General features: G+C 38.4%; 3 protein-coding genes across 6 annotated transcripts; 1 reads left to right on the top strand and 2 right to left on the bottom strand.

The window, feature by feature from the left end:
- Positions 1-35,798: 35,798 nt before the first annotated feature.
- On the top strand, positions 35,799-37,312 carry LOC104414332 (ethylene-responsive transcription factor ERF062). Its single transcript, XM_010025402.3, has one exon. It carries the CDS (start codon positions 35,874-35,876, stop codon positions 37,119-37,121), a length of 1,248 nt encoding a protein of 415 aa, XP_010023704.2. The 5' UTR covers positions 35,799-35,873; the 3' UTR covers positions 37,122-37,312.
- Positions 37,313-50,380: 13,068 nt separating this feature from the next.
- Positions 50,381-54,450, bottom strand: LOC104414331 (protein DEFECTIVE IN MERISTEM SILENCING 3). 2 transcript variants are annotated; one of them, XM_039298704.1, is made up of 7 exons: positions 54,354-54,450; positions 53,036-53,182; positions 52,729-52,843; positions 52,181-52,415; positions 51,671-51,862; positions 51,269-51,589; positions 50,381-50,795 (listed from the first exon to the last, which is right to left on the bottom strand). In XM_039298704.1, the coding sequence occupies exons 1-7, from the start codon at positions 54,384-54,386 to the stop codon at positions 50,531-50,533; spliced, it is 1,308 nt and encodes a 435-aa protein (XP_039154638.1). In that variant the 5' UTR covers positions 54,387-54,450; the 3' UTR covers positions 50,381-50,530. The 2 variants fall into 2 exon arrangements, with proteins under 2 accessions (XP_039154638.1, XP_039154639.1); XM_039298705.1 differs by having other exon boundaries at positions 53,077-53,182.
- Positions 54,451-59,315: 4,865 nt separating this feature from the next.
- LOC104414330 lies at positions 59,316-62,764 on the bottom strand. 3 transcript variants are annotated; one of them, XM_039298784.1, is made up of 6 exons: positions 62,604-62,764; positions 62,308-62,370; positions 60,721-60,873; positions 60,428-60,603; positions 60,095-60,186; positions 59,316-59,748 (listed from the first exon to the last, which is right to left on the bottom strand). In XM_039298784.1, exons 1-6 carry the CDS (start codon positions 62,628-62,630, stop codon positions 59,681-59,683), a joined length of 579 nt encoding a protein of 192 aa, XP_039154718.1. In that variant the 5' UTR covers positions 62,631-62,764; the 3' UTR covers positions 59,316-59,680. The 3 variants fall into 3 exon arrangements, with proteins under 3 accessions (XP_039154718.1, XP_010023701.1, XP_010023703.1); XM_010025399.3 differs by having other exon boundaries at positions 62,223-62,370; positions 62,604-62,739; XM_010025401.3 differs by lacking the exon at positions 62,308-62,370 and having other exon boundaries at positions 62,604-62,757.
- Positions 62,765-72,089: the final 9,325 nt, after the last annotated feature.

The raw sequence follows: 72,089 nt of genomic DNA, 5'->3' as shown, positions 1-72,089 counted from the left end.
ATCACCAAGAACACCAAAATTCCTTTCTAAAAAAATCAACTTGGCAACTTTTTTTTTTTTTTTGAAAACTTTCTGAAATAAATTCATACAAGGTCACATATTTGAAATCAACCCGTCAAACTTTATATGTATCTAATTTGAAACCTCACGGTTTTATTGAGTACATAACACTTGGCATCTAAACTCGACACCATATTTCTCTTCTATTTCTTTGTCCAACCACCTTTTTTGGAAACAAATTTAAAGTAACCCCCTTTTTTTCTTTAAAACATTTAGAAAGAAATTCATATATACTCACGTACTTAAAATTAATCCATCAAATTTTGCACACTTCTACTTTAAAACCTCCTTGTTTTATTGGGCAAATAAGTTTTGGTGTCCAAACTTGACACCTCATTGTTTTTCTATTTGAAAGCTTATAAAGCTATCTTTTGGCGTAGAAATTGGAACCAACATAGAACAACCAACCTCTTCATGTCACGCATAAGTTCTCAGCATGCCAAAAATCACCCAAATCACAAAACATACATTTTGCAAGCAAGACACCAAGAACAACCACAAGACCATGACTAGCCCTTACGGCAGAAATCGAGCCCACTCGCACGTCTCCAAGATTAATTCCAAACATATAACCAAAAGAGTTCAGAAAATCCTCAAATGTAAATATGTTATAAAGGACACTTAAAAAAAAACACTTTTCATGAAGACACTTTGACCCAGATCTTCCTAAAATAAGAGCAGTAAATCGCTCAAATCATTATCAAAATTGTGTCCATGTCCAAAAATTATGTTTTCCAAAACCAGCTTGGTTTGAGATCCAAAATTCGTTTGTTTGCTCTGAAATGTGACTATGTTAAACTTCAAGATGTGATGAAAAACTTTTGTAAAGAAATTCCTTCAAAAATTGAACCCTAGAGTTAATAAAAATCATTTAAACACCAAAAGGTCATGGGTTCTAGCACTAAACGAGATTTTTCCTTGCCTGCAACAAAGCTGAAATATTAGTCTTTTAAATTCAGAAAATCTTAAGTAAAATATATATTATAAATGAAGATGTTTAGAACATTTTTCAAGAAGAAAGCAACTTCAAAATCATAGCACATTTTAACCCACGAAAATAGCAAACAACAAATGTCTAGTAAACAGATTTAAAGAGAAATCCACTAGATCAAGCTAAACCAACTCAATTAACCTAACCATAGTTAATTAACCTAACCATGATTAATTTACCTAACCATGGTTAACTAACCTAACCCAAGTAAACTAACCTAACTAAGGTAAACTAACCTAACCATGCTTGATTAACACTAATCCATCTTAGTACTAATCTAACCATGATTAGCACTAAACTAAACACCCTAAGCACAATTAAAAGCCTAATCAAGGATTAGGGAGTTAACTCACCTGTTTTCAATGGCGGTAGCTTGCAGTGACGGTGACGAAAACATGAGACAACCGCGTCTCGAATGGAGGCTTGATGGAGGCGGTGGCTGCCCTACAAGTCTTGGCCAAATAGGGGAGGCTTGGCTCGGCTTGGGGCTAGTCTCGGTGGCTGTTGGCGGACAGTGGAGTTGCTCAGTGGGTGGTGTGGCGTTGTTGCTAGGTGGGTGAAGATGGTGCTGGAGTGATGGCATGAGGCGGTGTTGGAGTCGTTGGTGGTGGGGCGCTGGTGGTTTGTTGGACGTGAGGTAGCAACTGGGTGGTGGTGTTGAGGCGTGAGGTGGTGGCATTAGCAACAAAATGAAGGGAAGCAGAACTTGTGAAAAGAAAATGGGACCGGTGTGATGGTGCTGGTGGGATGATGGGATGATGGTGGATGGGGCGTGTGTCACGCCCCGAACCTCAAGCGCGCTCACATCCCTCAGTGGTTGATAGAATTTTGCAACGTTCCCAGGACTCGTCGTCGACTCTTTTCATTTTTATTACACATGCGGAAGCGAATTAACTAATCATTTGACAACAAAAAACATGGGATAGAAAAGTAGGACAATTAGTTTCAAATCGAATATACTTTCATAAACACCTCAAGCTTATACATAAGGTCTATCTCATAAAAGACTATTGAACTACCTATGTTCCTGACCCTTCCGCTTCAAGCTCCGGGTTCTTCACACTGGGGACCTAAAAATGGTTATTCAATAACCTGTGAGATATAAATCTCAATGAGTTCTTCCCCTAAGCCCCTGGTTAGTACACCAACTCAACTCGGGGTATCTTTTCAGTTGATTTGGATACAACCTTACTTGGTATGCCATACCCTGCATGTCATAACTCAACACGATACACGCAATGCACATGGCCATTAGATAATGTAGTTCATCAATCACATACGAGTTGCATCACAAGCAATCTCATATGGCCATTGCCACGCCATTGCACGTCATCGATTCATGCATGTGTGTCATAAACAATATTATCCACTCAGGCATTCCAATTACTTTCGGCCACATTAGCACGATACTCGACACATAGAAATATGGCCACACAGGCACGACTTATCCCACGTTCTAATTGATTATCGCCACACAAGCACGATTATCCAATACACAGTAATATGGTCACATAGGTACGATCTACGCCACATAAGCACATTCTATGCCACACAGGCAAGATCCTATGCCACACAGGCACGTTATTTCGTCACACAGGCACAATTAATTATTGCCACATAGGCACGGACTTTTCACATGGGAGCAACGCCCACCCGACACATAACGGGGGACATATTCAACTCAATGATCACGCAAGCACACTACTACATCTCCATTTTTATCTTTGGGCACTTAGCCAATGCACACACGCTTGCATATACACTTACAAATTATTTTCTCCTAAAGGCGGACCATTTTGGTGTCCCTAAACAAAGCATATTTCCCTTTTTGTGAAATTCACTCAATCCATGTGGATGACCATGCATTTACACACTCATTCACTTCATAGGATTAAAATACATGAATTTAGAACACTTTTCATTCTCGTGAACAGTACTTCGTGAACAGTAAAATTCCAGAATTTTCATAATTAAATAAATAATAAACTAAACTCAAAAGTTAAACAAGACATAAATTTTCTCAAAGTAAAGAAAGCAAACAAACAATTAATTAGGTTGACAAACAAACAATTAATTAAGCAAAATAAGCTTAATTAAACACATAAGCACAATTAAGTAATTAAAGTAAGATTAAGCTAAACTAATCTAATCCATCCATCTAACCACCTATCTTAGGGCTAATAAACTTAATTAAATCCCCTAAACTAGAATCAACTCTAACTAAACCAACCCTAAGCAAGTTTAGACACAAGCTCGAACTCCCTCTACAATTCCAAGAAACTAAACAGCAGAGGAGGAAAATGAGTGAAACAGCTTCGCCGAAGCTTCGGTGAGGGGGTTGGCCAGCAACCGGTGGCACTAGGGGGTCAAGAGGGAGTGGCTAGTAGCTGGGTTGGGTGAAAGATCGGTCGAAATGGGAGAAAACGAGCCAAAATTGCGAACCAGGCGAAACTAGGAGGAACCGAGCGGTACCACATGCGGTGGCTTTCGGCAGCCGAACGGGACAGCCGGCGTATCGTTCCAGCGAGGGGCGGGGTGCTCCTGTACGGATTGGGTGTGCTTGTCATAGTGGTGGGTGGAGCTTGGGCTGATTCGCATGGGAAGATAACTTTAACTCGAGTTTTTAATGAAAGGTTAGCTGGAGTAGGACAGTGCTAGGCAATTAGACTACCGCTGGCTTCTGGTTGGCCGATGGGTCAAACGGCGACTCTGACTGGCAAATGGCGGAACCAGGCGGACGATCTAAGTGTCCTCAACACGGTGGAGGGTGGCATGAGAGTTGATTCGTTCGGGAAGCCAACAATCAACTCAGTTCTTTAGAAGAGAGTCTGGAACAAAAGAAAGAAGAAAGGAAAAATGAGGAGAGAGAGAGAGAGAGAGAGAGGAGAGAGAAGAGGGGCCGAAGGAGGGGGAGAGAGAGTGATGATAGCTGGCCGTCTTCCTCAACAAGCCTCTTCAATGCTTGCCTAACTCCCCATGCAAGTCCCCTCATCTTCTCTCTCTTTCCTTGCCCTTATCCAAATGCTTTTGAGGCAAAATGGTAATTTCCACCTTGCACAAATTACCAATTTGATCTTGGGCTCAAAATTGATGTATGGGCCTAAGAAATGGGCTTGGAAATGAATATGAATGGGCTTGGGAATTGATTGGGCTTGATTGGGCTCAAATAAGCTTAAGGTTTGGTAATGGGCTTGGAATGAGGAATAGTTGGTTTGGGCTTAATAGGCGCAATTACTTGCTTTGGGCCCAATATGGTGGCTGTCCCACCTTGGGCCTAAGGCCCACATTGGCTTTGCTCGGCCCACATCCTCATGGGCTTGCCTTCTCAATCCTTAAGTCCTTTTTCCCTACACTCGGCTAGCTCGGCACTACTAACTGTCGAAGTCACATCATCCAAAGTCTGTCCCGGACATTCCTGATAATTCAAAGTCCAATCTTTAGTTCTCATGCCATGTCAATTTCGCCCAATGCCATTTTGGGTGCAGCTCTAACTGACGGGTGGCTTGAGGATTCACACGTAACTGACTTCTGCCAAACCATCTTCAAGACATCTCGACACATGAATATCCTTAACTACATGAATTTGTGGAGGATAGATTCTTATTTCAAAGTACATAATTACTGAGTATCACCATAGGGTCATTCGCGGGTTCGATAATGGTAAATGGAATCACCTGTCGTTCCATTATGTTTTGTCCGCGAATCAACTTCTAGTCATCCTTGGAATCGGCTTGCCTATCTATAGGATCGTCCTCACGTAAGTCTCATGGTCAAGTCGTTTTCCCAAGTTAAGTTCTTTAGTCATACGAGTTCTGTCTCATTAGCTTTTTCCCTCAAGATCGGTATCTCAGGAGTGATCAATTCCAAGTGAGATCAACCAATAATGCGTTGACGAAATTCACATTCATTTATCTCATAGAGGGCTTGAATTTCAGGTCACAGTGTGCGGCAGCAAGATGGGAAGAAATGGAGAACCAGAACATGTGGAGAGAAAAGGGAGGTTGGCAAGTTGACGATAGTTGTGTGGTGCTGAGGTGACGATGCTGGTGGGTGGTGCCATTGGTGGCTACGGCGTGGAGGTGGTGCAGGCAACAAAGATGGGGGGAAAATGGAGAAGGGGCTGGCGGCAAGGGTGAGAAAAGAAGTGAAGGGGCTATTCTTTGCTGGTGGGGAAGGGAATACGTGAGAGAAGAAGGGAAAATAGGGAAAAAGAAGAAGAGGTTCAGCTGAAGGGGGGGTGAATGTGCATGGGGAGAGAGAGGAAAGAGAGAGAAGAAACAAGTCAAGGGAGAAAGGAATAGGCCAACCAATGAGAAACCTAAGGAAAATATCTAATAATCATCACAAAGGCCCCAAAGTCTTCATGCCCCTAAAGTCTTGTGGCCAACCAATCCTAATTTAGCTATAATTTCACCTAAATAAACCATTTTAGGGGTAGAAAAATCTCATTCTTCAGCCCATCCGAATTTCCCTTTTCTTTTATTTTTGTCCAAATATCGTTTTCCACAAAATTTCAGACTCAACAAAAATTCACCGAAAGATAAGACGATGTCGTATAAATGAATCGTGACACACTCGAACTTTTGATTCCCGAAACTGAATTCAATTTTGTGGTTAAAATTGACCGAACGCAACTTTTATACGACCTAACTTATCGGGTAGCTTTTAGGGATTTTAGTGCGTTTGACCCGTGGTCAATAATTTCGATCTATGTTTGTGTATCTTTGAATTGTAGACGACCCTCGGTTGTCATAAAATTGCGAGGGTTCAATTACGTATCACGAGTATAATATCGATAGAAAATCGGGTTATTGTTGTTCGATGCGAATATCGCAATCGTGCGAAATCAACCACAATTCGACTACGAAATCCCATTGAATCGACTTATATCCATTCACTAATCGATTTATTACAGTGTCGTATTGACCATTGCCGATTATTATGGTCAAGCGGTCGATTTCTAATCGAATTCTCTAGTCTGTCACATTTATATCCCTTAACGTTCTCACCTAATAGATTAGTTAACTCATGAGTGATCAGTTCTGAGTAAATTAACCATAAGTGCGTCGACGAAACAACCATTTCAAACATCCGAATCAGGGGCCAAATTTCGGGATGTCACGCTACTTTTAAGTGATAAGGAGGAATGTATTGTACAAATATCGATTCTTGGTTTCATCTCATGATGACCATTGAACAGGAAGAAAATAGCCATTAACAAGCTGAGAATCGTTGACAAGAGGATTGGAGAAGAGTCAAGACAACTCTAGTGGTTTTGTCAAGGTGACAAACTGAACAATTGATGTAACAAACTTCAATATGGGAAACCATGCTATTGTTAACAGAAAAATTTTGTATGGGCAATCTAAACCTCATTAGTCACTCCAATCAATTCTCAACAACTCTTAAATCTTTCGAAGCATTTTCAACGATTGGATTGAAGGTAAACATCTATATAAAGATAATCAAAGCGGCTAAAATGGATTGGATAAAAAATTGAGAAGCGAGTTGCATCACTGCCTATTTGATATTCTCTGTTGTAGAGTCTAAAGATTACTAGTGGATTCCAACCACTATCATGATTGTTAGCGTAGAGAGTGGAATAGATTATTGGAAAGGCAAATATATTGGAAAGGTAGCTGTGATCTACTTGCAAATATATTAGAAAGGCAGCTATGATCTACTTTTGTTTAGGCCTTTTATTTAGGCCATTTACTTTGGAAGTTTTGTATGCATATCTTTTTATTGTGTGGTCCTTGTATTTTTGGTAGTTTAGCCTAATTAGGAGTATATTTGTTGTGTTTCTGTGGCAATGAAGGACATAATTCTCATTCCAAAATTCATCATTTCTTTTACATGGTATCAGAGCCATGGCTGATGGAAAAAAAAGGTGAGGAGAGTTTTGGAACGGACAAGAAAACCTCTAGCTTTTACACACTGAATTCAAATGACAACCCGGGTAACCTGATTACCCAAGTTCAATTGAAGGGCGAGAATTATGAAGAATGGGCACGAGCTATGTGGACTGCATTACGAGCCAAGAAGAAATATGGTTTTATTGATGGATCTGTCAAGCAACCAGCAGATGATTTAATGGAACTTGAAGAATGGTGGACGGTAAATTCCATGTTGGTTTCTTAGGTGTTTAATACCATTGAACCAACACTTCGCTCGACTATCTCTCACATGGAGAATGTGAAAGATCTGTGGGAGGATATCAAACAGAGATTCTCAATTGGGAATGGTCCATGGATGCAGTAACTAAGATCAAATTTGGCCAATTGTAGGCAGGATGGTCAACCCATCGTGTCCTATTTCGGTAAACTCAAAATCTTGTGGGATGAAATAAATAACTATGATCAGATACCAATGTGTGTTTGTACAAGTTGCAGATGCAATTTTACCATTGAATTGGAAAGAAAGCGTGAAAAAAAGAGAGTTCATCAGTTTTTTATGGGCTTAAATGAAGAAGGATATGGAACAGTGCGCGCTAATATTTTGAGCACTGAACCTTTGCCTAATCTAAATCGTGTCTATGCTATGGTTGTTCAACAAGAGCGAGTGCGAACCATGACATGAACCAAGGATGAAAGAAGCAATCCCATGAGTTTTGCAATCCAAGCATGTGGTCAAAATTCAAGGGGGGATAAAGATAAAATTATGTTATGTTCTAATTGCAACCGAGAGGGACATGATACTGAAAGTTGTTTCCAGCTGATAGGATATCCAGAATGGTGGGGTAATAGACCACGTGGAACCTCTACTGAACAAGGTAGTGGTCAAAGGCGTAGTAATAGAGGTGGACATAACAAGGGAGGAGGTGCTCGTGCCAACGTCTCACAAGCAATTGGAGTTGATGGTGGGCAAGGAGTTGTGACGGATTCAGATCGAAAGGGTCTTAGTGGATTGAATGATGAGCAATGGGCAACTTTACTGGGAATGTTAAGTTCTCATCAAAATGGTGCCCATGAGAAGCTGACAGGTAAACAGAGTATTTTTCCTTGGATTATTAATACAGGAGCTTCCCACCATATGACAGGAACGTTGGCATTTTTGAGAGAATTGCATGACATTGTGCCATGCTTAGTCGAGTTACCTAATGGAGAAAAGACCATGGTAGTGAAAGAAGGAAATGTGTTGCTTGGAGGAGACTTGAAATTGCAACGAGTTCTTTTTGTGCCCAATTTGAAATGCAATCTAATTTCTGTAGATGCGTGCAAAGTTTGACGGGTTAATTTCAAATATGTGACCCCATACGAATTTATTTCGGAAAGTTTTGAACCAAAAAAAAGAGTTGCCAAGTTTATTTTTGAAAATGGATTTTGGTGTTCTTGGCTATATGATGGAAAATAAAAGTTGACTTGGTTGATGATGTGCCTACATGGTTAGGTTAATTAAGTTGGTTTATTTTAATTAATCGCAATTTATTTAATTAATTGTAATTAGCATAATTAGTGACGGATTAGCCATTTTGTAGAATTTTATGCTCGTTTTCTTGGATGGAATTATGCGTGTTTTTTATGGCTTATATGTGCTATGATGTGCAATTGATTGCTTGGTGATAGTCATTGATTTTTAGTATAAACTCGGTTTTATGGGCTTTTAAATGGAAAAATGCTAGGTGTTGATTTTGGACGTCAATTTTTATGTACCATATAAAACCATGGAGTTTTAAAATGGGAGCGTACTATATTTAACTGTTCGATTCTGAACGTGTGACCACGCATGACTATTTTATAGGGATTTTTTAATAAGAAGAAAAAGTGGCCAAGTTTATTATTTGAAAACGAGGTATTTGAATGCAAAGCATGGTGTTCTTAGCTAAATATGTGCTCGTATGGTCACTATCGAAACCCGTCACCCGACGAGAGTTGGGGGGGCGATGCCTAATTAAGTTCGGATGCCCCACATCAACGGATGCCGTTCGCGGATGGATTTCGGAACGAAGCTCCTTTGTGGAATGTCGTCTAAGCGGAGGATGCTAGACGTTGCTGTGCCTAATGGGGCAGGATGATGCCTGGTTACACCGAATGATCGCCGACTGTTGAGTTGGCCGTGGCTAAGGGGGCATAATAATCGGAACACGCCCAAATGGTTGTGCTATTGCACTTGATTATGGGGTAAAATTGTGTGGCACAGTATGGGACATGTCATAACAATTTTACCTTATAATCGAGATCCATGTGAATGTTTGAAGGATGAGAGTTATGTGTTTCGGTTATTAATTACGCTTCTTGTATTTATAATGCCATATGTGTTGCGCTAATATGTAGGGACACGCCGAGGTGAGGTGAGTTTTGTATGGTGTGTGTTTAGGACTGCCTTCAAGGCGAATTTGCGTCCTAATCGGGGTTTAGGTTATTGACTCACTGAGATTTATCTCACCCCGTCGTGGTTAACCTTTTTCAGGTCCTTAGAATGGAGATGCGTTCAGTACGATTCAGTGTTCCATGGGATATGGAAGTAGAAAATACCTTCTACCCTATCCCCGAGACCGACCGATTCTATGAGTTGGTTGTGATTATGGTTTGGGCCGATGAGAGTTTGGGCTACGACGTGCCCCACCGTTTCCAGGCTTGGTATATTACGAAACCAAATGGTGATCGGGAGGGTCCCATGCACGATTTTGATGGGCCGCGCATAGGAAATGGGGTTGAGCAGGACACCGACCCCATGGACATAAACAGCCCGGAAGGTGTCGTGGTAGATCTAGATACCGAGCCGGTAGGGCCTAGGGAGCCATGTTCACCAGGTGACTTACCTGACATCTTGCTTGGAGTTGGGTTTGGATATTAGGGCGGAGGTTGTAGGAGTTGGTAGGAGTTGTATAATGGATGTTAGCTTGACCTCGACCCTTTTTGTTAGCCGGTCGTACAGGAGTTCACTTTTGGTAGATTGTAAATATGAACTCTTCAGGTTAACTTGGCATGTATATAAAGCGTAGTTTGTGAAAAATTGATGTCCTGTTTTTACTATCCCTACGTTTGTTTGTTGACCGGGGTTTATTTAATTCACTTCCGCATATGCTTAATTGAAAGAAAGAAAAAAAAAAGAATGGGCCGGTTATGCATCCTGGGACGTCGCATTTTTAATTGACCGCCAAGGGATGTGTGCATATCCGGGGTTCGGGGTGTGACAAAACATATTCTTAAAGTGTTAAGAATATGTGTGACAAGTTTATAATTAGATTGAGTCTTTAAATGGTTCCCAATCAATGAATCATTGACAAGATATTAATGATCCTATTGAGACTAGTGTGTTCTCATGCTTCGCCATTGAGTAATGAATACCTCAAGGGATAATGAGTCACAAGCCATTGGGTATTGTGATACTCGATCTAGAACATAGGTGCTTATCTCGAACAAGTTCATTGAACATGACATGCATAGAATGATTAGCAACATTAAAGCTTTTAGTTAGGTTAATGATTGATCGTTTGTCCTTAGACTTAAGGAATGATGCCGACTTAAATGGTTGTGATTAACAAGTGCGCATATTGACACTTTGTTGAACTGTCTCTATACTTAATTGCATAATTTGTTCACATACAAAGGAACATGCGTGCGCAATATGGAGTCTGTCTTCTTATTATATACATGGATATACAAGATAGAAGATTGATTACTCATATGATTTAATCGTGACATTGTATTGAAATCACCAGCCGATATTGTAACTAAGAATGAATGATTCATGTCTCATAGAAATACATGTTAGTTAGATTTGGGCGTATGATCGAATTGGTGGCTTGACAAACAACTCCATGGCCTTTGTTCAATCGGGACATAGATAGATAGAAAGATTAAATTACATGGTCACTAAAGCTGATGGGTTTATTATATTCTTGAAATATTTACACTATCTGAATAGCCAAGACATATTGTTAGATGCTAGTCATGGTTTCTAAGAACTGAAGATTAATCGAGACAATTAGTTCTCTTGGTTATGATAATATGTTAGTACAAGTCCTACTGCCAACTAAGTGATGAACCTAGGAATGTCACATACCATAACCAATCCAAAATGATGTTTGAGCAAGAGAGACTACATTGCAAATGCGTTTGCAATTGTAGCAATAAGATTGACTTAGGCCAAAGATTAAAGTTTTGAAACAGTTTTGGAATCAACAAAAAAATTAAAGATCTGAAATAGTTTCAAACTTTATGGCCATATTAAAGATTTGATACGGTTTCAAACTTTACGGTCATATTAAAGATCCGAAACAGGTTCAAAATCAATGGCCGCATTAATAATCTAAAGTAAGTTTGAAATCTATAACTACATTAATCATCTAAAGTGAGTTTAGAATCAATGTCCAAATTAAAAAATCTAAAATGGTTTCAGACTTAATAGCTAAATTAAATATCTGAAATGGTTTCAGACTAAATAGTCACATTAATGTTCTAAATGATTTTAAAATCAATAGACATATTAATGTTCCAAAATGGCTTTAGACTAAATGACGAAATCAAAGATATGAAATAGTTCTAGACTTAATGATCACATTAATGATCTAAAACGGTTTAAGAATCTATTGACAGTTTAATCATCCGAAACAGTTCTAGAATCAAACCGCCAAATTAATATTCTAAAACGATTTTAGGCTTAATGATCAAATTAAAATTTTGTAACGGTTATAAAGTTAATGCCCGGAATAATGCTTTGTAATGGTTATAGAATTAATGCCCAAATTATTACTCTAAAATGATTTTAGAACCAACATCCAGATTCATACTCCGAAGTGATTCAAACTTTATAGATGAATTAATGCTCTGAAACGATTTTAGAGTTAATAAGCCAAATTAAATTAAATAAATGCAATATGAGAAAAGTAGATTGAGAGAGGATTATGTGATGATCGAATGAAATGATATTGATCAATTAAAATTATCACACACAAGAGTAATTGCTAACACAATTGTAGCGGCAATCTCTCTAAAATTTTTCTCTACCGTTCAACGTGAGATTGGTGGCATTTCTATATTTGGAGGTTTGACATTTGTGGGCCTAGAATTGAAGAACATTAGACTTGTTGTCACGCCCCGATCCTCGAGCGTGTGCCCATCCCTCAGTGGTCGATAAATTTTGCAACGGCCTAGGACGCATTCCCAACCCATTCATTTAATGTGCATGCGGAAGCAAACACTAATCCCCTAACCACAACAAATGTGGGATAGAAAAGCAGGACAACAAATTTCAAATCAATCAACACAGTTTTTATAAACAATCTGGTTTACAAATAAAGGCCAACTCTAGGGTATAAGTACAGGAGGTTTATCTCCAAAAAGAACTTTTGAGCCACCCATGCTCTTGACCCTTCCACCTTAAGCTTCAGGTTCTTCACACTAGGGACCTGAAAAGTTAAGCCTATGATGGGGTGATGTCTCAGTAAGTTCACTCCCTAAACTCCGACTAGGAAGAAAATATGCCTAAAGGCCATCTAGCCACATACAACATAGAAGACTTACATTTGCCTCAATTCCTTCTTGCAAGTCAGTACAATTCATATACTCAACCAATCACTTCAATTTAAATCAAATAATTGATCAATCGATCCATTCGATTCCATACCATCAATACCATCCATAAAATTCAAACGATTCAAGCACTACTCACCTTAAGCTAAAAATAAATTATATAGCTCACCAAAGCTGATAGATATATAATAATGCTCACAAAAGCTACTATATATATATATTGCTCACTGAAGCTGACTGATAATATTGGCTTGCCGAAGCTATTCGATATCTATAATGCTCACCAAAGTTGTTCGATATCTATAATGCTCATCGAAGCTGACGGATAATATAGCTCACCGAAGCTATTCGATATCTATAATTCTCACCGGAAGCTGATCGATTCACCATTTTTATAATACCCGATAAAAAAATAACCGTGTGTAGGTACACGATCGGCCTAAGCCAAAGTACAATATTTTCCTTTTTCAAAATTCCACCATTTAATATAGTCCACAAAGATATTTTTGGCATTATAAATCGACGCCCGGTGTTTCTCGATTAAAACTTAAATTTCTCAATTTTGAGATAAATTTCCGAAATTACAATTATCACTCAAATGACACAATTTTTCATTCAATTAAATAAACCAAGCACACTATTGCAATCAACAATACCCTATACTCATCAATTCTTGGTCCCCAACTATTGCAAGCACACTATGTGCAAGAGAGGGAGGGATAAGGGTGCGCCCACAAAGTCAAAGGATAAGAAGAAATGGGAGAATGCGGCAGAGGGTGGTCAGATGGAGGGGAAACATGCGAGAGGGAGAGACCGAAGGAGGGGGAGAAAAAGTTAAATAAAATATCCTATACTCATCAATTCTTGGTACCACAAGCTTTCATACAAATCCCTTTTTTTTCCCTAATACTTTCTTGCACAATATTTCCACAAATAATCAAGTTGATATCCAATTGTTGTAGCCCCCATACCAACCTCTAAATTTTACTCAATTGGACTTCCATTTCTTCACTAATTTCTCCAATTTGATGTTCAATTTTGTTGAGGAAGAAGCCCACACAATTTCCACAATTTCCCTTTACCAAATAGCTCACTTTGGAGGCCAAAAATCCCCTCAATTTGGCCCCTCCGAATTTCTGTTCTTTTTCGAATCATTCGAATTGATTTTCCATAAAAATCCCGAGTTCACCAAAAATTCTTCAAATGATGAGTTGACGTTCCTAAAATAAATCATGACATGACAGAATTTTCAATTTTTGAAATCGGGTTCAAATTCATGGTTAATTTCAATCTAATGTGATTTTAGCGTGACCTAACCTACCGAGTAGCTTTTATGAATTTTTAATGTAATTGACCCATGGTCGATTATTTTCGAGCCACAATGTACATCTTCGACATATTGACGACTCTTAATTGTCGTGAAAATCTCAAGATTTCAAATACGGGCACCAGGTATCGAATCGACAAAAAATTGGGTTAGTGTCGTTCGACGCAAATTTTGCAATCAGGTTGAATCACCCACACTTCGATTGCATGCTGCCGTCAAATCAACTTATATCCAATCGCTAATCGCTTATAACAATGTCATATTAGCCCTTATCGATTGTCATGGTCAAGCAGTTGATTCCTGTCAAATTCTCAAATTTATTGCGTTAAAATCCCTTAACAGCTTCACTTGATAGACTAGTTATCTCGTGAGTGGCCGACTCAGAGAAAAGAACTATAGGCACATTGATGAAAAGCGCAACTTATCCAATCGAAAACAAAACCTGAAATTCAGGATATCACAACTTTCCCCTCTTATAAAAATTTTGTCCTCAAAATTTAAACCATTACAATCTTTAAACAAAAAGGTGGGGGTACAATCATCTCATCGAGTCTTCACTTTCTCAAGTTGCTCCTCCTATACCATGGTGTTGGTAGACCACTTTAACCAATGGGATCGTCTTGGTGTGGCAGAATCTATTTTTTCCGATTCACAATCTGAACCGGGCTTTCCACATACGACACTCTATCGTCCACGTCTAATTCTTCAAGATTTAGCACGTGGGTCGGGTCAAGCTCATACGTCCTCAATATCGACACGTAAAAGATGTCATGCACTTGCATTAACCTCAGCGGCAATGAAAGAGGATATGCTAGGTTCCTAATTCTTTCCAGAATCTCAAAGGGACCTACGTATCTCGGACTTAGCTTTCCCTTCCTGCCGAAGTGCGAAGTACCCCTCATTGGTGATGCTTTCGGAAAGATGTGACCACCAACTTGGAATTCCAATGGGCTTCAACACTTATCGGCGTAACTTTTCCGGTGGCTCTGAGCAGTATTTAATCTGTCTCAGATGACTGCAACTGCATCCACTGACTGCTGAACTAACTCTGGGCCTGTGATCTTTCGTTCTTTGATTCATCTCAACAAACTAAAGTTCTGCACGCTTTGCCATATAACGCTTCAAAAGGAGCCATCTAAATACTCTGCTGGTAGCTGTGAACCTTGGGTCTCAGTCTGATGTAATTATTGGCACTCCACGCAGATGAACAATCTAACGCACGTATGATTCTGCATGCCAGTCCAAATCAAGGTTCTTTGATACTATGAGGAATTAAGCCGACTTTGTCAATCTGTCGGCCACTACCCAAATGGAATCATTACTCCTCTGACTCATTGGTAAGCTTGTCACAAAGTCCATCGTGATGTGCTCCCATTTCCAATCGGGAATCTCGAGAAGTTGCAAAAGTCTTTCCGGCTTACAATGCTGTGCATTCACTTGCTGGCATATCCACACTTGGCAACATGCTTGATGATGTGACATCCTAATTTTCGGGTTCTGTTTTCAATTAAATAAGCTGGGCTTTTCATCGACACACCGATGGTTCTTTTCTCTAAGCTGACCACTCATGAGATAACTAGTTTATCATGTGAAGCCGTTAAGAAATGTAAACGCAATAGACTTGAGAATTCGACTAGAAATCGATTGCTCGATCATGTTTATCTGCAAGGATCAATACAGCACGGTCAAAATCGATCAAAGATCGATGATAGATCGGTTTGACTAAGGTATGTGATTAGAGTATGGGTGATTCCACAAAATTGCAAAATTCTCATCGAACGGCACTAAACCGATTTTTCTATCATTTTTGTACTCTATGTTCGCATTTGAAATCTCGAGATTTTCACAACAATCGAGAATCGCCAATGAGTCCAAGATGTACAATGTGGCTCGACAATAATCGATCACGAGTCAATTGCAACAAAAATTCCTAAAAGCTACCCGGTAGGCTATGTCACACTAAAATCGCGCCAAATTGAAATTAACTACGAATTTAAACCCGATTTCAGAAATTAAAAATTCGATCATGTCACAATTCATTTTAGGAACATCGACTCATCCTCCAAAGATTGTTCTGCAAACCAAGATTTTTGGTGAAAATTCAAAGTAAGGCCGTTTTTTACCGAGAAAATCAGATGACCGTTTATCGCATCTTTGGGATTCAAGTTGGACAAATCGACGAGGAAAAATCCTAAGAGGGACGATGGCATCTTAGCTGAATTTATGGGGACCGAATCGAGTCCAATTGGAGGAGAATTTAAGGGGAATTGGACCAAATTGATTGGCCTAAGGTCCAAAATTCGTAGGCCTAGGGGGGAGCAACATTTTGGACCTTTTGGTTGGATTGCTAAGGAAGATTGGGTGTGCAAATGGCTGGGGATGATGGCTGAGAAGTGGTGGGTGCATGTGATGAGTGAAATGGATAATAATTGAAGACTTAGAGGCCGAATGGTGGTCCCCCTATAGCTAAGCAGTCATCTTCTTCCTCTCCCCTTTGCTTTATCCATTATTGAGGCATTTGAGAGCTTAAGAGACCAAAGAAACCAACCCTCACATGTCTCTCTCTTCCCTCTTCTGCCCAAGCAAATTCGTAGCCCTTTCTCCCATGTTTTCCTTCTCTACCTGTTTCTGCTCCAACTAACCTTCTTGTGAAAAGCTAAGTTGATTATTGTCTTCCCATGAGAATCAGCCTTCATGCCACCCACCATCACGCTCAGAAGGCCCAAACCATTCAAGAGGACCCAACCCCATGCCAAACGGAGCTATCGGCCGACCCGCTGGCCAACCGGAAGAAACCACTCGCTAGTTCGTCGGTTTGCCTGGCAGCCCGTACTGCTTCGCATGTTTCACCCATTTCAGCCATTTTCCTCCCATTTCGACCCAGCCTCCACCCATCCTAGCCACTAGCAAGTCCCTCTCGACCCCCAGGTGTCGCTATCGCCAGCCAACCCCTCGTCGGAGCTCCGGCCAAGCCCATTCAGCTCTATTTCTCCTCTAGTAGTCTAGTTTTCAAATTTCAGTGGGAGTCCGAGTTTGTGGCTGCTGTTCCAGCCCCATGACTGCCTTGGATCGTCGTGGTAGAGGTCCCCGAGTGTAGCCTTCATCGTCGCTGCCGTGTCTATGTCTCCGGCCCGTTTAATGGGTGAGTTTAGCTCATAATCTTTTGATTAGTGCCTAAACTTACTTAGAGTTGGTTTAATTAGTGTTAATTGTAGCATAAGAGGTTTAATTAAATTATATTAATCCTAAGATAGGTGGTTAAATTAATTGTTAATATTATATTAGTTTAATCTTGCTTTATTTACTTAATTGTGGCTTTTGTGCTTAATTAAGCTTGGTTAACTTTAATTGATGTATTGTTTGCTTTAATTAGTGTTTTTATTGACTTTTGGATTTAATTTATTAGTTATTTAATTATGAAAATTCACTGTTCACGCGACACTATTCACGTGCACTTTTCACCCGAGAATTAGAAGTGTCTAATTTCATGTGCTTTGACCTTATGAAGTGATTTAAGTGTATAAATGCATGGACATTCGTATGAATCAATTGATTTTCACAAAATGGGAATAATGGATTGTCCAATGAACATTGGAGAAGGACCGCTTTTGTGAGAGAAGGATTTGAGGAGGTATGTTTGTGTGATTGTTAAGTTGAACCGTCATCCAACGGAAGTTGGGGGCGATATTGACAGGAGTCGGAAACCGATCGCAGTCGATTATGGACCGATGTCCATTTTTGGGATACCATCTAAAATAGAAGTTCTGGACGTAGTCATGCCCGACGGGGCGGGACAAAGCCCGATGTTTTTATTGGTAGCCCGGCGGGAGTCAAATGATCGCTGACTGTAAAGTTAGCCAGGAAGTCATTAATAACTAGAGCACACATGAGTGTTGAGGTCGATGATCGCTGACTAGAAAGTTAGCTATGGTCGGTAGGTCATAATTAAGTGGAACACTCATGAGTGTTGAGATGGTTGGGCCTTATTATGAGGTAAAATTGTGTAACGTGGTATAAGACATGTCATAACGATTTTATCTTATAATTGGGACCCGTGTGATCAATTGATGAGAGATAGGTGGCGCACTAAAGTGCAAGAATGTATGAGAATCATAGCGACATTAGTTCTGGTTATGCATGAGTTGAGCATATTGTTTATGGCATGTACGCATGACTCGATAACGTGCAGGGTGCGGCAATGGCCAGGTGAGATCGCTTGTGGCGCGACTCATATGTGATTGATGAACTACATCATCTAATGGCCATGTGCATTGCACGTATTGTGCTGAGATTTAACATGCAGGGTATGGCATACCAGGTAAGGTTGCATGCGAACCGATTATGTAGTTAGTGGTTGACCTTGTTGATTGTTGGTTGTTAGTTGTGGTAAGTTTGTGGGGGTGGTTCTAGAGAGATACCCCCGAGTTGAGTTAGTGTTCTAACCAAGGGCATAGGGGAGGACTCGCTGAGATTTTAATCTCACTGGTCAATATATAACCATTTTCAGGTCCTTTATATGAAGAACCCAAAGCTTGAGGCAGAAAGGTCAGGAGCATGGATGGTTCAATTTTTTTTTTTTTGGAAATACATCTCTTGTACATAGGCCTTAGAGTTGGCCTCTATGTATAAACTAGTTTGTTTATGAAAAGTGTTCTAGTAAAAATGGTATCTTGCTTTTCTATCCCCTATTTGTGTTGTCTATTGGATTTTATTATACACTTCCGCATGTGCAATTAAAATGAAGGATCAGCGATGAGTCCTAAGACATCGCTTTCTATCGACCAAGGAAGGGGTTGTTGCGTGCTTGGGGTTCGGGGCATGACAGGCGATGTCCGCCTTCATACCGGACTACTAATAGTGTTGATGCAGATTCTGATACATCTTCGTACTACGAGGATGAATGTTGTAACTATTACGATGAGCTTCTGATAAGATCTCCTATTTAAGCTTTGCATCGTCTCATACACATAATCGTTCTTGGAATCTTAGTGTTCCGTCTTTAGAAATGTAAAAATCAGCCTTTCTTTTCTCGGTATCCTCTTGCAAGATTTTATGAACATCCGAGTCTATCAACTGAAGCATCTTGATTCTAATTTGCACTTCCAATTCAATTCTGAGGGTGGCCATAAGATTCGAAAGGTGACCTACCTCAAATTTGAAAACCGAATCTCGAGCTTTCTCAAGTAAAATCCATTCCTTAACCATCATTTGTGCAACTGAAGACTTCTGACTCAAAGCGTATGCAACCTTATTCGCCTTTCCAAGGTAATACAAAATATCACTATCATAGTGCTTCAAAAGGTCTATCCAGCGATGCTATCTCATATTCAACTCTTTTTGAGAGAATAGATACTTGAGACTTTGATGGTCAGTAAAGATTTGGAATCTTTCTCCACACAAATAATGTCTCCAAATCTTCAGAGCGAAAATGATTGCTGCAAGTTATAAGTCATGCGTCGGATAATTCAGTTCATGAGGTCTCAACCGACGGGACGCGTATGCAACCACTTTGCCATGTTGCATAGGCACACAACCCAATCCTCTAAACGACGCATCACTATAAATCTTGTATCCTCTAGGACCAAATAGAATGGTCAGTATAGGTGCGGTAGTCAACTTCTACTTAAATTCTTAGAAACTATGCTCGCACTTGTCTATTCACACAAACTTTTCTTTCTTCTTTGTCAATAGCGAAACCAAAGCTAAAAATCCTTCCACAAACCTTTTGTACTAACCTACCAAACCCAAGAAGCTTCTAATCTCTGTCACTATTGTCGGTCTTGACCAGTCGATAACTGCTTCAATCTTGGTTGGGTCCACGGAGATTTCTTCGCTCGAAATCATGTGACCTAGGAACGTTACACGAGTCAACCAAAACTCGCACTTGCTAAACTTGGCATACAGCTCATGAATCCTCAGGGTCTGAAATACCATTCTCAAATGCCTTTCATGTTCCTCAGAACTCCTCGAATACACTAGGATATCGTCAATGAATACGATTGCAAACTGATCCAGATACTCTTTGAATACTCAGTTCATCATATCCATAAAAGTAGCTAGGGCATTCGTCAAACAAAACGGCATTATAGTGAACTCCTAATGGCCGTATCAAATGCAAAACGTTGATTTTGGTATGTCCTCATTTCTAATCCTCAACTAATGATACATTATCCTCAAGTCGATCTTTGAAAATATCAACGTTCTTTGTAACTAGTCATACAAGTTGTTGATCCTTGAGAATGGATACTTGTTCTTGATCGTCACCTGATTGAATTGATGATAGTCGATGCATAGGCACAACAAACCATCTTTCTTCTTCATGAACAGAATTGGTGCTCTCCAAGGTGATGCACTGGGACGTATGAATCTCTTATTCAACAATTCCTACCTCTGCATTTTCAGTTCTTTCAACTCAAACAACGACATCTAGTAAGGAGCCTTAGAGATTAGCTCTGTCCCGGGTGCTAACTTAATCACAAATTCTATCTCTCTCTCTCTCTCTCTCTCTCTCTCTCTCTAATGGCAGGCCTGACAGTTCTTTGGAAACACATCTAGAAACTCTTGAACTACAACAATGTATTTGATCTTCAATTCCTCAACCGTCATATCTATGACAGTCACTAAGTAACATTGGCAACCCTCATCTAACAAACAAGTTGCCTCCAGCGATGAGATAAAAAAGGATCGAGGGTCCTCCTTGACTCCTAATAAACTTGAAACTTTCACAAACTAACAAATTAAACTGGATCACTTCACGACAACAATTCATTACCACAAGATGCTCCTTGAGCCAACTCTTTTCATATATAACGTCAAAGTTATACATAAGCAACTAGTCAAGTACAACTATAGCTAATGATTCTTCTTTCTGCAGCTTTATTACAACAAACTGAAATTCTACCAACTTAACCCAAAACTCTGCTGCGCTACTCTTATAAAATCACCCCAAAAACATTCTTCCTCTAATCGGTGCATGGTCGGTTCATCCCTGTCTCTTTCGCCATCCTAGTGGCATCTTATTTGCGGTAATGATGCTTGTGTTCCCTTGGACCTACGCGGACAATCCCTCATCTGATGGCTGTGCTGGCCACATTCATAGCACGCTCCAATTATACCAAGACACTAGGTTGGTCCATGCTTCCTTCTACAAACTTGGCACACAATTGGTGAGTCATTTGTCTCATGTTAGGTGACAACATGCACCCTTACTTGCACCGGGGGTTTGTTCCAAAAACCCCACTGTGCATTCTGTGGCGCATTCCCTCTAATCTGTCCCATCAACGGCAGCGGCACCTGTGATCCCATTGGCCTTTTGGGATAGTCTTTGATCATGTGGCCATACTGGCGACACTCGTAACAAGCCCTTGCCTTTTTACAACATAAGGCAGATCCATGTCTTTTCCTACAGACATGATATACGCTCTTCTGGTTAGGCACTGACTTTCCAATCCTAATCTTCCGATTGGGTGGAATGAGATACCTTCCTTCAGTCATAAGTTTCTTCCCAAACCTATTTCCATCCCTGCTTGACCCGAACCTTGACTTAGACGCGGCAGCTCGCTCCCAGGTCACATCTCCATGCTAGACCTCAGTAGGTGTGGCAACTACAGCGGTTATGGCATTGGCGGCGGTAGTGACAATGGCAACTTGGTCCCGTGCTTGCTGACCCATCAAGTTCCTGGCGCCTAAATGATCCCACCGAACCTAGGATCGCTCGGCGCTATTACACTCTCGTACCGGCCTACAGCAATATTCTTACGCTTGTGCTTGCTTAAACCGACGCTCTACCTCGACCACCTCGGGTACCGACCTTTGTCGGCGTTCTACCCCAAGTCACAGAGGTTACTGCCTTCTTACTATGAGTCATTTGCTCTTGATCACCCATTATGCAAGATTCTTACAGAACCTGTTTTCCAATTCCACATAGATTTAGAAACTGAGTGATCCCCACAACAAGCTACCAAACAGCTATCATAGACATGCACCAACATAAAATAAAGGTCATTCCTACTAACTATTCCATAACTTATTGCACCTTATCACTCCAACTATCAACCTGGCTGTGATACCACTTCGAGGCGGGAATGTCATGCCCCGATCCTTGAGTGTGTGCCCATCCCTCGGTGGTCTATAAATTTTGTGACATTGTAGGATGCGTCGCCGATCCATTCATTTTAATGCGCATGTGAAAGCGAAACACTAATCCCCTGACCACAACAAATGTGGGATAGAAAAGCATGATAATAAATTTCAAATCAATCAACACAGCTTTTATAAACAATATGGTTTACAAACAGAGGCCAACTTTAGGGTCTAAGTACAGGAGGTCTATCTCCAAAAAAAACTTCTGAGCCACCCATGCTATTGACCCTTCCGCCTCAAGCTTCGGGTTCTTCACACTAGGGACCTGAAAAGTTAAGCCCACGACGGGATGAGACAATGTCTCAACAAGTTCACCCCCTAAACTCCAACAAGAAAGGAAATATGCTTGAAGGAAATACGCCTAAAGGCTATCTAGACACACACAAGATAGAGGACTTTGTCTTAATTCCTTCCTACAAGTCAGTATGATTCATATACTCAACCAATCACTTCAATTCAATTCAAATCATTGATCAATCGATCCACTCGATTCCATACCATCAATACCATCCATAAAATTCAATCAATTCAAGCACTACTCACCCAAAGCTGAAAATAGATGGTATAGCTCACCAAAGCTGATAGATATATAATAATGGTCACCGAAGTTGCTATATATTTATATTGCTCACCAAAGCTGATGGATAATATTTGCTCGCCGAAGCTATTTGATATCTATAATACTCACTGAAGTTGTTCAATATCTATAATGCTCACCGAAGCTGATAGATAATAATTGCTCACCGAAGTTGTTCAATATCTATAATGCTCACTGAAGTTGGCAGATAATATAGCTCATTGAAGCTGTTCGATATCTATAATGCTCACCGAAGTTGATCAATTCACCATTTTTATAATACCCGATAAAAATAACCGTATATAGATACATGGTTGGCCTAAGCCAAAGTACAATATTTTCCTTTAATATAGTCCACAAAGATATTTTTGGCATTATAAACCAACACCCGGTGTTTCCCAATTAAAAACTTAAATTACTCAATTTTGAGATAAATTCCCAAAATTACAATTATCACTCAAACGACACAATTTAGCATTCAATTAAATAAACCAAGCACACTATTACAATCAACACGAAATTCCAGTCACCAGCTATCCCGGTATAATTTCCAAAAATAATAAATAATTAAATAATTACCGAAATTAATTAAGTAAATACATTTTAAATGCCATAAATGCAAACTTAGACTGGAAAAGCCTAATTAAATACTGAAATGGGCTTGAAAAATTTCCGAACCTTTCTAGATAAATAATACAACTTATCTAGTTGTTAATTAAGCTAATACCACCTAACATGCATAAACTAGTAATTAAAGGAGCGGTTGGTCAGCAGCTTCTGCTTGGTTTGAGGCTAAACGAAGCTGCTACGGCACAGCTTGGTTGAGCGGATGAAGCCAGCAACTTCGGTGGAAGAGAAATGGAGCGGTTGGTCAAAGCAAAGACTAAGAGAGAGATGGTGATTGTGGGGCTAGCGTGAATGGAGGGCTAGCTCGCGGTAAGGGCAAAGGAGAGTTTGTGGGATTGAATTGCCAAAGAGGAGCCACACGTGAAGATGGAAGGAGCTGCAAGCATGAAGGACTTCTGTCTATGTTGACATGGAGGTTGAAGCGCAAACGAGTGGTAGTTGCCTCGGTGGAAATGGGGCTGTTGGTTTGGGGGCATCGCGGATGAAGGGGATCGGTGGAGAGAGAGAACGTGGAGGAGCTAGTATCCTTGATTGAACAAAAGAAAAAAAAATGAAAAGCTTAAAACAGAAGGGTCGGGGGAGCTGTACGCAAAGGGTCATGCTAAAAACGCGTCAGAGTGAAATTAACCACGAATTTGAATTCGATTTCAAAAATTGAAAGTTCTGTTATATCACAAATCATTTTAGGAACGTCGACTCAGTCTTCGAAGATTTTTCTGCAAATCGAGATTTTTTGGGAAAAAGTCAACATAAGACCATTTTTTATCGCGCAATTGGGATGCAAGTGGGATCAATTGGTGATGAAAAATACCAATTTGATTATTGACTGAATAATGGAATTTATAGAAGTCGAATTGGATGGATTCAAGGATGATTCGATGTCCAATTGGAGGGAAAACTTGTGAAATTCGTAGCCCCCCACCACCCATGACTTATGGACCCTTTTAAAGCTTCTAGAAGGGGCCTTAGTGGCTGATTGTTAGCCTTGGAACACAGCTGGTGGAGGGGAGTGACCAAGGGGACAAAATGGGATAAGGGAGACCAAAGGTGGTCCCCCCCCTATCCAAACATGTTCCCTCTTCTCTCTCCCTCTTATATCCATCGAGATTCCCTCCTCTCTAGCTTGTTTGAAGCTTCTTCAACCTAGAAACAGAGCCAGCCCATCCCCTTTGCCCATCGACCTCTTTTTCCCTCTGTTTTCTCCTCGTTCCAGTTTCTGCTCCAGCTGACCTTTCGTCAAAAACTCGAGTTAAAAGTTGTCTTCCCGTGAAAATCAGCCCAAGCTCCACCCACCATCGTCTTCAGCATGTCTAGACTGTACCGAAGCACCCTGCCACTCGCCGGAACGATCCACCGATCATCTCGTCCACTGGCAAGAAGGAACCGGCCATCGGACCACTTGGTTCTACCTGGGTCCACCTGTTTCAATTTTTCTTTGATTTTCTCCCATTCCAGCCATTCCTTTGCCCGTACCAACCACCGACAAGACCCCCTTGACCCCTGGGAGCTAGCGGTTGCCAACCACCCGCTCACCAGAGCTCCGATCGGCTCGTTTCCTCACCGTTCAGCCGCCGATTCTCTCTCTGCAGTTCAACCCAGAAGAGAAGCATAATCCAATGGGTCCTCAAGCTATTGTTCAGCCCGTTTTAGAGGTGTTCCCGACCTCGGTTGGCAATCCCACTTTGGAGTTTATTAAGCTCCTCTGCATCCCCGTTGATTCGATCTAAGCGGATCGATTAACAAGTGAGTTTAACTCACTAAGCCTCGCTTAGTAGGTTAATGATACTTAATTGATTAGTTTAGACTAAGATTGGTTTAGTGGATAATTAGAATGGTTTAGTGAATTAGTTAATTACTGATGCATATTAAGTAGTTAGTTTTCTGTAATTAGCAAGTAGATAGGCTCTAATATTTATTTAACAAGTCTCAGAATTTTTCCGAGCCTGTTGCGGCATATAATTAGGCTTTACGGGCCTAAATATGCATTTTTGGTATTTATTGGCATTATTTAATTAATTTCCATAATTATTTATTTATTTATTTATTTTCTGGAAATTAAACCGGGATAATCAGTGATCAAAATTTTGTGCTGATTGCGGTGGTGCTTTATGTTTATTTAATTAAGTTCCACATTGTGCAATTTGAGTGTGAGTAGTAATTATGGGTTATTATTCCAAAAAATGGACAACTTTGGTAATTGATTGGAAAATTGCCATGTGAGACTGTGAGTTAGATTAAGAAAACCACTGTAGTAGATTATGCCAGTGGGGCCATGATTACTACTAAATCTAAATTATGCCAATGAGGCCGTGATTACCACTAAATCTAAATTATGCTAGTGGGGCCATGATTACCACTAAATCTAGATTATGCCAATGGGACCATGATTACCACTTAATCTAGATCGTGCTCGTTGGGTCGTGAGTCATCGCTGAAGATTTAGTAGGTTGTGCCCATTGGGCCGTGACTAAGAGTTGAGAATGAATAATCGAAATGACCATGTGATGGTCTATATGACATGTAATTGACTGAGTCGATTGATTGATGATTCGATCTGGTTTGGTAAAGTGAATTGTGAAATGATGATTGAATAATTATTGGAATTGTATTGTCTGACAGGAATGATCTGAGGCCAAGGTAAGTCCTCTGACTCATGTTGTGCTTAGGCAGCCCTCAGGGTGTATTTGCTTCCCAATCAAGTCTTAAGGAGTTGAACTTGCCGAAATATTGTCTCACTGGTTATTGTATAACCATTTTCAGGTCCTTCAATGAAGTTGGTAGAGGACCAAAAACCCCGAAACCTGAGAAGGTGGAGACCGGAGAATCGGCACACATGTTTGACTAGAGGGTCATAGGACAGTTCCCTTTTTGTTAAGCCGATATTTTTGTAAATAGCCTAGCATTGTATATAAACCTATTTGTTTATAAAAAGGCTTGTTTTGATTTGAAAATTTGAGGCTCTACTTTCCTATTCCATTGTTTTATTGTATGTGGATTATTTATATGCTTTCGCATGCGTATATTAAATGAATGGGTTGGCGATGCATCCTGAGACGTTTCTATTAATCGACCAAGGAGGGATGGGCATGTGCTCGAAGGATCGGGGGATGACAAATTTGATGTCCAATTTTGTTGAGGAAGAATCCCACACAATTTCCACAATTTCCCTTCACAAAATAGTTCACTTTAGAGGCCAAAAAATCCCATCAATTTGGCCCCTCCGAATTTCCTTTCTTTTTTTAATCGTTCAAATTGATTTTCCGTAAAAATTTTGAGCTCGTCGAAAAATTTTTGAAGGATGATCGACATTCCTAAAATAAATTGTAATAGGATAGAACTTTCAATTTCTAAAATCGGGTTTAAATTTGTGGTTAATTTCAATCTGACGCGATTTTAGCATGACCTAACCTACCAGGTAGTTTTTAGGAATTTTTAGTGCAATTGACCCGTGGTCAATTATTTTCGAGGCACAATGTACGTCTTTAACACATTGGCGACTCTCGGTTACCGTGAAAATCTTGAGATTTCAAATACGGACACTAGGTACCGAACCTACAAAAAATTAGGTTAGTGTCGTTCGACGCGAATTTTGCAATCAGGTAGAATCACCCACACTTTGATTGCGTGCTTCCATCAAATCGACCTATATCCAATCGCTAATCGCTTATAACGGTGCCGTATTGACCCTTGTCAATAATCATGGTCAAGCAGTCGATTCCTAGTCGAATTCTCAAATCTATTACATTAAAATCTCTTAACGGCTTCACCTAATAGGCTAGTTATCTCGTGAGTGACCGACTCAGAGAAAAGAACTATAGGCACATCGATAAAAAGCCCAACTTATCCAATCGAAAACAAAACCTGAAATTCAGGATGTCACACCTGTAATACTTCAAGGATATGAGGAGATCAAAAATTTGCAATATGGATCTAAAGAATGTTAGAACCAATGCTATAAGGACATCAGACATTTGTGGTCGAGATCCTGAAAAACGCTTTTTGAGCACAATACAAGGGTAAAATGATTAGCTTCCTTTTCATTTCTATGTACCTTTTATTAAAATGCACGAACAATGTTTTGGAGATACGTGGATGGGCATTTTTGCTTCCGTTGCGAATCACTTTAGATGCAATTTTACCTATTAACATGTTCTTGTTTTTTAAAACAAAATCCCAACACTTCATACAATGAGTAACCGTTAATTTTGATTCAGCATGGGATGACTAAGTTTTCTTTCAATCTAAAAGAAAGCCTACTCAATCCGAAACTTTTTATTGTGCCAATTTAAGCTTAAATATTTTGACAATTTGCCAATTCAGTCGTAAGCATTTCAAGTATGCTAATTTAGTCCTAAACCTTTTGAAAATTTATCAATTTACTCCTAAATTTTAAACAAATTACAAATATAGTCCTTCAAGCTAATTTTCATCGAAAATCTCTGACGTGCCAATTTAGTCAGCATTGGTCATCCTACATAGCACGATCAACGCTAATATGGATAATTTATTAAATTTTTTTGTTTTTTCCAAAATTTTAATTGATTTCTTTTTTTTTTCATTTTTTCTTCACGGGACCAGTGATCAACAATGTTTTGGAGATACGTGGATGGGCATTTTTGCTTCCGTTGCGAATCACTTTAGATGCAATTTTACCTATGCACATGTTCCTATTTTTTAAAACAAAATCCCAACACTTCATACAATGAGTAACCGTTAATTTTGATTCAGCATGGGATGACTAAGTTTTCTTTCAATCTAAAAGAGAAGCCTACTCAATCCTAAACTTTTTTATTGTGCCAATTTAAGCTTAAATATTTTGACAATTTGCCAATTCAGTCGTAAGCATTTCAAGTATGCTAATTTAGTCCTAAACCTTTTGAAAATTTATCAATTTACTCCTAAATTTTAAACAAATTACAAATATAGTCCTTCAAGCTAATTTTCATCGAAAATCTCTGACGTGCCAATTTAGTCAGCATGGGTCATCCTACATAGCACGATCAACACTAATATGGATAATTTATTAAATTTTTTGTTTTTTCCAAAATTTTAATTGATTTCTTTTTTTTTTTCATTTTTCTTCACAGGACTAGTGATCAACAAGCCATTAGGCAAGGGCTAATGACCCCCACCAACCCCAAGGTAAGGGTTGTCGCACTTTCATTAGCAGTGGTCAAAGGTCATAGCCCTTACCAAATCGGGCAAGGGCTTGCAAGCCCCTGTTGTGATAGGCAAGGTGTGGGCAACAAGGGCATTATGACCCTCAACTAGGCCCTCGCCAACCAAATGAGTGCGGGCAAGGGCTGCAATGCCCTCGTTGTGGCCCGTAAGGGCCCAAGCAAGGGCTCCCAATGCCCTCACCATCTCCAACGTGGGCTCATGAGCCCTCACCTAGATTTAGGGGCTTCATGACCCTTGCCCAAAGACCAACGACCCTTGCTTAGCCCTTGCCTAGTGGCCAGCAACTGTCATCGACCCTATATATATAAATAGAACAAAAAAAATATAAATTAATAAAAATTTGAAAAACAAAAATTAAAATATTTAAAAAGTTGTCCATGTCAACTAGCCACGTCACATTAGCAATTTTCATTCAAAATTAATCAAAAGAACAACAATGGTAATTCGTTAAAAGTTTAAAGACTAAATTGGTAAATCTCTAAAAATTTGAGGACTAAGTTGGTACAATTAAAAAATTTAAAACTAAATTGGCACGATTGAAATGTTTAAAATTAAATTGGCCGCCACACAATGGGTTTAGGACTTTGTAAATAATTTTCTCAAAAAAATCGTTGACATGTTGAAAGTGAGTATCCTTCGCAGGTGATTAGTAACTTTTCTAGAAATTGTAAAGCATATATTCAAAGGCATCCAGGATTAATTAGCGACTTCGACAAAGGTAATTTCTTTAAGGATCTAGTAAGTAGCGATTATAATCCTTTAGAGCTGGCGCAATCCATCGTGGCTTCCCAGTTTCAAAGCTCTATGTCATTTGTTCATATCTCATCAACTACGTCTAAGTTACTCTAAATCAGGGCTATTTAAATTTTTGCAACTTGTGAGGATAATCATCCTCCCGCGCGTAAGAGAGGGAGGGAGGGAGTGAGAGAGAGGTCCAAACATGCTGACGTGCTATCCACACCACTTGCCCAGCATGTCATAGACAACTAATCAGAAATTGGCGTTTGCTCCAATTGGAAACCATTCCTCAAGGCAACACCTTCATGTGATAATACTCTCATGGGGTTGTGTAAGCGCCTCCTTAGAATATCATAACATTCAATTAGTATATCTCTTTTATATTTTAATTCATTTCCTGCTCCGGTCCCTTTCATTGCATTGTTATATCTCTTCCTTATATGACCATTAACTTGGAAGCGTCTTTTCCTTTTATAATACATATGCCGAAAGCCATGATTAGCACAAAACTAAAAGGGACAAACAGAGGGAAAAAACATTGTGAAATTATATGAAACCAATTGCATGCGGAGCACTTTTGCTGTGTTGGAGTTGTTGTTACGGTATTATATATTTTAAATAAATTAATAATATCTTTTGTCATTTCGGCTGAACTAAAGAAACTTATCCTAATATTCACATGTCAAGGGGGGAATGAACAATCCATATGAGACACCCATGTTCGAACATATCTTTAAATCTTTAAACTTCACAGCTCATCGGATGTAATCGAAGATGAGGTATTTTATTTAATACGAGTAATAAGATAATCATTACCTAATTTGCCATTATAAAAGACGACTAAATTTGTTCCTTGATTTAAGCTCAATTCCGTCGCTAACTCATATGGAAGACTAGTGGTCGCGCTTGGACCACCATAAGAATCGCAACACATAACACTTTCCCGTTCACAAGCCTTTCAAAATTAACACTTCTATATCACATAACGTTCTTTTCGTCCACCGAACCATGCCTTAGATTCCGTTGCCTTGGACCCACATTTTTCTTTTCTTCTTTTCAAATTTTGGTGAAAAAAATAAAATAATAACCCTTTGTACCTAAGCCCGGGAGCTAGCAAGATTAGAGTAATGTAAAGATAGTGACAACTGTAACAGCAATGACAAGCATGCCTTGTTAAAAAAGCCAAAAAGCGCATGCTTCAAAAACTCGGTCTTATTTTTATATGTTATGAGTAACTTGCAAATTGGTGGAAGTCCATGGCGGTTTCTTCCCCAAGGTGTGGGGCCAGTAGAACATAGTTTTCACAGGACAAATATAAAAATTATGTTATCTAATACATTGCCGAAAGGGTGAGTAGAAACGAGTATAATATATGTTAAATATGTGATGTTGTGTTCATATCCGGCGGAGGCATGAAGAGTGACTTCATTTCTTATCTATTTCTTAAGTTTCTTTTCTTGAACTTTTGTCAACTTGGTTTTTAAATCTAATTTTTTTCAAAGGGTGTGACTGGGGCTCTTCACTTTACCTTAGATTATTTTTCTGCATACAATTCTGGTGGGCATGAGATGCAGAATGTGCAGCCTCTTATCCCCGTTTTTCGACCGAATATGATTGAGAATTGGAGCCGATAAAACTATTTTGAAAGCATAAACTCATTGAAACAATTTTCATGGGCTTGCCAACAAAGTCCTCATCGCGCATATGTAAAAGACTACATATTTATCGTTTTAGGTGTTTCATATACATTTATTCCCTCTATTAGCTTCACAGCAAGCGTAATTGTCAGCAATAATTTACTGCCTCGGAGGTAATCCAGAGTCAAAGAAAAGGTCTTCAACCATTCATAGCACCTTCTCTTTCTTTTTCACGATACTACTTTGGCAGATATTCGTGTTGTTGATTCGCCTCATCACGCAAACGTCATCGGTAACCATTCGCCTCCATTGAAGGTCACTACAAAGCTGAAGACAATAGCCTTCCACGAAGTAGTTGTACGTGTTTCACTCTTCTTCTTTTCTTTTTTTTTAGGCATTATGCATTCGACTGCATTTCAAGTTTCTCCTTCCTCTTCCCATGACCAAAGGTTGGAGATATTCGCAGTTCAAGGAGAGAATCTTTCTTTAGGACAACGTCTGTTGCGAATGCGATGTCTGTTGATCTAAAAAGAAGGAAAGAGTGACCAAAACACAAAAGAAAAGAATCGTTTGATGAGGTGAAATGATATTCTACTTTAGTACATCCATGATCCATCCGCCTTTATTATTTTTCTTTTTTACCTTATATCTTGTCGTTATCTTATCTCTACTTTTCTCATGTCTCTCAATAGATTCTTGTTAGGCATCGGACAACGGACAAAATAAGATAAAGTTAAGTAGGAAGCATGAAACTGTATTTATTAGGTTTTTATCAGTAATTTCATTCAAGGAAGAATCGAACTCAAACCGCTAAAAAACTTTGTCAAAATCAAAGCGTTGACCATAAATATTTGTCTTGCTCTTTTTTGTCTTTTCCCGTCTTGTCTAGCCTTAGTCAACAATAATCAAGGTTATGTGCTCGAGTTATACATATCATGTAAGTAATGTGTGATGAGCTCAAAAGAAAAAGGGAGGGGCCATTTCTACTGTAAACAAGTCTTTTATGGTTGAACTTTGTAAAGTCAAAAAATCTCTAATATATGCATGAGTCATTGTATTAGTTATAAAAACAATAAATCATTAGCAATATGTCTAAAGTTTTAGGACCCTACAGATTGTTTGATGGGCCCTCCGAGTAGTTAGATTTTCCATGCTCACGTCTCCAAATCAATAAAAAATACACATACATATGTCTAAAACATATATAATCATATATAAACAAAATGGAATTAAATCATACATGGAGAGAGCGTGAAAAAGGCCCTTCGGATTTCAAAAGGACAAAAAGAAAAACAAAACTAAAGGAGTTGGAGGCTAGGAAGGTAGTTGAGGAAGTCAGAATGCAACTGCATATTTTTTAAAAGTTCAAGTAAATCGATCTAACAGGGATCAAATTAATGTTAATCTTATCATGACATCTTTCTAATCTTTTAATAAATTTGTTTGAAAATGTTCGTGGAAAGGTGCGGTAGAGCAAGTAGATGCGTCTAGGTCGAATTAAGTTTTCACTCAGACATAGTTTCATGTGTATTCAAATACACATAACCCTATTCATTTAGCATATTATATACATAAATTAGGGAGGTATGAGAGACACCATGCCAGCAAAGCAATTAAAAACTATTTTTGCATCATCTTGTTGACTCAGCCTCACCAGGGAGATAGAATATACTAAAATTAGTCAAATTACAATTTAAAAGGCACAGGAAACCAATCGGAGAAAAGCATGATCTACAAATTGGAAAATTTTCTTCTAGATGCATATTGGAAAGTATATACTACAATTCTTTTATGTCATGCCTGTGAAGTTTCAAAGGCATTCAATCTATGATAGAAAATTCATAATTTTGCTATGGCTATGGTCGATGTATTGTCCGTGAAACATTCATAAATTATTTTAGGATCATCGTTAGGTCCAAATCAGTGTAAAAAGATATTTGCACCTTCATCATCAAATGTATGACATGCATATTTAGAGTTAATTTTTTAACTAAGTTGTTCTGCATAGCAATTATTCAATAGTGAATGAGTGAAATATATTTTACAACCACGATGAGCCTAATAAAATTTCATTAACTTATTCTCAATATCAATTAATATTCCCAAAACAGTCCTTAAAGACTTTCTATGAAAAAGAGGAGTATTTTTGCTCTGTCAATGATAAACTCTATAACTTATCCTAAAAAACAAGGAAACTTTTCAATTTTCGAACACTGAGTATATATGCTCTATGCGTATATTCTTGTTCAATTATAAAGTGTCGCTAAAGCATGTTAACAAAAATCATTCCTTAGCTACTCCATGCCTATTCGCACATACAAATGTATTGAATCAGGATGCCAAAGATCATTAGCTCATTTATGATCCTTAGCCTCATTAAGTGAATTTAACATTTTCTATGCAGAAAATTTGAAGGTGTGATGAATCATGGCCATGCAATGTACAACAGTTGTACGATTGAGTAATCAATTACGGGCGCAGCTAACAGCAACCTGTCGTCACGACTCTCAACTAATCTTCGTTAAGAAACAATTAAAAAAAAAAGCGGCTTGTGATGGACTTTATGAAGGCTTGTCTTTAAGCAAGTAGAGATACTGATTCCTCTTCTACGGTTAAATCGCGTTCCACATCTACTTCCGTTTCCATTTCTAGATAGATGTATACTCGCACTTTATTTGTAGTTTTACGTTAGGGCAAGCATAAGGTTGAGGAATAAAGAACTTTGTGTCTTAAAAGGTGGTGGAAAAAGGGCCATAGTAGTGGCACAATAGGAGGAACGTGACCTCATCTTCGAGATCCCACTTTTTGTTCTGATTATTTTCATCCTTTCTCTTCCATCTAAGAAGCGAAGATCTGAAGTTTGTAACGGTATCAAAGTTCTTTTGACACACCAAGATGTCCTTGAGGCTCTGTCTAGAGGACTAGAATCACCTAATCCGTTGCATCTCTTTTTGATCTTTGAGATAGATTCATAGGACATTGGAAAGGTAAACCCAGATGGGATTGATGGGATTGTACAGAGGAAACCACCCTTTCTCAAAGTCGAAAGATTCCCAACTATTGATGGGATTGCTGCATCTCTCCAATTCTAGGTACTTATAAGACCTACATTGCAAACCTACATAACCATATATACTCAATGCCTTTAAGAGCTAAAAAGACAAAAAAATAATCGTAACTTTATTCTTGAAGATCTCTTTATCAAAAAAGCTAGATGTTTGAGATTTTTTTAGTATCCAATTGTCATTAAATGTAACGATCTTAAATAAGAAAGATGAATGTACTTACAATTTAACTAAAATTTATAATTGTTGAATATGATAAAGATCTTTCTTGTAAAATAAGACGAAATATCATTTATTATTATCAAGTTGCGGCAAAATTTATGGTTGTCTCTTCTCTAGAACGGACAACCAATAGAAATGACCGCACAACGGAACGTTTGGAAGACGTATGGATGAAGTTGGAACCCTAGAGAAGAAAGGAAAATTTGAAATCTGAGGGGATAAAAGTGAAACAAAAAAAGAATGCCCAAAGGGAATCTCCGCCTCCTCCCACTCTTTTGTGCTCCATTCCCTCCACACAGATGGCGTCAAGTGGCATAGACCAGAGCAAGTAGCTTAAGATGAGTGCAATGTGTCACCAACCCACGATGCAGATTCCAATCATTCCCTGCGCGCAGCAGATTTTGAGGTGGAAAGAGAGATGGCCCATAGAATGTCCCTCCTTTCTATTTTTCTCATTTTTTTTAATTGTTATATTCTTTTGCTATTTACTTTTTTCCCTCAGTTTGTACAGTTAATTAATCAGTCTTTATTTTTTTGTGTCCCCCAGCTCAGTCCCAAAAGACATCCTCCTGTGATGCCCCCAAACTCAAGCCAAACAAGGTATACTCTTGGGCCCACATCCTTGGTTTTCTAATCGCTAATTTTCGTAACAGATCTAGAAAAAGACAGCTATTATTTTCTCAATTGTGCATAGATTGGAGACATTATTGATTAAGGTTGAATTATGGTGGAGCCTGCTGAGCTTCGTGATAACATTAACAATGCAAACCCAGGAAATGATTTAATTAGCGAGGGTATGTTTTTGTACTATTGACTCTAATTCAGCACCAATCATGAGGGTTTTTCTTTAATATCTTGGTTGACAAATAGATATGTTTGTTTTCTCGTTTTGGTTGTCAACCCTCCTCATATGGTTTAAACTAAGCAAGTTATCGTTTGTATAATATCACGAAAAATTGCAAGGATAATGTTTTGTGATTAGATCGAACATGTATTGGATGATAAGGTTTTGTAATATGATATTCATGTAAAATAATAAGGAAAAACACTTTTTGCATAATTAAAGATAGTGGGACTCAATGACCCCCTATTTTGTTGATGGATACTAACTGGAAAAGGTCAAAAAGCCGAAATCGAACATGTGGGTGTCCGAGAAAATCACATGCGAAGGATTAAAATACTTGCAACTAAACGCCACGAAATTGACTGGAGGCTGAGGACTCAACTTTTAAGCAAAAGAAATGGACTGCAAATTCCCCAAATTATTAATGTCTACATACATCCATTCTAAGTCAAATCATTCACGTAAAAAAGAACCGGTAAAATTCCTATGGGATTTGAAGAAAGAACATCGATATTTATGCATTTCTAGCATTGTGATTTTTTTTTTCCGCCGTGCCGTTCTGGGACTGAGTTTCTGGAATAATTTTCCCCTTAAAAGACACAAGAGCGAGGAGGTTTTAAGCAGTCAACTTCACGTAGGTCCCACGTCATCCAGTGGTTTATTTTATCTCTTCTCACATATTGGAGGTGCAGTTAAGGTTTTTCCGTGGACTCAAAGGCTGGTTAGTATGAATTAGAAGGATTAGAATGCCAGAGGAGAGAGATGCAAAAAGTTTGTATTATTCTTTTAGAAGTAGACAAAGCAGGGATCTGACTCAGATGATGACTCGATGAAGTGGGTGGCTCCACAATTTTCTAAAGCACTTTTGAGTAAAGCTTGGTTTATATAAAGTCTTGGACTTGCTCATTTTGCATCATTTCCTCTCTCTTACTCTACCCCCAATCTTTTGTTTCTTTTACTTCCCATACATCTCGAACTCACAAAAATGGAGAACGAGATTCCATATATGGAAAGATTGTTGGTGCACAAGCAATTCTCATCATCAGCAGCATCACCATCATGTTTCAATAATGGATCATCATCAGGAAATGGATCACCAAGATCCCTTGTGGATCCGTTCTTGTGGGGTGCACTAGGCACGATCTCTTCACATGCCTACCAGAATGATTCAATTTCCAACGCTTCTACCGACAAAGTTCCACTTTCATGTGGTGGTGATCTCAAGGAGAGCATGTTTCCTTTCAAGGCATTCTTAAATCCACTTGCAAAGATTACTGCGCCAAACCCGCCATCTCCGTCCTCACAGGGCTCATCGTCATCGACATCGAGGGTCCCGAGTGATCTAACTTTGTCCTGGCAAGAACCCGAGAAAAAGACTCCATCAACGATGGATTTACTCGGAATGGACACAATTTCTGAGTCCATGGCATCTTCCACAAACAACCACCTGACTCAGCACGGTTATGTTCTGTGGCGACCTGGATCGGACTGGCCCACAACAGACCGAAGTTTAGACCATCTATCAGATCGTTCATCATCTAGGGGTTCCGGCGACTCTTGCTATTGGCTCGGCAATACCAAGATTCAGCCTACGAAGTACACAGTACGGAGATCTATGGCAAGCAAGAAGGAGCACAGGTCGACATCATCGTCTTCGATCTCTTCGTCAGGAAAGTTGTTCCGGGGAGTGAGGCAGAGGCATTGGGGGAAGTGGGTAGCGGAGATTAGATTACCAAGGAACCGGACAAGGGTGTGGCTCGGGACGTTTGACACGGCCGAGGAGGCGGCCCTGGCCTACGACACTGCAGCATACATGCTTCGAGGCGACTTTGCACACTTGAACTTCCCCGACCTCAAGCACGAGCTGGTCAAGGGCAATCGCTCCCTGAACAGCACCACAGCCGCACTCCTTGAAGCCAAGATCAGAACCATATCGCAAGGGGCGTCCTCGAGAAAGAAACTCCACGGAGGATCGCCGCCAAAATCCGTTACGAATAAGGAGGAATTTGCCAGCGAAAGCCCAAGCACCTCAAGCCCGAAAGACCCAATGGGAAGCGAGTGGCAACTTGAGTTCGAAGCAAGAGTTGTTGGGTCTGAGATGATGAGTATGAGCAAGAAGACACAAGAGGCCGTTGTTAGTGCTAGTGCTGATGCTGATGCCGTTCAGCTTAGTAGAATGCCTTCATTGGACATGGAGATGATTTGGGATGCTATTTTGGTCTCGGATTCGTGAAAACCCTCACTTTTTACGGTCGAAGAAAAGGATCAATAGAATGGTTTCGTTGAAATTTCTTTCTTTTATTGCTTTTTCTTAGAGCAGTACGATGAAATTGCGTGTCCAACTTTACAGATTCTTCTTTTTCTGAGCTTTTTGAAGTGTATCTTCAATTTCATTACGTATATGACTTTGAATTGTCCTAATAATTGCTGTTTCTACTTTCTTTGTATGGTGTTGGTATTTTGAGAGCCGAGTAGGACGAAGTTTGATCTTTGATAAATCAAGTTATTAGTATAGACCGGAAATATAATGAATCCAATGGAAAAATTTTAAACTCTCTAGGAGAAGAGAGCTAAAGAGATTCAGAACTATTTGGCCAGAAAAACAGAAATCAGAATTTTTTTTTTTATTGGTAAAAAGGTTTCGTTACATCATTCAGTAAAACATGAGATATATACCTTCAGGCGACAAAAATTAGAAATTCACAACTAAAAGCATAGATACCAATTTGAGTGTAGACCACACTACTTTCTTGTTTAGAAATAATAACAGTGACTATCTTAAAAGCACCGTAGAATCATGGGAATAGCTAATACTTGCTCTGGGAATTCACTTGCGTCACCAGTCATCACAAATCGATGGGTGTGCTGTAAAAGGATAAAAGTATTTTATTATTGATCTCACGATACAATTATTGAGATGATTTTAATTATATAAAGATATCACAAATGTTCCACTTTGTAAGGAAACAATACAACAATGGAAAATAATAAATGAAAATATCATTATATTACAATGTCAATCCCTTTATTCTAGTATCTCCAAAAATCGGCTTGTGATTTTAATTGTTTTTTCTAGATTCTTTTTTCCTAATTGATAAATCAGTGCCTTTACTCCCCCTCAAATTGGGAATAGGAGAATCCCAAATTCCCAATTTGCAACATAAGTTTTTAAATGCCTTTCTAGTTGATAGTTTCATGAAGAGATCTGGTAAATGCATATAAGGAACATACTTAGTTACAAGTGTTCCAAGAGCCACTTTTTCTCACACGTAATGATAATCTTATTTCATATGTTAATTCTTGCATGAAACACTAGATTAATCGATATATAAAGTGCACTAATATTATCACAAAATAACATTTGTGAACTAGAGGGATGAATACCCAAATCTCCTCAAATGAATGACATCCATGTAATTTTTGCAGCTGTCAATGCCATGCCTCAGCACCAGATCAAGCAACCATACATTGCTTCTTAGTAATCCATAAAATACAGTTGCTACTTAAGAAAGTACAAAATCCAGTAGTGATCATCAAGTCAAGCGACAACCTACCATATCTACATCACAAAAGACACAAAAGTCAAAAGTTTACTTAGACAAGATTTGCATGCCTCAATCTGTTGTGTCATTGACATAACATAAATGCACTTCACAATTTAAAAATGACTCACGACGTTGATGCATGAATTGTCAGATAAAATTGACTACATATGAAATATCCGACCATGTCATCATGAGATATTAAAAAGCTCCGATGATATTTCGATATAGCGTAAGATTCGAAAATAGTCTTGCATCTATTATTAGAATGAGAACTAGCGGCCATAGGTGTGAAAATAAGCTTGTAGCCGTCAATTTGTGCAAGTTTAAGAATTGACAAAGCGTATTGTTGTTGGCACAAATAAAGGCCACTGTACAATATCCTAACCTCCACCCCTAGAAAATAGTGTAACAACCCCATTTCCTTCATTGCAAATTCGCTACTCCATAAGAGATGAGTTCATCAAGCAATTTTAGATAATCACATATAACAGTCATGTCATCTACATATAAATGCAAAGCTAGAATGCCATGATCTGATTTTTTGTAATGAACAACGAAGGATCTGTAATACTACAAAAGAAATTGTGCCAAAAAAAATGAGCTAAAGCAATCAAACCACTTGGTGTTTGATTAAGGCACAATACAAAGTTCTCTCCAATTTGCAAGAAAAGGACACTAAAAATGTCATAAGTGTGTAATGCGCTTACTTTAATGTCAAAAGTTTTTTGGGATCACTTAAATGCTACTTTAAAAAAAAAAAAATCAGTTAAATGATAATTCTGATTTGAGTCATCGAAAATTTGGCATGGCCATGCTTTATTAATTTCTCATTCTTATATGACTTGCAACATGTCCAATCAGCATATATGTGACATCCCAAATTTTCAACTCTGTTTTCTACTGAATGAATCGGGCATTTCATTGATGCGCCTATAAGGCTATTCTCAGAGCTGATCACTCTCGAGATAACTAGGTTATTTGGGGAAATTAATAAGGATTTTAAGGCAAATAGACTTGAGAATTCAATTAGGAATCGGCTTCTCGATCGTGTCTATCTTTAAAGGCCATTGCGACATAGTATAAAATCGATTTGAAATCAGAGATAGAATGGTTTGACAGAGATGTGTGGCTAATCGTGGGTGACACCACTAAATTAGAAAATTCTCGTCGACCGACACTAGACTAATTTTCTTATTGTTTTGGTATCCTGTGTCCGTATTTGAATCCTCGAGATTTTCACGACAATCGAGAGTCGCCAATGAGTCGAGCAGGTTTATAATGACTCGAAGAAAATTGACCACGGGTCATTTGCACTAAAAATGCCTGAAAGTTACCTAGTAGCCTAGATCACGCTAAAAACACGTCGAATGGAAATTAACTATGAATTCGAGTCCGATTTCAGAAACTGAAGATTCCGTCGTGTCACAATAAATTTTAGGAGCGTCAAATCAGTCTCGAAGATTTTTCGAGATTCCGAGACTTTTACGGAAAATCGAATCGGATGCCACGGAAAATTAGCAGAAAATTGGATCGGCCAAATTGATTGGATTGTTGGCCTCTTTATCGAACCGCTGGATGTTGGGGACTTACAAAAATCATATGGGCTTTTTCCTTGGCTAAATTGGACATCGAACGAAGAATGAGTCGAAGTTATTGAAGTCCAAAAATTTAAAATTCGGAGCTTGGGATAGAGCTGGAATTTTGGCTTCCAAAAATCGGATTTTGGTGGGTTTTTATTTCAAGAAAATAATAGAGACCAAGGGATAATATTGAGCACTATTTGGGGGGCCATGCATTTATGTTTTTGGATAGGATTATGGACTTTTCTCTCTCTTCCCCAAAACTTCAGTCGCACGCCTCAACCCTCTCCATCTTCATGCATCCCACTTCCCCCGATCCTTCTTTCGGTTCTGCTTCTTCTTCTCTTCATCCACTCACCCTCATCTCTTTTGTCTCTGCTTGCTTTTCATTTCTTTTATTGATCTCACCCACCGAAACCAGCAAACTCTCCCATTTCCCTGCACCCGCTCGGCTTCTGCCACTTCCAAGTCCCCATCTTCACCGGTCAACCGAAGAAGCCCCGTTCTCCACCATTGTTGACTCCTTCGAATAGCCCATGTTCCACCAAGCGTCCCAGCCCACACGAAGCAGCTGCCACTCGTCCGCTTCTCCACCAGCGTTGATTTTTGTTGACCACCAAGCCACCGAACAAGCTGCCGTGCGTCTCCATCTCTGCTGTGTCTTCCGCTCATGAAGCCAGCGAAACTCTGCCACGAATCCAGCTCACCGAACTCTGCAGCACCATCTTTCGGTCAACAAACCAGTCATGCTTCCCCGCTAGCTTCGTTGGTTGACTTGCTAGCACGTCCTCACGCCGTGCCTTCTCTTCCTCGGCCCAACGATCCTCAACGGCCCAGCTTCTTCAATCGACGCCGCACGAACCCACCGAGTTCTGCCGTCCACCTCCACTCACGCTGGTCAACGACGCCACTCATGGAAGCCCTCATTTGACCAAAGAAATTCCAGCGTGCAGCCCATCATTTTGCGTTGAAGGCAGGCCCACATCCACGAAGCCAATGAATTGAGTGCCACTTGAAGCCCAACAGTTTCTTCTTGGCTTAGGCCCAGCAGCCCACTTCTAATTTCAGTCCAACAAGTTTTGACCCAAGAACAGCCCAGCAAATCCAGTCCTCGAGCCAACAAGTTCAGCCCATCTTGGGCTCGTGAAGCAAGTCGGCCCAAGTTCGGCCGCCGTCGCGTTGCCGTCGCGGTTTCCGATCTTCGCTTTGCCAAGTGAGTTTTACTCACTAATGCTTTCTTAGTTTGCTAATTATGCCTAAGGGTTGATTAGTATTAGTTAAGTGTAATTAAGTGGTTAGATTAGAATTGATTAGCGATTATTAGTTAATTGCATTGCATATTAGTTGTTTGATTAGTGTACTTAGATAGAGAATTACCTATAGTATTTATTGGATGCTTCTTGGGATTTTTCCCGACCCTTATCGGGTGTTAATTAGACAATTCGGGCCTAATTGAAATTTTTATGAATTAAATATTAATTTTCGAAATTAATTAATTATTTATTTATTTTCCGAAAATTTAACATGGTCAGTGACCGGGATTTTATGCTGATGATCGTGGTGCAGTCCGTTTATTTAATTAAGCTTCATGTTGTGCTAAATTGGAATTATTGTGTTTATTTATTTAATTTTCGAAATTATTTATTTAATTATTTATTTTCCGAAAATTCAACCAGGATGGCTAGTGACCAGAATTTCGTGCTGATTGTTGTGGTGCAGTCCGTTTATTTAATTGAGCTTTATTTTGTGCTAAATTGATTTATGAGTGATTTTAGGATTTATTCCTAAATTGAATAATCTTCGGTTATTAATTGAAAAATAACCAAGCATTGGTTGACAATGCCAAAAATGTTTTGGTAGACTACAGAAAATGGTGGGATTTATAGAAAGGAAACTATTCTATTTTGACTAAGGCCGATTGTGTACCCACACACAAGATTTTATCGAGTATCTTTGATACCAACAAATTATGCCAAGATATTATGAAATTGAGGAATTTAATTACGAGGTACAATATTGTTGGCCTTAGTTGAAAGGGTCGGGTGGGACCGTTAATCCATCAAATCTTGAAATGGTCGGTGAGACCATAAAGCCACTAGATCTTGAAAGGGTCAGCTGGGACCGTAAATCCATCAGATCTTGAAAGGGTCGGTGGGATCATAAAGCCACTAGATCTTAAAAGGGTCGAGTGGGACCATAAAGCCACTAGATCATGAAAGGGTCGGGTGGGACCATAAAGCCACTAGATCTTGGAAGGGTCGGGTGGGACCGTAAAGTCACTAAATCTAAGAAAGTTGCTTGGTGGAGTCGTGATTACCACCTATAGATAAGTTGTGTCCTAAGGATCGTGATTCAAAATTTGGAATTGAGTTGGAATAGTTGAAATGATCGGTGAATGGTTTGATTGAGACGTTATCGACTAGGTCGATTGATCATTGCTTTGATTTGATATGTTAATTGATTGGTTGAATGGAAAGGACTGGTGAGTGGTCTTGTTTATTTGTAATCGACTAGGTCGATTGATCGAGATATCGATCTTTGATGTGATTGCTAGGGTGTCTATTGAACTATGCTAATATGCAGGTGGAATCCGAGGCCAAGGTAAGTCCTTTGACTCATGTTGTGCATAGGCAGCCCTAAGGTGTAGTTTACTAATCGGGTCTTAGGGGGTAGAACTTGTTGAGACATTGTCTCATTGGTTATTGAATAACCATTTTAGGTCCCTAGATGCAGTAGACTTGGATGTTGAAGATCTCAAAAATTCGGTGCAGTCTGCTAAAGGCTCCAGTTGGAGTGTATAGGATGATGAAGAGGAGGGCGGGGACCCGTAGCTTCTAGAACCCCACTTCTTATTGTAGACCTTGTTTTTAAATTGGTTTAATGTGAATTAAATTAATAGTTCACCGTGTACATAAGAGTGAAGGTTTTTAAGAGTTTGAAATTTAGTTCTACTATTATATCCCAATGTTTTATTGTCTGGGGATTTTTAATTACTTTCGCATGTGCATATGAAAATGAAGGAGTTGGTGATATGTTCTGGGATATCGCAAAATTTTAATCGACCAAGGTGAGGGATGGGCGCGTGCGCGAGGATCGGGGTGTGACAATATAACTCCTAAACGACATTAGTAGGTTTAAAAGTAATCACTTTAGTGTTAGTCATTGTTAAAAAATGATCACTTTAGTGTCAATCATTATTAAAAAATGATCATTTCATTATCAAAAAAATGCCACCTTAACTAAAAATTTTAATTATAAATGTCACATAATTTCTTTATCTAGAATTTCTTATTAGAGGCACTTGAGTGATTGTTTTTTTTTTTTTTTTTCTGATTTTGGCACTCAAAGTGAACTGGCAAAAGCTTTGACACTAAAGTGAGCACCATACATAACTTATGACACTTCTAGTGTCCTTCTTCCCTAGTTTGCAAACATAAGACAAATGATTTTTGTCCTTAAAACCTAGCGGTTGCTCCATATAAACAAGTTGTGCTATAAAACCATGTAAGAAGACATTTTTAACGTCTAGTTGATTGATGGGCCAATGTTTAATTTTAGCAATTGTGAAGATCGTTCTTGTATTCATGGTCGAATAACTAGCAAGAAACTCTGAAGGAAATCTACTCTTGCTACTTGACTATATCCCTTGGTGACCGATCTTGCTTTTTAATCTTTCTAATGTACCATAGGCCTTTAATTTAGACTTTAAAACCCATCTACATCCCACAATATTAGTATTTGAAGGACGTGGAACAAGAGTCCAAGTTTTATTCCGATGCGGTGCCTCAAGTTCCTCTTTCATTGTCATCAACCACCCTGGATGTTTCAAAGCAAAGTGTACATTGTTCAACTCCTTTGGTATAGAATCCACAATATGTAAATTGGCATATTTTGGATTAGGCTTCACAATACCTGCACTTGTTCAAGAAATTATTGTGTAACATCCTCGATTTCAACCATTACTTTGGTTCCGATTAGCAGGTTAAGGATCGACATGCTAATGCCAGGAATAGGCCCAAGTTGACCCGAGATTCGATTATGAGCCGATTGGCCTATTCAAGAATAGGTGACTAAAGGATTGGCTATACTTCAATAAAGTATTCGACCATCGATAGGTTACTCGACTATAAAGATCGGTCGCGAGATGATCACGCACCATCATGAACCAATCAATAGATGGTTATGGATCAATTCTGCATGGCCGTGTACCAGTCACGGGCGATTCCACAAGGTCATTGTACTAGTTGTGAATGACCATGAGCTGATTCAATGCGACCATGTGTCAAGGTGAATTGATCGATCCCATATGACTAATCAGAACCAAGTTGAATCACTTGCTTAGGTGTCCCTAATTGTTTAGGGCTAATCATTCTCCTAGAGTGAGACTTGAAGACCAAGTTGTCATCCAACTAATGTCTTCCCTGAATGCTTCTTCACTTGAGATAATTGGAATTAAATAATGGAGCCATTCAAGAAGCCCTTGGACGCCATTTATAGAGAGGATTAGGAAGACCACTTCATTAATTGAGGAACATTATTATGGGGTGAGATGAACCAATTAGAAGTTTGACACATAGATTCTAGAACCTTGGTGATATCATAACCTTCCACCTTACTTATTAGACTTGCCGCCTAAGTCCTTGACATTAAAAGCCTTAACAAGACAATTATTGGAGGGAGCTCTATAATAGGGAGAGAACTCATTCTTTCCCAATATTTTAGACACATAAACCCTGCTTCTTCCCCTCTCCATCACCAACCGCCTCTCCCTCTCTCTTCCTTTGGCTTTCTCTCTCCTAGGCATCCTTCAAGCCGCCGTTCACCGACGCCATTTGGGCCACCGTGAGGCCACCAGTTTAGATAGTTGTAAGTGAACTTAATGATATTTGATTAGAGCATTGTGTTATCCTATTCCAAGTGTATAACAAGTCCTTGTTTGAAATTATTTGGAATGTTGTTCTTACTTGATGAGGTTCTGCTAATGTCCTATTTGGGTCGGTTTAGACCACGATTCTTGTTGGATGAGTTTCGGTCCTTACTTGTTGAGCTTCGACTCGTGCTTTTCCTTGAGTTGCTTTGGAAGAAGTTCAGCTAGTGTGCTAATTTGATTTACTTTGGTTATGCTTTGATCAAACCAATTTGGAAAATGTTTTTGTGAGACCTTGTTATTTCCTTACAAAACTATATCACTCTATTTCACAAGTGCATGTTCTAGTTCACATGTCGAGCTCTAAAAAAGGATTTTGTCAGCCTGAACGTATGTGGGATCACGATAGATCGATCCTTTCTTGGTCTCGATGTGGTGTTGAGGCATATCGTTTCCAAGCCAAGTTTGATACTAAATAAGTGTTCAAACATGTCGGATCGACCCGCAATCCTTGATTCATACATGACATGTTCAACATCATGGTTTCAGGTAAGTCATTCTACACACTTATGGATGGCACACCTTCAGGCCCCTTCGACTAAAGGTGAAGATAAGAATCGGGTTATTTGTTTAATGCATGGTCACACGATGGACTAATTTTTAGCCATCAATCGATAGATTTTGGCAACATTACCCGATGGATTTCGGTTAAGCCATCAACCAATGGATTTTGGATGCTCAAATGATTTTGAATGGCCGGTGGATTCTGAAAGAATCAATGGATTTTGGCTATTAATAAATGAACCCCATCTGCATGAGTTCCTCGTAATATGAAATGGATCTTGGTTTATGCTTGCATATTATTGAGTGAGGCGTGAGTTCCTCATATTATGGAATGGATCTTGGTTTATAAATTGAATGATTTCGAGTGTGTGAATGTGCTATTGAAGAGAGGAACCTCCATTTGCCAAATTGCATGAAAAATTAAGCAGATCACTACAAATTTCAACATGATTTTGGTGAACATTTGATTCACCTCCATCAACATTGTCTTCATGAAGTATCATGGATAGCAGAATTTAATAAGTCACCATGTGATTGATCGAAGAATGCACCTTGTTGCAAATACAAATGTAAAAGTTTCGAGTCCAACGTTGTCTTGTTTTGATTTGGCCAGCTTATAAATTCACATATCCCCCTTTATCACTTTTTGATCTTGAAAGAATGAGCTGAGCATGAGATAAGGAAATACGATTTCATCAAAAACGACACGTCGTGACATGTAGATTCGACTAGTTGGAGGATAGAGGCACCGGTATCCCTTATGGGATCACTATAACCAAGAACCACACATGGTAACGTCCGAGCATCGAACTTATTTTTGGTGTAGTCCCAAAGATAAGGAAAGCATCTACAACCAAAAACTTGCAAAGAATTATAATTTAGTTTTCTGCCAAATAAGAATTCATATGGCGATTTCATGCCCAGCTCCTTTATGAGAAGCCAATTCAAGAGATAATATGCCGTTTAAAAGTCTTCAACCCAGTATTTTTTAGGAATGCAACTTCGATGAAGCATAGTCAAACCAAATTTACATATGTGCCCATGTTTTCGCGCAACTCCATTTTGCTTTGAAGTATTTTGGCAAGATACTTGATTAGTAATGCTATTCTTTTGCAAATGAAGAAATCTGCTTGGTTAAGCTCTCCTGCTTCATCGATTGAAAGATTTTAATAAACCCTCCAAATTATTTTTCCAAATATTTCTCAAAATTAAGAAAACATGCATAAAAGTTGGACTTTTGCCATAATGGAAACAACCATTTTTATCCCATATAATAATCCACAGAGCAAACATAAAACTGAAACCTTTGAAATGAGATTATCAAAGCCTTTCCCAACAAATCACATTGTATTTTTCAAAAGGCCTTGTAGTACTAGATTTGGAAGGGAAAAAAAGAAATTTAGATGCTCGACCCATTTGACAACTATTACATATGGTAGTAGGTTTATTCCAAGCAGAAACAGTAATATCACCTTTATTTTGTAGATGACAAATTATCAGCAAGCTTTGATGTCAAGTACTTCATCACTTTCCTAACCCAATTTGAAGATAGTGTTTCTTTTGGTGCCTTCAAGGTATATAGATCACCTTCATGGTCTCCAACTGTTAGAACATTTTCCATTTTCTTGTCCTTTATCACAAAACCAGTGGCAGAGAACTCAAAATTTAGAGGATAGTCAGTTGTAAATTAGCTCATTAATAATTTTTTTTTTTCATTTGAGTAATAAGTAGAACATTTTTTAAGTCAATGTTCTTTTGGCCCAAATTGATATGAGCATCACTAGTATGCAAAATTTTAAGCGAATCATCATTTCCAACCATTACACTATCTTTCCCGATATATGGTCATAAGTTGAGAAGGTATCTTCACTTTCGATCATGTGATTTGAAGCTCCGGTATTAATGAACCATTCTGAGTCTTATCATCTCCAACAATAAGTGCAACTAATGTCTTTGGCACATCTAATGGGAGGAAAGATTGATTAAAGCGAATAAAGCAATCTAAAGCAATATATTCCTACTTGTTACATATTTGATAGGAAATGACTTTGTTTGTTCCTTTCACAAGCTTCTTGGACTTGTTTTGTTTGAATTGTGGCTTATGACCTTGCGAATGCATAAAATCAACATGAGAATTTTTCATTCTTGGACCATTGTGAGAAACTCTTTTCCATGCAAAGATAAATAATTGTTGTTGGAATTGTTTTTCCTTTTTGCTGCTCTTAAAATTACTCCTTTGACCTAAGAAACCCATCCCATGTTGAATTACAAGAGAACTTTTATTTGTGAGCCGACTTAAGGGTTGTTGGCCCGTGGAATTTGGTGGCCCACCTTTGACTCGTGGGATAAAAGCTTGGGAGAACCCACACCTAATTAAGGGTCATTGGCCCACCTTTGGGCATTACCTTTGAACCCATCCATTTCTAAAACCACGTTGGAGAAGAGGGTCGCAACAGCTTTGAACTCATCAATAGGTGAGTGATGTTTACTAGCTTATCAATCCATATACTTTGAATTACTGCCCTGTGTGCCGGCCACCTAAGGACTTCCATAACTCTTGCATGCGCTTATCTTTGGTTATATAAAAGGGCAAAGAAGCGTTTGAATGAGGGCAGAGTGAACTTTTCTCATGAAAATTAGCTTGAACTTTTCTCATGAAAATTAGCTTGAAAAGTAAATTAGATTTTGGTCCTTTTGTTTGTCAATCTTTATTTTAATGCTTGGATAGATTTTTTTAATCTGGTCGATCACCGTATTAATTTTTAATCGGTCCCAGTGATACAGTTTCCAACCAAGTTTCTTAGTATGCAATCGAGAGATAAAGTGGTGATTTTCTTTTTTGGTTAGCAGATAAAGAGGCGATTGGAAAAGGATGATATAAAGCGTTATTTCCATGTTAACAAAAGTAAGATAAAATTTAATTTATGCTATCAATAAGAGGTCATGTCACAAGTGATCCATGTACTTTTAAGAGAAAATTGAGATTACCCCTTTTTTTCCAACATAGTCCTTGTACTTTATGCCAAAAGTATCAATTTTTTTGTCCCCATGCTAGCAACAGAAGTTCCTGATGTGGGAAACTCATACATGGAATTTTTTTGGACAATTTGATTTCAAATTTTCTTTTCGTAATGGGCATTTGAAAATCTCCTAACATCGTAATTAACTGCTCCAACCTGGAGTTTTTGTAGTAGCTTCCTAATTTTAATATTGATGTATCCTCACTGCTCTCAAAAGTGAATGCGGATTCCGTCAAGTTTGAATTAATTTTTTGTAATTTTGACGCACTAGCTACTGTGCAAGATTTCTTTCATTTATATCTATCATCTATAATCCAGTTGAAGGTTTGATTATCGCATGTGATTGCATCTTTTAAGTAACATATTTTCAAAAAGAGACAACATTTTATCTTGACCACCAAATGAAAAACAAAAAACAAAAAACTTCACAGATCAAACAGAGCTTTTTTTAAGAAGTAATAGCATGGCACGCACCTGAACTTTTGTCCATTTTATAGTCATGTATTACACTTTTTTCTTGTTCAATCAAGTACATCAACTTTTCTAATGTAGATCAATATGAGGCCTCTATTATCATCACCGACGGAAAATGCCAACGTGGACACTAATCCCATTATATAGCCATTAATTGTCCACATTAGTGTCCAATGTAGCCACTTGAGATGATGTCTTGTCGGGAGAGATATATTAGATGATAAAATCGTCCAAGTCGGCAAACTCTCTCTTTTCTCATCACCTAACACCTAACTAGAGATGACATAACGTTTGTTATGTAAGCAAGCAACATCACTAATTGTGCTTAACTCTTGCCACGTAAGTGAGTCACATCAGCAAAATTATATGAGATGACAAGCAATTAGCGGAGATCTTACATTAAGCCAATTTTGAAAAGTTGAAGTACTCGAATGGGAAAAAAAATGTAGATACTCAACTTCAATAGATGGCAAATGTTTAGGTACTTGCAATATTTGTTTTTCACAGAGCTAAAATGCAGACGCCCAAATCCAGAAGGCCACCCTCCCATTTTCTTTTATAGAAAATGCAAACTATTCATCAAATGACCAGGAACCTAGATAGTTTGTCCATGTCCTATTGCAAAATTGTATGGTCCGTTGGATGCATTTTTTTGATAAACTATTGTATTATACAGAGAAGCCCAACACATCATATATGAGTAGAATCAAGCTTTCCATAGATTCGTTTGCTCCAAACTCATCGAGAAGAGATGTCATTGGATTATTCCCACATATAAGCCACAAATGATGAAATCCATTAGATCCTAAAAGAACGTAGACGAAAATCAATAAAAATATCGGTTTTTTCCAAGCACTTGGGATTTTGGAAAAACATGTGAGGAGCCTTATCTTGATGACACGTGTCAAGAGGTTTGTGACTTAGAAAAGAAACCTAATTTGGTTATATACTAATTTTTTTTTTTTGGTCGGTCCTATTATATTCCTATTCTAATGCTCACTCGAATATATATACACTATGAACTCATCAATAAATGAAGAAATTTTTGCCAACTTATTATGGGGAAAAAAATCAATCGAAAATAATAGAATCGAACTTTGAGATGTGAATATACTGTCTTTAAAGAAGTTTTTGCCCTATAGCATTACTAATGGTTACTAGCAAAAATTTTCCAGAATACAACAAAATTCTCAAATGAGAATACCCAATAGCAGTTTTAGTATATCTCCAAGAACTCTCAAAGTAAAAAATATTGAGACAGAAATGAAAAATTTACAAGAGGTTTTTTTTTTCTTTCTTTCTTTTTGAACAGATATTACCATTTCTCTGAAACATTGCATTTTTTAACAGATATCGTCTTAAAAGACAAACTGTAAGTATATTTTCATTCGAACATGCAATCAGTTTTAAAATTTGATTATTCGAACAGTATACTGGACAAATTTCATACTAATCAAATTGCACATAAAAATATATAAAAGAACGGCAAGAACCTAATTTGCACACTAAATTAGTACCATAGAGACATCAATATGTGCTATCCAGCGGAGAAGCGTTCCCAAAATATATATATAACGTCTTTCAAAGTAAGGTTAACGCATCACTGTTAAATTGGATCGGGCATTACCCAGGCAGGTTGCGTAAGAAGAGCTTTGACCAAGAAACATAAAAAATTCTTGCTTCTTTCTCTCGAAATCCAGTTTAGCGTGATCCAACATTTGTCGCTCTTGTCGCAAATCTTCCAGCAGTTTTTCCCTTTTCCACTTCAAGTCCTTCATCCGGTTTTCTATCTCACGGTAATTTGTAGGACGACTGGATGCACCTGATGGTACTGGAAATCTCACATCCACATCCTCCCTTGAAATTTATAGGAGGGACAAATGCAGCAGAAGAAAATTTCAGTTATTTTTAGTCAGAGAAAGAAACACACTCTACAACCTGACTAAAAGGAAATATTTTAAGATAGTAGATACTTTCCTAACACACGAAAACGACAGAACTTTTTGTAAATCTAACCATATATGCATGCAATTCTTCACTTGTAGCTGCAAGCATACTCAACTTAATTCTTCTGAGAATCATGTTCAATACTGGAGCAAGACACAATTTTGTATCAATGAGAACATAAATGATTAGATATGAACTGATGTGATCAAAGAAGCCATAAAGATCAGGAGAGACCGTGAATGACCATTTTATGCAGAATTTTGTTTTTATATAAAAAAAAAAAAAAAAAAGACCTTCCCAATGTGCAGGAATTGCTTATTAAAATACTTCAGGATTTGTAAATGGATGCACATTGTTAATGATGATGGGCAAAGTTGTCCTACCGCCTGCCTAGGGAATACATGCCAGGAGCTCTGATTATTCCACCATCCAAAGAGATGGCTCCATCAGTAATTAAAGGACGAGCACGTAGCATGTCCACCCTTGTGCTATATACTTGAGTCCGAGAGAAAAGGTGGTAAAATAGAGTTTCCCTGAGACCATGACCACTGGGTGTTGAACAAACCAAATGGGTGGTTTCTATGTTGACCATATTGACTGCGAAGTCAAGGAAACCACGCGGACATTCCCCACTCGGTAACCTGGGCTTAAAGAGATCAAGCCTCCTCTGCGAATCATCGGCTACAAAATCACCAATGTATGGTCTGACAAAATTAAACGAAGTAAATTAGTTTCTGTAAAAGGTTAAACTCCGCACTGTCCATCAAGACAGATAAGAATCACACCTTAGATCTTCTAAGCAAATAAACAGAAATCTTCCATTTAAAGTCCTCCCGATGGAAGAACCTAGTCCATGAAGACCAGCACTTTCATCAATACTGCCTGCTCTATCATATGTTTCTAGAGCCTTGAGGCCTTGTCGAGTCTGGCAAACAATGGCAAGCATGTTCTCCGCTCCTAGATACTCAGAAAGAAGCCTACACCCCAGCCAAGGAGAATGATGAATTGAGTTTAGAGCAAGATCATGAACTAAAGCAACACACATTCATTCTAGTAAATGCACCGACAAGTTCGAGATGATCAGAAATTGTGAGTTTGAACTACCCCTAATTGCAGCCATTTCTCATGAGCATTCATGAGACAAGGCTCACTGCTTCTCTTACAACAATCCTAAATATTGGCCTCAAGACATCATCAAGTGCAGTAACTTCCAACCAAAAAACAGAGTTTCAGTTACTTGCAGCAAAAGGAATTTCAGTTCTGACTTCTATGTATTGATGACAAACTGTACAAACCTGCTAAGATTTTCATCGTCAACTTTGCCTAGAGTAGCAGCTATGCCAATGACGTCCTTGGATAAAGCAAGAATGGGAGCCTGAGTGCCATGAATATTTTTAAGTTGCCACCAAATTCCAGCGGCAGATTTATCATGCTTCAATATTTGCTCAGTTGTTTCATCCTCACCTCCATTGGAAAGGCTACTATCTTCAGCAATAGGTGCAGCAGAAGAATGATACATCCCAAGAATGACTGAGAAATGATCAGTCAGCAAGAAACATGTTAGAAGACACCATAAAAATCAAAGAAGTGGCCACCACGCTTTGCTTTTCCTTTGAGAAACTCTATGACCTCGCTCCACTTGATGACATGCATACTATGCTAACCCATTACGAATATATGAGGCTGTCTTCAAGGTCTTGCCTTCTGATTCATTTAAACTCATATTCTGTATCACAAGTGACCATATTGCAAGGAAAGAAGCCAGATTTCGACTTTCATATAAAAAGCTCTGAACGGTCTAATAGGCATGCATGCCACAGGCATCAGATTTCAGATAACATACCTCGCTTTTCAAGAATAGAGTCATATAATATGTTGCTCTGAGCCCTCAGAGATTTTATTTTATCCTCGTGCCATTTGATTTTAAGACCGAGTGACTGCAGATCATTGTGAAGTCTCTACAGAAACACAGGTGAATATCAGTTGGATTGACCTGTTTGATCTAAATAAGTTATCATCCCTGTATTAACTATGTACTAAGTCTATAGAGACTGAAGAGGTCAAAACATTGCGCCTAATAGCCTAGATGTAGATAAATTTACGACTAGTATGACTCTCCAAGAAACTCCCGAGCCATTTCAAATACAAACCTTAGAATGGTTAATTGTTGATGTATATGCCTGTAAATCACCTCCACCTGGCACTCTGCTGTTCGCATTAGCAGATACTTCATTCTGATCAACAACCACCAGCGCCAACGAGTCTTGGCCAGGTAATGCTGTTGTGTTGACAGAAGGCTGCAAAGGGGTGGACATCATCAACTAATTATGTGCATCTTTGCAAACAAACAAGCTGAAGAAATGCAGGTCATGCGATATGAAGTAAACTTGAGCTGTAAGTATCAAAATAAGTATATAAACATCACTCGTACACAGAGAAATTCTGGGAGACGGTGCATAATTCGAGTGAAAGCATTTGAACTTTTCTTACTTCAGACTGTCAATAGTACCATAATGAGTTACAAAATATGTGCATGAATAGATTATCTTCACATGTGACTGGAGAACCCGAAGAACAGGACTTTTGATACTTGAACTAATAGCAGTATCCGCCCATTTCTTTCCGGTAAGGTCAGCAGATCGTCATGATTGCAACAATGAACTTTCTTCGTTGCATCAGAATCAAAAGTTCAATAAAAAGTGTTGAGCTTATAGCAGTTTGCATATTCAGCTCGTGTTCCAAAAATGACATGCAGCTTTTCCCATATTGATAAATAGCAAAAAATCTAGGTGACAAATTGGAATGGTAATGTTCCAACTTTAAAATGATCTTCCTAATCAATGAATGTAACCGACTATGGGAGGTCATCCACTTTATACCCGTATTCACCATCACCCATTCAACGAGTGCTCAGTTCTTTCTGCAAAATATGCATTAAATTCCGGCCAAGCTCCTAATTTTTGTTGAGATTAAATATACTTTAGCAATTGCACGTCTTACCAAAATTCACTCAAAACATGATACAATATTGCAAACATAATTACAAGTAACCTCTACAACTGTTACCAGAATTCTTCCAAGTGACCAACCACATTGCCAAAATCCAAACACATACTTCCAATTACGATCCGAATTTCCGACAGATAACATCGAACTCCCATGTACGTGAAATCGTCCACAGCCAGCTCCACCATGATCGTATACTATTTGCATGTTCAAAAATTCTTTCGGGGCAATCAAAAAAACCCGAATACCTCCGAAGGTCAAAACGAGGACATGCAAGCACGAAGTAGACACAAAAGAATCGGTATCTTCTGTGACAATAACACAACTTGTCGAGAAATCGAAACTCCCGAGACAGTCTAGCTAATTTTCCCGTTAATGGGTACATCATTTTTTTTCACAGCGATCAAACACAAGGCAAGAACAGGTAGCGAAAGATTGCGTCGAGTGGAGTGCGTCGCTCACCTGGCTGTCGTTGTTTGACTGAAACGTCGACATGGCAAGAGGGTTCAGTTGAAAATGGGGCGCGCGCGCTCTCTCTCTCTCTCTCTCTCACACGCGCTCGACAGCTCACGAATGGACAGGCTCTCCAAGACCGTGCAGACGAGTAGGGTTTTAAATTCTGACAATTTTGTCAAATCTCAGTTTTTTATTTGTAGTTTTAATTATCAAAAACGGGAGTTTAATTTTCAGTCGCCTTCATTAATAACTAGGATAAGATACTATGTAAAATCCAGATATTTTACTATATAAGCTAGATATTTTCATATCCTATGATCTGTATATCAGTTTAAATGATGGATATACCCTTTTGTGCTGTCTATGAAAAGACACCATCATCCTTATCATCATTACCTGCCATATCCAATAAAAAAGTAAGGAAAATAGAAAAAGAAGTCTCAAATCCGACCACTTAACTTCGCATATTAATTGTAAAAAAGAAATGTCATCGATCAAGATGTAAGAAAGGTTTTCAATTGGAGGAAAATAAATAAGAAAAAAAAATGTTCCTTTTTCTTTAAACCTTGCTCATAACATCAACAAGTGAGCCGGTGGAACCAAATTATGAAGTCAAAGCATACATTAACAAGATTGGGCTACTTTTGAGTGATTCTTGCGTGATAGAGAATGAACATTATTCTCCTCTAAAATTAATACAAACATGAATGCAAGACAGAGACCACCATTGTCACTATTCTTCATTGTTTTAATGGTGAAGGTGACAAGCCAGCAACCTTATTGTACTTGTCCAATAACTAGAGAAAAAAATAATCTTACGACACAACTCTTACAACAATGGCAACAAATGATTCTTTAAATAATGTCAAATCACATACCTCTTCATGTCCTCCACTTACACTCCACTCATTGAATATATGTACCGTCAAATTCGCTTTCATGTCTTCAAATGATCCGACAATTCAATAATATCAATAGTTTCTTCATCTTTGATGGTGCATCTGAATGCAGAGGAATTATTCACTATTATTGTGATCCATATTTAATAAGGAAAAGAGCACATGAGATACTAATCAACAAGTGAGATTATAGCAAAATCCAGCAAAACCCCATGATATAACTTTTATCAAACCAATAAAAGCAAAATAAAAACATAATAACGTAGGCCTAGGGTTAGAATGGAAGGGCATAGATCCTTACTGAATCAATTCATGATCATTGCTGGAAATACACAAACTGAAAGTATTGCAAATGGTTTCTCAGATTCATTGCAAAGAAATTAAAAATACACAACCAGAAATGGTAAAAATTATCAAAGTTCTCTATTAAAGAAAATAAAAAAAATGCACAATTCAAAGACATCTACCAAAGTCAATATCTAAGCATTAAATTAATTTTATCATTCTAAAGCCATAGAATTGAATATGATAAAAAAAAAATGTAAATAGACTACAGCAACATCGACAAGATAAATCAGTCAGAGAATTTCAAATCTAATTAGAAAGAGAAAGTATGATCGTTTACCTTCACTGTTTCGAGAAGTATAACTTTCAGATTTTTTACCCTTCTAGATTCAACATGAGCTAGAAAGCTACAAAGGAGAGAGACTTTCGTCTTTTTCATTATGGAGGAAGATAGGCAAAGAATAGGATTTTTCTAGAAAATAGCTTTTATACTATGGGCACCTAAATCTATCCTGACTTTTATCTTGATTGGAAATGGCAAATAGATGAAATGGGTTGGATTTGGGTGAGTCATAAGTGAATTCAACCCAAATTCACCCATTTAACTCACAAAAACCGGAATAAGAACAAGACATGGACAGCACCGGCTTGCAACCGCATGACAGCACGGTATGACAAACAGCAAAGCGGCAGCGAAGGCAGCATAGGGCGATGGCGGTGAGCAATTGAGAGGGAGAGAGGGAGAAAGACGTGAGAAATGGGCCTTCCAAGTGCAGCTCAATTACTAGACTCGTAATGATGAATTTCCTAAACTTGGTGAGCAGAAATTGATCTCCATCTTGCAAGTGTCGCCCTATGCTCTCTTCTTGTCTAAAATTGCTATTCAATCTTCAATGCCCAATTAATGCTTATTTGCAAAAGAACTAGTCTAGTTACCCCAAACTAGATTTGTTCCTCCTCCTATTTCCCTACTAAGTGGTGCCTATCCCTCCTTGTAAGGCCACTAGATTTTTGTCTTATCTCAATTTAACGTCAAGAAGCTAAGTTGGTCTCATCCCTAGAGTTATTAAGGTCTATGTCCATAAATTAGCACATTTTTCCAATTAATGCACTAATAGACTAACCTCCAAAATTCTAAGGATGGTTTAAATCCTTGCAAGACAACTTATCCCCTACTAATTCATTCCAATTAGGTGTGTAAAGAGGGGGGGTCTTATTAGCTTCCAAGTTCACTCTTAAAAATACAAAATCAAGATGATAAGACATAATAAAAAGGACTATATAATTACTATCTTAATGGGACAAAAATATCTTGAGATCATCTACGATTGACACCCGTAGTCAAACCGAATATGTGACTAAGTTCAATTGGAAATGGCCCTAATGCAACCTACGCTAATCAGGCGGCATTAACAGTGCTCACATGGCTAGACCTAAACTGAGTTCGGCGTCTGTTCGGGATTCTATGCAAAACCTATGTTTGAGCCTAGTTGATCCATGAAACCTTCGATTGTCATGTAATGTATAGGATCGATCAACTTATCTTGGCTCACAATCATGTGGAATTGGATTAGGGTCGTTCACAAAAGTATAGTGATCATGCAAAGTCACCTGCAACTAGTATATACTCGAGCTAAATTGATCTATATCGTCCATTAATCAACTCATGACAACACGTGATCATCCACATCGATTTTTATGGTCGAACAGTCTTTCATGATCGAACACTCAAGTCTAATGTAATCCTGATCCTGAGTCACATTGCCTTAAATAGCCAATTGGCTCATGAAAAATCTCTAAGATTGACTCACAGCCTATTCTCATTATTAGCATACCAATCCTAAGTCCATTCCTCGTGCCCAAGATGAGAGTCCAAATCAAAGATGTCACAATTTTATTTTCATCAATTCCTCTTTTGCTGAGATGATTTTTCTCTCCTGTTCATTGGGGTTGCATTAGCACTTAAGCGGTTCAAGATATCCCTTTGAAATCTTGCCACAAAATCAAGTACACGAAACTACCATGTTATATAAGCCAAAAAAGGACCTTATTTCATCAATGTGCAGGGATCTATAAATTTAAATTCTAAATTGATATTTTCAGTATATCCTAATTCGATTTGATTCAATTCAAAGTCTATATGATATTTATGCATTCACCAAATCTGTAAAATTACTTAATAAAAAAAAATTGGGTTAATTCCAAAAAAAAAACACCAACTTTAGGTCGATGGACAAATCTGGCCCGAACATTTTTTTATCTCATAAAAAAAACACAAACTTTAGGTCAAGTGACAAATCTGGCCCGAACTTTTTCTTGTCACATAAAAAAGCATCAACTTTAGGTTGAGTGACAATTTTGGCCCATTTTTTTTTTTTTTGAAAAAAAATCACCAACTTTCACTTAAATCTTAAATCTGACCCCCTTAACTTAAATTCATTGATTTTTTTTATCAATAAATCCATGTGCACTTACCGGCTAACACCGTTAATTGTCTTCTTGTTTTAGCTACAACTTGAATAATAACGTAAAATTGTGTCATCTCATAAGTAAAAAAAATCTACAGTTGAATTTCTCTAGCTATACTTTATCATTTTGTCGTAATATGAAGTAGATCACCGCCATTAAGAGAAACCACGAGATGAGATCCACCAATCTCATAGCTAGAACATTTTATCCTGAAATAAGGTTAACTTCAAATAGAAAGTTAATGGTAAGGGTTAGATTTTGGATAGGAACGAAAGTTTGTAATTTTTATGAGAAAAAAAAAAAAATTGGGGCGAATGTCACTTAACCTAAAGTTGGTGCTTTTTACGAGACAAAAAAGTTCGGGCGCATTTGTCTCTCCTAAAGTTTGTGCTTTTTAATGAGACAAAAAAAGTTTTGGCAGATTTGTCCATCAACCTAAAGTTGATGCTTTTTATGGAATTAGCCCCAAAATTTATTAAACTGTCGCTGAATATACGCATTTTTCAATTTTTAAAAAAAGTACTTTTTTTCTCATGACATTTTGTGTTTGTTAGCAAATCTATATGTTCTCTGGTGCATGCATTTCGATTTTCAAACCAAATAATTTTATTTGCTCAATTAATAACTTAATTCCATCATTTTCTTATCAACTACTTCATATGCGTAACATTGCAAATAAGCCTATTTAACCTTTTTATTATTCATCATTTGAAAAATTGCTTCTGATGTTCCGGGCAGTATATCTTTCACAAAAAGTATTGAAGAAAAATGTAGGCAGAAGCACAAATGCTCGCTTATGTTTGCAGAGCTAGCTCTTATTGATGAGAAGATTCGTATGACCTCCTGAAATTCTCAAGTTTCTATGAACCTCGGGCATTGTCCTTGACGCTGCATCTCGTGGAATCTTTGAAATTGTGAAGTTACTACACGTTGAGAATTTTTCGAAGTTGATGGGGACACAAATTTCACAAAAGAACTGTTAAGAGAAGTTATGAACAGATCGTACGTTGAGGTGTCCAGACTAGTGAAAGCATACTACATCCCATTTTTGATAAACGATATTGGGATGAAACAAAGCCAGACGACGGCTCACCGAATGGTTACCAAGATTTCTATCCCCAGATGTTTCTGGAGATACTTTTCTTCTGCAAAGGGAACTCCGGTGGTTCAAGGTCAGTTCACCTTCGTTGTTTGCCAGCTTTTTGTGCTCTTGTATTTACATTTACATAGTAAGGGTTCTTTCTTTTTCTTTTCTAAAGGTAATAAAAGATAGGAGCGATCTATCTCATAAAAGTTTGGAACATATCTTTGCCTCTACATGAATAGGCGTCCTTTATTTTTCTGAAGGTACTCAGAAGATATATACGAGTGATCCTTCTCATAGAAATCTGAAATTGGTAGATGATCCATCAACAAAAGAAAGGCAAGCAAAAAATGCTGGGAAGGCTCTGTAGAAAATCGGCAAAATTTGCTCAAAGAGGCAAGCAAATAGATCGGATACATCATCATCATGTAGCCTCGTTGCAACTCTCATCACAACGGTAGTTTTTGCAGCGACTTTTACAGTACCTGGAGGAGATGATGAAATAGGAATCCCAAGCTCTCCTAGTTTTTGCAGCAACTTTTACAGTATCCGGAGGAGATGATGAGATAGGAATCCCCATCTCTCTAAAGAAGAGCTCATTCATGATATTCACTATCGCAAATGCTCTTGCTTTCACTCTCTTCTCCCTTGTCCCGTCTACAATCTGCAGGCAAGAATACGATAGAATCCATGACCCAAACAAATTGAGAAACCAAAAATTGCATAATCAAGTAACTCAATGGTAAAAAAATCATTTCAAAAGCATATAAATAATGCAACTCAATAACAAATCCCACATGCATGTGAACAAAATATATACGGGACCCCACTACCTGAGAATAGGCAACTTCTGAGGCCAACGTCAACTCTCAGAAACAATACAATTTTTCAATTAAGCCATATTCAAGATTTTCATGTCGAACCATCATCCTGTGCACATTAGATGCAGTTCGAAGAAGGATCCAACCAATAAACATATTATCTCTTCACCAACGTCCACTAAAAAGTACCTGGATAGTTTAAGATGGCTTCCACTCTATCTAGCGATGCTTGCAACTGTCCAGAGTTCATGTTGAATAATGGCTTATCAGTACCAAGACCCCTGTTAAATAAAACACACAACTTGAACCATGGAAAAAATTAATAAAAGAGCGACATATGTAATGGAAGTGAATTACCCACACCGTAAGATCACTGTATATTATGAATTATCATACTTTGTACAAGCAGAATTTTAATTCATGACATCAAATAGGTGATAGAAATAGAACTTTTTTGGATGTTATAGCTCATCTAGTTTCTTCCAAGAGCAAAATAGTGGAATTGAGAAGGAAGAAACTTACCCTGTGACTTCTGGAAGAACATAATCGGCCCTCCACCCAAATCGAAAATCTACACCTGGACAAAGTCCAAGAGTGGTCTTGTTTCTAATTCGAGAGACACCATCTCCACCCAAACATGTGGTGAGCTTCCATTGCCAATTAATTGCATTTAACTGAAAATTGTGGCCCACACCAACCTGTAATTTTCAAAGAGTATCAAGCTGACTCCCCAAAAGCATTACCAATCATTGCTCAATAGCCATAGAAGTTCTGCACCAGCACAAAACAGAGGTGAAATTAAAGAAGCCTCAAACCTGGAGATTCAGGAATTTTGCAACAGAAATCTTTTTCGAGAGAATGCGCACGTCTTGATGTATAGGCTCATAGACAAATTTCCACCGACGATCTGGGGATAGAGGCTTGAATACGAGCTTTGCTTGAAAATCATTCCTTGGAGCATTGTAAAACTGAATCAAAATGTTAAATCAATAATGTCATAACAAGGCTACATTCCATAACTGCATTAACTGAATAAGCAAAGTTAAAATCCGGCCTCAAGGCTCCAACAGAAGTTTTGATTGATGGTCAATCCTTGGTGCACTATCAGACAGACCCAAAGTCTCGAGAACCATGAATCATAATGAGTCATAAGGATATACACATAAAAATTAAAAACAAATATATTATCAATTGTTCTGCTTAAGCTGAAGTATGGTGAACAAGGTCACAGAAATCAAAATACCCGATGAACTAAAATTGCAGTCAGAGCTTAAATGAAAACAAAAGAGACAACAACAAGAAGAAAGTCTAGGTTCATCCACTTTATCATGTAAATATTACTGACAGAAGCTGTATTAAGGAAATAAGGATGAAATAGTGAGAACAAAGCCAAGCCAAGCCAAGCAATGTATTTACAGAAATTATATCAAGTAGCATATGTCGATAGAATCTATGTAAATGACTGGAAAGCTGTAACATCCTGTGTGACAGATCTTATACAAGTTTGATTAACATATTCAGCCAAGTGAGGTTGAAGCTCATTAGATCATACAAAGAAAACTCATAAAAAATCCCCCATTAATCTACTGGCCTTCTAACATCTTTACCAATCAAAGTTAGTGACAATCATAACAAAACCTCATTTAAAACCATGAAAGCATGGATTAATATCTGAACAGTTCAACACTCTCCGGATTCTCGCCTGCATGTGAACTGACATCTTGACTTCAGAGAGCCCCAAAATGGAGTTTTACACACGGAAGCAAAAGAGAAGCCTTGAGTATCTATAGTTCACGAAGTTGCCATGTCAATTTTTCAGGTCAATCTATCTGAAAAACTTAAACTAGATGTAGGCCTCATTGAAAATCTTTCAACATTTTCAATTCTCTCCATGTGCATGTTAGAAGAGTAGTTTCTAATTTAGGCAGCCAGAGCAGCAATCTCTGACATCGACTAAACAGCAAAGTTGTGCCAACCGCACGCTGAAATATCTGGCACTCATCTTCAAGACCAAAGAACGAGTATGCCAAATCAAATTAGACAGGAACCACATCTAATATGCACACCCAATCAATCTAAGTCAGCAACATAGTAACCAAATATAAAACGATGACCTCAAAACGAAACATTTCATTCATTCCTTCCAACCCTTTGGCGAAAAAGGTTTGCTTCATCTACCCAGAGCTCTCTCAACAAGATTTAGCCACTAGACCACCCTTTTTCACTCATCCAGGGCAATCATACTGGCCAGAGAACAAACTTCAAATATGTGGCAAACACAAACGCAAGCAAAATTCAGAAACATCAGAAAAGACACCTCCAGATTAACACCGACTCGGAGTCCCCGAATTTCTTTCCGAAACTTGAGTACCAACTCGGAGGGCATCAAATCGATGTTGTACCGTTCGTCCCAGGAGGTGGGTTCTTCGCTGGCCGGGTTTGTCTCCATTTTCAAGCTCTCGACACTGCAAAAATCAATGAAGAACAGTTTCTTTTTAACGGTACAAGAATCCCAACCCATTTCACTCAGGACCCAACTCTCCAAATCGAGAATTCGACACTTCTTCGGGAGACGATACAGCCCCACGTGGAATCAGTTTTTTGGGTGCCTTGCCTTGCCATGAACGAAGCTGCTCCGCATCTGTCAAATTGACCTCACAGTTCGCGTCAAAACAGGGGACACGAGTCTGAAGCATACCTTCGAATGGACTCTTTTGGCGACCATCGAACTGTTGCTGAACGGCGAATCAAAATTGGGATGTAAGGTCTCAAGCCATGAGAGGGAAAATGATGGTGGTACCCGGAGGAATTTGGGGTTTGCGTTGGCTGAACTATGTGATATCACGTCTCATACGAGTTGTGAACGAATTTCGCTTTAAAAAAAGGAGAAATTATTTACTCGACCAAAAGAATGTTGTGTTTTTTTTTTTTTTTTTTTTTTTTTTTTTTTGTAAAAGAAAAAAAATAACAACAACATTATGTTCTGACGTGTCTATGTACTGAGTAATCACAGTTAAAGGCCATTAAAAACATTAAAGTATATCCAACGTGATATATTTACCTTCAAAAAAGTTTTGGTATAAAAAATCTCAAACTTGTACTTATGTGACATATTTACTTTCCATCAAAATTCTATTAATGAGAATCATTAGAAATCTACTTTCATGGATGCTAGAAAGCAAATAATGTTGGCATGGCGTCCATATGATTTAAATGAATAAAAAAAAAAATGACATTTTTAGTATGTCACAAAAGCACAAGTTTTGGTCTTTTAGTTCATAAGAAAATATTTAAAAATATATATAATCTTAGGTTTTGATATCACAAAAAAAAGATAAACGTGTCACAATAGGATAATTTGGGATTTTTTGTGAATTTTTTCTTATTAACTATCAAATATGTGAATGGAAGCTATGCCGCATTTTGCAAAAAGATTAATACCATTAAATATTTCAAACTAGTCCAATCTTACATAAATTCTCAAACTAGTATTAGTGATCCAAATCCACCCTCTACATTAGATCCCAAATTGCTAATGAAGGGAAAATTTTGGGTAAATGTGTCATAGATACCAATTTGGAATTTTTTGCGAGACAAAGTTTGTAGGGAAATTATTCCATTAGTCATGAACCTATTATATGGATATTAATTTAATCATAAACTTTCCAATTTTATCAATTTAGTCTTAAATATTTACATGAAATTTCAATATGGTCATTCTGATTAATTTTTTTATAAAATCACTAACGTTCATATTGATATTAATTTAATCATAAACTTTCCAATTTTATCAATTTAGTCTTAAATCTTTACATGAAATTTTAATATGTAGCCATTATAGGCAATTTTTGATAGAAATCACTAAAGTATCTCATGTTGACAACAAATGATGACTGGATTGTTACATCAATTATTTTCAACAAAATTTGATCAAAATGAATACATTGAAATTTCACGCAAAAGTTTAGGATTTAATTGGTAATATTGAAGATTTTAAACTGAATTGACATATCTACAATAGATTAAAGACTGGAAAGTTAATTTTCCTTTAATTTGGGCAAATGTGTCAAGGGTATCGATTTGGAAATTTTAATGGTTTTTTTTTTTTGGTGCCGGAGGAACCGCTGGGTAAACCCCCCGAGATTTGGAATTTTTCACCATGGTGTTAATGCTTCACAAAATGCATAACAGGTCAAGGCCCTATATCTATGCCACCTGCCCTTCACAAAATGCATAACGCAAATATCATGAGCTTTTCTTAATGAATTTATAATTTGGTGAGTTGCGATTTTAAAGTTCACTGCTACAAAGTCAAAAAATCAAAGCTATAGAAATGAAAATATTTATGTTTATAAGATCCAATTTTAGGATAATAGTTCTAACTAAACATCAAAATTCTAGTAATGAGATTCTCATTCCTTGAATAGTCTACTGCCTAGGTGAACCTACAGATCAATCCCCCCACCCTCCTCATCATGAAAGCTTAGGGAATGAATGATAATTATTATTATCAAAAACATGTTTGGAACAGAAAATTTGTTTAGTAATGCAATTTCATTTTGGAATATTTTTTAATATAGAAATAGATTTTGAACAAAAATGAGAAGTAAAAAATCTTCTCATCATTCCTCCTCATTATTAGCCAACCGTGCCCACCCACTACTAGGTGCCTCCTCCCACCACTCATCACAACCACCCGCCCGTTGCTCTAACATCTGTCATCGTCGCCCGCCGTTCTCAATCGCTAACGTGAATATCAATTGTTCTATGTAACATAACTAGCACTCACGTTGATAATTTTTAATAATATTTTTTCAATTTTTTCTTTATTCTTTATTCTTTTACTTTTATGTTTTCTTCTTCACTTTTCTTCTACGGGTGTTTGTGTACCATGGGTCTCCACTATACACATATTATCCACTTTGGACATTAAGTGTAACGACCCGGACCCCACTGTGTAATATTGTTCGCTTTGGACACTGTACACACATTGTCCACTTTGGACACTAAGTGTAATGACCCGGACCCTATTTGGACAATGAGTCATCACGGCTTTAAAACGCGTTACGCAGATTAGAGGGACCCCAAGCCTTTATAAACTAGCCTCAGGACTCCTCTCTAAGCGATGTGGGACTAGAGAGAACCCCTCCCCTTCCTTAGGCTGTCACACTCTCCATCCCTTAAGAGCATAGCGTCCTTGCTGTGGCCCCCACACGTGGTCGGGAGTTGGCTCTACCATTTGTAATGACCCGGGTCCTACTGTATAATATTGTTCCTTTGAACATTGAGTCCTCATGGCTTTAAAACGCGTTACGCAAATTAGAGGGACCCCAGGCCTTTATAAACTAGCCCCAGGACTCCCCCTTAAGTGATGTGAGACTAGAGATGACCCCTCCCCTTCCTTGGGTTGTCACACTAAGTCCTTACGGTTTTACTCTTCTCGAGGCAACCCATACTACCCCAAGAAAACGCGTATGTACAGTTAGAGGGACCCAAGCTTTATAAACTAGCCCATGACTCATTCCCTAGGCAATGTGGGACAAGAGACGGACCTCTTCCTTGTGCACGTCCCGGGACCGAGGCACGAATGCACTGCCGTCCCTCCTCCTCGTGCGCTGCAGCTCGGGTCGTCACACTAAATAAATGCTAATTAAATTGCAGCTGCACAAGTGTGCAATGCTAAATGCGCAATTATTTGTACACCCGCACTCAGGTATTTTGGGGTCCAGCCCACATGCCAACCTTTTATTTTTTTAGTGTGATAGCCTAAGCGGCTGTGCGCGGGGAGGAGGGATGACGATGCGTCCGCACCTCAGTCCCTGAACGTGCGCAAGAAAGGGGTCTCTCTCTTGTCTAACATCGCCTAGGGAGAAAGTCTTGGGCTAACTTATAAGGCTTGGGTCCTTCTAACTATACATACGCATTTTCTTATGGTAGTATGGGCTGCCCTAAAAAGAACAAAACCATGAGGACTTAGTGTCCAAAGCGGACAATATGTGTACAGTGGAGACCCCGGGATGTTACAAGTGCGCTCCCAAGGGGGGAGAGTGTGACAGCCCGAGCGGCGATGCGCGGGGAGGAGGGATGGCGATGCGTCTGCGCTTCGATTCCCAGACGTGCGTAAGGAATGGGTCCTTCTATTGTCCCACATCACCTAGGGAAGAAGTCTTGCGTCTGTGCCTCGATCCCCGGACGTGCGCAAAGAATAGGTCCCTCTCTTGTCCCACATCGCCTAGGGAGGGAGTCTTGGACTAGCTTATAAGGCTTAGATCTCTCTACCTGTACATACGCGTTTTCTTGGGATAGTATGGGCTGCCCCGATAAGAACAAAACCGTGAGGACTTAGTGTCCAAAGCAGATAATATGTGTACCCTAAAGACCCAGGGTGTTACAGTTTGAGCCATCACCAACCATTGACAAGGGCCGCAACGCCGCGGCTATCTGCGGGGAAGGGTCATGTGCTTCTCTCCACCTCGTTCGTGGCCACAATGGCCTTCTAGGCAAGACCTCACTTGTGGATATGATGGCCTGTTGGGCAAGGATTGTGATCATTGGCAAGGCCCTAGGCTAGGCCCTTGCTAGGCTGCCTAATGACACTTGCTGGCCACAATATAAAGTAAATAGAAGAAAAGAAAAAATAATAAAAAACTGAAATGAATATTAAAATATCATTAAAAATTATCTACGTCGCATTAACTATATTACGTAGGACAACTGGTATCCTCATTAGGAAAATTAATAGATTTATGTTTGAATTGGTAAAATACAATATATTTTAGATTTTTTGGACAATTTTCTTCTTCTCTTATCACCAAAAACTTGAATAAAGATGACACAACTTTTGCTAAATAAACAAGTCACTTCATCAATTGTGCTTAACTAAGTAAGTGAATTACTTTGGCAAAATCTTATGAATGACAAGTTGTTTAACATAGATCTCTTGTTGAAGCCAATTTTGAAAAGTTGAGGTACTTGACTGAGCCAAAAGTTCAAGTACATGCTGTGTCATTCTCCATTGAAAAAGTCTAATTTTTCCCTAAGAGTTCTTCACATTAATGAAATCTATTTTTCACAGGGTTCTCTAGTTTTTCATGGGCCGGATCAATGGGCGGGTTGAGCTAGAAATCAGGCTAAAAGTTCTCGACCATAATTCCCAATGATTCAAAAAATTGTTAGATTTTATTAATAATTAGGCCTGAGTTGGCCTAAGAGGGCTATTTAGGCGGGCTTGAGCCGAAGTAGGAAATTGGTTTACGAAGGATGCCCGGTTTGTGCTTGAGACCTTGTTAGCTTGACTAGCCTTAATGGATGGCTAGGCCTATCATAAAGTCTACTTTAATGTGTCCTTGAGAAATACTAATATTTTTAATGCTTTACGATAAGGAAGTGCTTTGAGCCAGTTTGGAATATATAGGACACCTTAACTGTTGAACATTATTTTCAATAATGTATGAGCAAGCACATTCAAATTTCCTTAACTGGAGGGAGTTTAACATGGCAACTTGACATCCTTAAAGAGACATTTTTCTGTCTAGGCAAATTGCTGCCAAAAGTCATATAGGACCCCAGCCATTTCTAGTATATCCATCTAGAGTGCAAAACCTACCATATTTGAGTGATTTAACTTACCAAATTTACACATTTCCAAATATTCATATCTTACCAATTAGGTTTGCTTAAAAGTGGATGTGCAAGAAGAATGTATAATCAAACAACATGCTTTATTTCAACATTATAAGCAACATGGGCTCACTTATTACAATATCAAATCACGTTATTTCAAAGACATTGAACTTTCCTACGAATCAATCCTAGAAGGATCGTCGGAATTGTTGTTGTGAGAATCAATCGCCTGATCTCCAATGGATTGGATCAACATCTTGCTCAATTCTTCGAACCTTCTCTTGTGAAGTTTCAGCTCCTCCAGGGAAAGTTGCTCGATGGGTTCCTCCCACCAGCCTTTGACCGGACATTTCTCTACCTCTCGCTGGAGTTCAACCCCGCGCTTTTTTTCAGCCCTTATTTTCTTCTCCAATTCCAAGTTCTGTTCGTATAGCTCACGTAGGTTGGCCCCAGGTTCGTCTTGAGATTGCCTAAGAGCATGAGAAGCCGATGTGCCAAGATCTTTGACCCGGCCAGCAATTTTAAAGCCACGAGAGCAATTTTTCGGAGCAGCCTTCTTCTGAGTTTTGTCCATTGTCGAAATATATGTGGGATTGTCTTGTATAACTCTTGCACTCGCACATGATTGAGTGGACATTAGCTACAATTTATAGGGCCATGACACCAATTAAACCAATCCATGTCTCGTTCTACAACTGGTTAATTAAATTTTCCATGTACATAGCATATTCAAGATAAAAAGTTCTAAATTAATAAACTTTCCTTTTTTTAGATACGTACTCAATCTTTCATCTTGCTTGTTTTATATTCCTTCACCAATTATGACCACACCTAAAAATTATCCATGAACTTATCTAATTTTTAACAGGCCTAATTCCCCTCCCCCCCAAAAAAAAAAAAAAGAAAAGAAGAACCAACTTTATCTTGAGGTTGATTATGGTTCGAACTTTTTTGTCCAAATCTGGCTCCATTGACTTGGAATCTTAATTGTCCAATGTGACTATTCCACCTTAGCAATAAATTCACATCGCTTGCTAGCTGGACTTAAAGAACTATTCATTGTCTTCCTTTCCGAATCACAAATAACGGTGAAATTATTTATAGTCTCCTTTATTTCACCAATAAGTCAAAAATATCTCCAAATTGAATCTCACCACCTAGCTTTTGCCGTTTCATCATAATATGAAGTTGTCAAGCACCACCCATCAAGAGACGTCATGGATGAAATCCGTCAAGCTCACAACCACAACCTTTTTTAATAAAGCAAGCCCAAGCCCTCCCCCTAAAACTTCAAAGTCTACTTTGAATGGACATTAATCAATTGATCTCATTTAATATATTGGGCTCTAGTGATGGACATTAATAATTTGATTTTGTTGGGAAGTATAGTGAAGTAGATTTTCAAGTTGTGCCCCGCCAAAGTGCTTATAACAATCTACGAGATCTCAAGCTTTGATTAATGGAGGGGAAAATTGGGGCTCCAGTAATAGTAGGTGATTTTGATTGAGACAAAAAAAAAAAAGTTGGAGCTAGTATTGTAACTCAAGATGAAGTTGGTGCTTTTTTTTTTCTAAGTATTAGCCTATTTTTAATAGGTACCAATGATACAATTTTCTTGGTATGCACTTTAAAGATTATGAATGATCGGTTCTAAGGTAAATAGGTTCCACAGCTAAAATATGAAATCTAACCAGTTATAGTCAATTCCCAATTTTGGACCTTGAAACCTATTTTGTTTTTCCGATTCAGTTTCAAGGTATACCTTAGAACTTATTTTATCTTTTTTATTCCTTTTTTCGGTTCATTTTTTTTATAGCAGAGTAGACTATGAGTAACAAAATGATTTAAAATAAAAAATGAACAATAGAAATTTCTATCTACCAAAATCAACAATCTATAAAATAAATACATAACATAATTATAAATGATAAAAAGTTCAAACATATAGCATAAAACATAAATTATAGAACTTAGTTCCCCCTTCATCCATAAAAAAATTAGGGGAAGGAGTGTTGAGGTTAGGATTTAGGGGAAAAAGAAATTAGGTTTTAGCTTTTTAGCTTATAAAATTGATCCGAAACCAATTCCAAATTAGGGTGGTCCAGTCCAGTTCTCGAGTGGGTAATTACTCAAAACCTGTTCCTAAACCGTTCTGAAAATTTAGAATTTGTTCTTGAATGGAGCTGATTCTCAGACCTATTTTTCGGGCGTTCTAGTCCGATTCTTGGGTAGAACTGGTTTGGCTGCGCACCCCTACTAAAGATGATTGGAAGAGCATATTTGTGTAAAACAAATTACATTTTGATACAAAGAAAATGTAATGCCCGAGAGTAATATCCTTATTTACAAAAATCAAATAAATATTAATTGATACCATCAATAAGAGATTGCGTCACTAAAGGCCATTTTATTTTTACCCAAAATTCAAACTCTATTTTTTCTTTTCTGTACATTTAAAATTAAATCCATTGTTTGTCACCCTCTCTCTCTCTCTCTAAACATCAATTGATTTTCATTGTAAGGGAGTCCATTTGGAACTTATGAGCGTGTTTGTTCAAGTGAAAATGTTTTCCACAAATTCATTTTTGGACTTTCACACATTTAATTTATTGAAAATGATTAATCAATTGTAAACCATTCATGGTCAAAGTAAATATTCGTGCTTCAAATTAAGAAAATGGATTTCCTACTCTTGGAAAGGGAAATCATTGTCCGAAGAAGAAAAGTCACTCAACGGATGTTCTTATTCACTTTGTTGACTTTTCTTCTAGTGAAATGCCCGTCGCATTGTTGTAAATATAAATAAATTAATGGACAATTAAAAAGTGATGAACGAATTAAAACAACCGCCGAAGAGAAGGCCTCAAATGCGATTAGGTAATGTTTCGAAGACTCAGTCCAGCCCATTCTATTCATCGGACTAGTCAGTCGAAGCACATCAATTTTGGTCTACTTTTGACCAATTCAATTGGGCCCAGACCAAGCCCATTACTCAAGATATCCATGTTAATTCCCTCATCTCGGCCCATTATCCAGTGATTATCTTCGTCGTTCCTAAGAAATAGCTTCGTCCGACCCTGTTTCGTGACCGTGAAAATGTAATGCCATGAGATGTTTTCGCGCTTGAGCTTCACATCTATGCTTGATCAATGAATTCGAGTTTATTAAAAAAGGAAGTCCTTCAATCTCCGGACTTGGAGCCGTCCAGCTTAAGAAGCTGAATTCTCTCTAGTTCTTTGAATTTCTGTTTCTTGATTCAATCAATCGCATTAAGTTCTCTGTCCTTTTCTGAATTTCCTGGGGCTTCTTCATCAATTTTCTTTTTTCATCGACCTCTAGACACAGTTAGTCACCGCCATAGGCGCTCCACCGTCACCGGATCCGTCCTAGCTTGACCTCCTCTGTTCGGCTTTGTTTTGCAGCCAGCTCATTGGAAATACTCTCGACTCGTTTAATATTCCTTTGCCGGCTCCAACGTTCGACGTAGACATTTTCAATACCTCCGCGCTCTAGTTTGATCACCTTTTGCAGTCTACGTCTGCAATTCCAAGGTAATTTGCCTTCATACTCTGCTTTGGTAAGACTGAGGCCAAGAAATTTGTTGTGGTTTGTATGAAAATAGTCTCCTATTGAGGATCTGTTGGTGACTTGAGCTTGTTTGGATTATGTTGTGATATTGTGATATTGTGATATGGTTAGTTGTGAATTGCTGCTTCATTGTCGCATACAAACTCACAATTGAGCATTGAGATGCCTACTACCTGCTCGATTAAATTCCCGAACCGTAGTGACGCACTTCTTTTCGATATTCTGATGATTGCTTGGCTATGCCTTCTTCAATCCACAAGTCTCTCATGGCGTATCATATTTGTTTGTCTCATATTTAAACATTACTTTTCATCTTAGATCTATTAATTCTCGTTTGTTAAGTCTTAGTTGGTAACGAATTATGCTTCTGAATGGTTGGTAATAATCATGAGATTAGTAATTTGGTTAATTCTGACACTTGTAAGCGTAATTAGCTGGGAGAGAGTCCAAAACCCTTTGACGAAAATCTTGGCTCCGTTGAATGCTTAGTTATCAATTGTTGCTCATGACACGCATGTATGATTATTACTCTATTCCTTCATTTGATGGGAGAATTACCAAAAACATCCTAAATCTATTGCAATTGTACTAATTCAGTCATAAACTTTTTTTTTGCCAAATTAGTTTTAAACCTTTTACAATTGTGCCAATTCAGTTCATTCGGCCAAAATTGGCCAGTTGAACGCTGACATGGACACCGGTCATTCGGCAAACGCCGACGTGATAATTTTTTAATTTAATTTTAAATTTTTTAATTTTTGAATTTTTTTTTTTTTTTTTTTGAATTTTTGAATTCTTTTTTCTTTTCTTTTCCCCACCTTCTCCTTCCTTTAGCCAGCCAGCAAGGATTGCCCCTCGCCGGCCATTGGCGAAGGTGAGGAGCCTCGCCTACCGTCGCTGGATCTGGCAAGGTCGACCCTCGCCTTGTTGGGTGAGGCTGATCTCCACCTCGCCCAGCCATGGCGAGGATCAA

The sequence above is a fragment of the Eucalyptus grandis genome, chromosome 8, assembly GCF_016545825.1.
Source record: "Eucalyptus grandis isolate ANBG69807.140 chromosome 8, ASM1654582v1, whole genome shotgun sequence".
Classification (NCBI taxonomy): Eukaryota; Viridiplantae; Streptophyta; class Magnoliopsida; order Myrtales; family Myrtaceae; genus Eucalyptus; species Eucalyptus grandis.
Note: the sequence above shows the minus strand (reverse complement) of the source record. Positions and strands in the feature narration are given on the sequence as shown.

Bases quoted from the DNA above. Each gene is read 5' to 3' on its own strand.
- LOC104414332 (XM_010025402.3), top strand. From the start codon at position 35,874: ATGGAGAACGAGATTCCATATATGGAAAGATTGTTGGTGCACAAGCAA.
- LOC104414331 (XM_039298704.1), bottom strand. From the start codon at position 54,386: ATGTCGACGTTTCAGTCAAACAACGACAGCCAG. The intron at 52,416-52,728 runs GTATGTTATCTG...ATCATTTCTCAG, and splicing joins CTCTATTCTTGAAAAGCGAG to TCATTCTTGGGATGTATCAT. The intron at 50,796-51,268 runs GTAGGACAACTT...ATAAATTTCAAG, and splicing joins ATGTATTCCCTAGGCAGGCG to GGAGGATGTGGATGTGAGAT.
- LOC104414330 (XM_010025399.3), bottom strand. From the start codon at position 62,354: ATGGAGACAAACCCGGCCAGCGAAGAACCCACCTCCTGGGACGAACGG. The intron at 60,874-62,222 runs GTGTCTTTTCTG...ATTTTGATTCAG, and splicing joins GAGTCGGTGTTAATCTGGAG to TTTTACAATGCTCCAAGGAA. The intron at 59,749-60,094 runs GTACTTTTTAGT...TCTTGCCTGCAG, and splicing joins AGCCATCTTAAACTATCCAG to ATTGTAGACGGGACAAGGGA.